Source organism: Podarcis liolepis, assembly GCF_965112155.1.
Source record: "Podarcis liolepis genome assembly, chromosome: 2".
In the NCBI taxonomy this organism is placed as follows: domain Eukaryota; kingdom Metazoa; phylum Chordata; class Lepidosauria; order Squamata; family Lacertidae; genus Podarcis; species Podarcis liolepis.
This window is the reverse complement of record NC_139555.1, coordinates 121,533,034-121,601,533: the sequence shown is the minus strand read 5'-3', so window position 1 is coordinate 121,601,533 and position 68,500 is coordinate 121,533,034. Positions and strand designations below refer to the sequence as shown.

The 68,500-nt window shown below is 45.7% G+C and overlaps 5 protein-coding genes and 2 long non-coding RNA genes across 12 annotated transcripts; 3 read left to right on the top strand and 4 right to left on the bottom strand.

The window, feature by feature from the left end:
- Positions 1-1,228: 1,228 nt before the first annotated feature.
- Positions 1,229-8,161, bottom strand: LOC310701574 (putative zinc finger protein 75C). 2 transcript variants are annotated; one of them, XM_083492692.1, is made up of 6 exons: positions 8,036-8,161; positions 5,856-6,360; positions 5,596-5,677; positions 5,231-5,313; positions 4,936-5,062; positions 1,229-3,803 (listed from the first exon to the last, which is right to left on the bottom strand). In XM_083492692.1, the coding sequence occupies exons 2-6, from the start codon at positions 6,267-6,269 to the stop codon at positions 2,992-2,994; spliced, it is 1,518 nt and encodes a 505-aa protein (XP_083348818.1). In that variant the 5' UTR covers positions 6,270-6,360; positions 8,036-8,161; the 3' UTR covers positions 1,229-2,991. The 2 variants fall into 2 exon arrangements, with proteins under 2 accessions (XP_083348818.1, XP_083348819.1); XM_083492693.1 differs by lacking the exon at positions 8,036-8,161 and adding an exon at positions 7,126-7,569.
- Positions 8,162-11,477: 3,316 nt separating this feature from the next.
- Positions 11,478-19,531, bottom strand: LOC310701455 (uncharacterized protein). Its single transcript, XM_083492351.1, has 6 exons — positions 19,319-19,531; positions 17,923-18,355; positions 17,660-17,741; positions 16,431-16,513; positions 15,509-15,635; positions 11,478-13,749 (listed from the first exon to the last, which is right to left on the bottom strand). The coding sequence occupies exons 2-6, from the start codon at positions 18,334-18,336 to the stop codon at positions 12,686-12,688; spliced, it is 1,770 nt and encodes a 589-aa protein (XP_083348477.1). The 5' UTR covers positions 18,337-18,355; positions 19,319-19,531; the 3' UTR covers positions 11,478-12,685.
- A 1,800-nt stretch (positions 19,532-21,331) lies between these two features.
- Positions 21,332-30,959, top strand: LOC310701620 (uncharacterized protein). Its single transcript, XM_083492796.1, has 6 exons — positions 21,332-21,507; positions 23,181-23,688; positions 23,881-23,962; positions 24,624-24,706; positions 26,903-27,029; positions 29,312-30,959. Exons 2-6 carry the CDS (start codon positions 23,272-23,274, stop codon positions 30,049-30,051), a joined length of 1,449 nt encoding a protein of 482 aa, XP_083348922.1. The 5' UTR covers positions 21,332-21,507; positions 23,181-23,271; the 3' UTR covers positions 30,052-30,959.
- Positions 30,960-33,520: 2,561 nt separating this feature from the next.
- On the top strand, positions 33,521-45,694 carry LOC310701449 (uncharacterized protein). The gene is made up of 7 exons (XM_083492290.1): positions 33,521-34,054; positions 40,474-40,973; positions 41,266-41,347; positions 42,235-42,317; positions 42,692-42,818; positions 43,067-44,950; positions 45,159-45,694. Exons 2-6 carry the CDS (start codon positions 40,560-40,562, stop codon positions 44,095-44,097), a joined length of 1,737 nt encoding a protein of 578 aa, XP_083348416.1. The 5' UTR covers positions 33,521-34,054; positions 40,474-40,559; the 3' UTR covers positions 44,098-44,950; positions 45,159-45,694.
- Positions 34,675-40,466, bottom strand: LOC310702226. Its single transcript, XR_014523377.1, has 2 exons — positions 39,920-40,466; positions 34,675-34,956 (listed from the first exon to the last, which is right to left on the bottom strand). It is a non-coding gene; the product is annotated as an uncharacterized lncRNA (long non-coding RNA).
- LOC310702074 lies at positions 42,159-48,109 on the bottom strand. Its single transcript, XR_014523199.1, has 2 exons — positions 47,255-48,109; positions 42,159-42,424 (listed from the first exon to the last, which is right to left on the bottom strand). It is a non-coding gene; the product is annotated as an uncharacterized lncRNA (long non-coding RNA).
- Positions 48,110-52,500: 4,391 nt separating this feature from the next.
- On the top strand, positions 52,501-65,066 carry LOC310701092 (uncharacterized protein). 5 transcript variants are annotated; one of them, XR_014522916.1, is made up of 10 exons: positions 52,503-52,786; positions 54,456-54,958; positions 55,170-55,296; positions 56,288-56,370; positions 56,979-57,254; positions 58,075-58,171; positions 59,477-59,559; positions 60,052-60,178; positions 61,746-64,136; positions 64,768-65,066. XR_014522916.1 is itself a non-coding variant. In XM_083491332.1 (9 exons), the coding sequence occupies exons 2-9, from the start codon at positions 54,545-54,547 to the stop codon at positions 63,701-63,703; spliced, it is 3,162 nt and encodes a 1,053-aa protein (XP_083347458.1). In that variant the 5' UTR covers positions 52,501-52,786; positions 54,456-54,544; the 3' UTR covers positions 63,704-65,066. The 5 variants fall into 5 exon arrangements, 4 of the variants coding, with proteins under 4 accessions (XP_083347458.1, XP_083347459.1, XP_083347456.1 ...); XM_083491332.1 differs by having other exon boundaries at positions 52,501-52,786; positions 61,749-65,066; XM_083491333.1 differs by having other exon boundaries at positions 52,502-52,786; positions 57,024-57,254; positions 61,746-65,066.
- Positions 65,067-68,500: the final 3,434 nt, after the last annotated feature.

Sequence of the window (68,500 nt, the reverse complement as noted above, 5' to 3'; positions counted from 1 at the left end):
ACAGCAACAAAACAAAACAAAAAATACCCCAGCTCACACCTCACTTTTTCCACCAGGCCAAAACCTTTATTCTTTTTGTACTTATTGTGTTGTGGAGGGTTGGACAAGGACATGGGAGACAAGGGTTGAAATCCCTGGGTGACCTTGGGCCAGTCACTGCCCAAAATTCACATTTTATATGAATATATTTGAATATAATCTGAAGGCGTTTCCAGTCTAGTACCTGAGGGTGCCCACACTGAGCATTTTTTTGGTCTAGTCTTGGGAATGGACTGGCCAGGTGAGAGCCAAAAAGCAAATCTTAATCCAAATAAGACCGAGCACTGTGATATTTTTAAAGGCATGGAGCAAGGATATATTACATAATTACACAATTCTTTATTTACTTAGATACCTAAATAATTTTACTGTGTCGGCAATTGCCATTCATATATTAGTTCACATTTCTGTTTTGAAGGGGAAAAGATTCTGTGACTAAAGGTTTGAGGCCTTGTGTTGTTATGATGTTGCAAAGCCTGCGCAGCAGTAGTTTTCCACGGCAGGTTCTGAGGGAGACAGGATTGCTTTTGAGAATTCAGTCTGATTGGTTGGTTTGGGTGTCAGCAGAATCTGATTGGTTGGAGGTTCCTGTCAGTTGGGAGCTGACTATCAGCAAGGGAGCATTTAGTCAGTTGAGGGGAGTTCGGTTGGGAGATAGGGAGTTTATGAGGAAAGTGTGAGGAGTAGACCAGAGAGAAAAGCTGAGGAGAATGGCTAAGGCCTCAATATTAATACACAATTACAGTGGTGCCTCGCAAGACCCGTTCTGTGATTCTCTTTGTCTAGCGTTTTTGTTCGTCTTGCGAAGCAAGCCCATTGAAGGATTAGCTGATTAGCGCTATTAGAGGCTTTTAGAGGCTTTTAGCGGCTTATCTGCTGATCGGATCAGCTGATAAGCAGCTTAGAGCTATTAGCGGCTTTTAGCGGCTTATCTGCTGATCGGATCAGCTGATAAGCGGCTTAGCGCTATTAGCTGCTTTTAGCGGCTTATCTACTGATCCGATCAGCTGATTAGCGGCTTAGCAAGGGGGGGGAGGGGGGAAAAACCAGCAGGAACTCGCAAGACATTGTCGTCTTGCGAAGCAAGCCCATAGGAGATTCGTTTTGCGAAGCACCTCCAAAACGAATAACTCTCTCGTCTAGCGAGTTTTCCGTCTTGCGAGGCATTCGTCTTGCGGGGCACCACTGTATGTTAATATGTGAAGATCAGGAGAAGAGAGCTGGGGACTGAGCTAGTCTGAGAGGCAGCCCTATGTAAAAGGTCTTATGCAGGGGTGCCCAAACTTTTTTCACAGAGGGCCAGATTTGATGAAGTAAACATGCATGAGGGCCAACCAAATTGAGCTTTTTTTTAGGATTGAAGTTGTTGATTTTTTTTACCCCAGGACGACATATACTGCCACGGGGGGGGGGGGGGATTAAATCGAACAGCAAGCAGAATTAGGCCCCTGAAACAGACTTTGGACATGCCTGTACCAGAGGAAGGTGACCCAAGGGTGTTTGTGAAAGTTGTCCAAACTGCCCAAGCATCAAGGATTACAACTAGAGGAGATTTGGGGTACCAAGGCAGATTGTCCCTAGGAGGTAGACTGGGTTGTGGGTGAATTTGGCTGGGATGGAGGTTTAGGGTCACTGCTGTGGATACACAACCTGACTATCTCTAGGCTATCCCACATGCAGGGTTAATGTTGCCAGCCTTCATGTCACATTTGCAGACATCTCTGTAACACAGAGTTGGTCTGCCAACAGGCCCGGTGCCTAAAGCCAGCTCCCCATAGAGAATGTCCTTGGGGATCCTGACATCTTCCATTATGCAGACATGACCAAGCCAGGGTAGTCGTCGCTGAGACAGGAGTGCACGCATGCTGGGAATGTGGGCTTGTGAGGGCACATATTTGTTTGAGCCTCTTGTGATGCCTTCCTGGTGCAAGCCAGGGAACCAAAGCAGCAGACAGGTAATGTTAGACCCCTGAATTAATGTTCTTACACTGCTCTTTTTAGACAGACAAGAGTATTACATCAATTGTGTTGCATTTTTCTTCCCCCTCTATCCCCCCACCCCACATTTCCATCCACAAAGGTAAAGGTACCCTTGACCATTAGGTCCAGTCGCGGACAACTCTGGGGTTGCACGCTCATCTCACTCTATAGGCTGAGGGAGCGGGTGTTTGTCCACAGACAGCTTCCGGGTCATATGGCCAGCATGACTAAGCCATTTCTGGCGAACCAGAGCAGCGCATGGAAATGCTGTTTACCTTCCCGCTGGAGCGGTACCTATTTATCTACAGTGGTACCTCTGGATGCGAAAGGGACCCGTTCCGCAGCCCCGTTCGCATCCTGAAGCGAACACAACCCGCGTCTGCACATGCACGGGTCATGATTCGACACTTCCGCACATGCGCGTGATGTAATTTTGAGTATGTGAGCATGCGCGAGTGGCGAAACCCGGAAGTAATGCATTCCGTTACTTCGGGTCACCGTGGAGCATAACCTGAAAACACTCAACCTGAAGTATATTTAACCCAAGGTATGACTGTACTTGCACTTTGACGTGCTTTCGAACTGCTAGGTGGGCAGGAGCTCAACAGGAACTAGGGGGCCACAGCTCCCTTATCCCTGGTTTAGTCATATGTCTGGTGGTGGCAGGATCTCAGGAGGTAACCATGGCACCCCAGGCCTAAAACTACCATGCTGCCACGACCACTCACCAGCTGCCCTCCTTTCCTTCAAGGACACACAGATGTTCAAAACAGCAGGAAGGCCGATGAAGGACACATTTAAACTGTGGAATTCACCCCTACCCACAATAAGTATTGAAAGCCATCAACTCATATGTTTGTAAAAGGGGATTGGATAAATTCATGGAGGAGGCTGTCAATGACTACTTGCAGCACACCTCTGTTACTTCTTAGCAACCCTGCCAGGTCCACTGACCCCCAGCTTCTACAGCTTCTATGGTTTCTCTCCTGCATGAATTCTTTGATGTGAAGTGAGACTTTCCTTCCAGCGGAAGCTCTTCCCACATTCCAAGCACTGATATGGTTTCTCTCCTGTATGAATCATCTGATGGGACATGAGATGGCTGCTCCGACTGAAGCTCTTTCCACATTCCAAGCAGTGAAATGGTTTCTCCTTGCTGTGAATTCTTTGATGGGTCATGAGATGTGAACTCTGACTGAAGTTCTTTCCACATTCCAAGCAGTGATAGGGCTTCTCCCCACTGTGAATCATTTGGTGAGAGGTGAGATGATCTCTCCGACTGAAACACTTTCCACATTCTAAGCACTGATACGGTTTCTCCCCTGTATGAATTTTTATGTGAGAAGTGAGAGTTTCCTTCTGGATGAAGCTCTTTCCACATTCTAAGCATTCATATGGCTTCTCTCCTGTATGAATTCCTTGATGGGAAGTGAGACTTTTCTTCCAGCGGAAGCTCTCCCCACACTCCAAGCACTGATATGGTTTCCTCCCTGTATGAATTCTTTGGTGGGAAGTGAGATTATGTTTCAAGCTAAAGCTTTTTCCACATTCCAGACATTGATATGGTCTGTTGCCTGTATGAATTATTTGATGGGAAGTGAGATGGTCACTCCGACTGAAGGTCTTTCCACATTCCAAGCACTGATATTGTTTCTCCCCTTTATGAATTCCTTGAAGGGAGCTCTGGTGGAAACTCTGTCCACACTCCCAATATTTACATGGTGCCCCTACTGTATAGATTTTGTAGTAGTCTCCCTTAGTCTTGCTTTCCAATTCACCACCTTCTGCAATGAAGACAAAAACTGATTAGAGCCTTAGAAGGAAATGGAGCCTCAAATTATGTAAAAATGCAATTTTTCAAGCCTTGTGAGGAACAGTTAGGAGGAGATATGAGAACCTTCAAATATCTCAAGGGCTGTCACATGGTAGATTGAGGAAGCTTGTTTTCTCCTGCTCCAGAGGGTAGGACCCAGACCAGTGGATTCAAGTTACAAGAAAGGAGATTCTAACTAAACATGAGGAATAATTTTCAATTTACTACCCCCCTTCTCTCTCCCCTGCTCTCTCCCTACCTTTCTTCTTCCAAAGCCTTCTAGATTTTTTTTTTTATAAAAACAGAAAAAAACCACATCAGGAATAATTTTCCAAAGGTAAGAGCTGCTGGAAAGTTGAACAAAGTCCCTATTATTTGTTGGAAGAGTTTAAGCAGATGATGAATGGCCATCTGTCATGGTTGCTTTAGTGGAGATTCCTGCATTGCAGGCGTTGGACTAGATGACCCTCAGGGAACCTTTCAACTCATTCCTCTTTTGCAAAGAAAAGATCTTTGTGTTGTGTGTCTCAAGAACAATGGAAAGATACAAACATGTTTAAATAAAAACTTAGGCCCCAACATTCACTGTCAGTGACTTCCCTAGCCATCTGCTGATCAGCCCCACTGCGATCAGCTGCATTCTCCATCCTGATAATTCATTCTCCATCCTGATCTGCAGACTGATGTTGACAGTGGGCCATCGGGGGGGGGGGGTTGTTTGCTCCTTTCAAATTGTCACATCATGTGATAATGATGGTAGGTGATTGACAGATGGTCATCCCTGCTCACCTATCCAAGTTGGCCCATGTGTAGGGGTGCTGGTTGACTCACAGGGTCTGCAGGCCAGATCCAGCTTACTACCAGGGCAGTAAAAACCAGTCAGGCAATCGCTTAAATGGGCATAACTGGAGGATGCATCTTGAAAGGCAATACAGTGCACAGATGCCCATTCAATGTTAACTACAGGGAGTCTGAATCCCAGCTGTTGTAGGCGACTGCTGAACTACATCAGAATATAGGGGTTCATCAAATTTATCTGCAATTGATCGTGGATAAGAATTCATAATTCACGACAGATATTATCAAGCCACTGAGAGCCTCACCAAGTAAGGCCAGGATCCCACAGGTCTCCTCCATGACTTCCGTATGTAGAGCTCTCTGGTCAGGATCCAGCAGTGCCCATTCCTCGTCCATGAAATGCACAGCCACATCCTCAAAGGATGCGGGACCCTAAAAGAAAACAAAGAAGCTTTTCCAGATTGGATCATCGTGTTGCACTTTTTAAAAACAGGCGTTTATCTTAAGGTTTTAATGGAACTGTGTATTCGGGCCCAGGGAGGTTAGGAGGAGACAGAAATATGTTGGATGCTCCCAGCCTCTTTCCCCCCACTGATCTACCTGTTCCAGTGCCATAGAAGCTGCTTCCGCTCCACTGTGAAGAGGAGATGGCTGAGGAGGTCCTGCCAGCATCATCCAGTCACCTGCGTGGGAAAAAAACGTGGTGGGTAGACAGGAGCACTTCCTTGTTTCAGGAGTTAAGTACATTTAGCTACCAATGGGCCTTTTAAAAAGTATTTTGAGCATTTACAAATGTATACATTCTATATACAGTATCAGCTGTGTAAAAACATCTAAGGGAAATTGGGAGCAGTGAAAAAGACTGCAGGGAAGTCTCATCTGCCGCCAAAGATTTAAAAAGCCCTAGATTTATTTCACACTCAGCAGAGGGAGACCAAACTGAGATACATCCCAGCCATCCTTACCTAGTGGCCTCTGTCTGCTGTCCAATGGAATCATCTCCATCTCAGGGAAATCAGTGTCCATTTTTGCAAGCAGATCCTGACCCTGAAACAGTAATAAGGCGTCGAAACAGGGATTGAGGAGGAGGAAGGACAGAGGTTGTTGGACAACCTTCATTGCATGCTTTCCCCCCAAAAAATGTTGGGATAGTAGCAGATAATTTTGAGATACCCTCCCTCACATTCTGAATGCCTTGGGAACCATCACGGTGAAACACTCTCACCTGTTGCTGTTCCTGCTTCCTGTCCTCTGCCTGGCTCAGGAGAAAACCTTCAGCCAGGGCCACCGCCTGGGAGCTGGTCTCTGCCCCACACTCCCTCACCCAGCTCTGCATCTCCGGGGGGAGGACAGCCAGGAACTGTTCCAGGATGACCAGGTCAAGCATCTGATTCTTTGTGTGTTGCTCTGGCTTCAGCCACTGGAGGCAAAGATGGTGGAGTTGGCTGCAAACCTCTCGGGGTCCTTTGGCTCCGTGGTAGCAGAAATGTCTGAACTGCTGTCGCTGCACATCTGAACTGAGGGTATCCTCACCTAGGTCCTCCTGCACTGAGGTTTTCCAGAATACTTCAGAGTTCTCTGGTTTGATGGCACTGCGGCCTCTTCCTGCTTCAGGGCCAGCTGAGTTTTGCTCATCCATCTGTGCCCCAAGAAAGCCTCCAAGATGTCCAAAGGAGTTCCTTGGTCTTCTGTCAATTTCAGTCTGTCCTAATTAGAAGTGATGCCAACCCCTACAAAACAAAGACACTGCTGTGTTATGGGATTGCTACATAGCTGTCAAGTGTCCCTTATTTGAAGGGACAGTCCCTTATTCCAGCACCATGTCCCGCTGCTGTCCCTTATTGATGGATGTCCCTTAAATGATGCCCCTTAAATTTCAAAGGAAGCAGCTCCTCTCCCTCCCTCCTTGCCGGCTCCAACTGTGTTGCTTGGCTGTGTTGCTCACCCAATAAGAAGTCTAAGAACGACTGGGGGGTGGAGCTTGCATGCCTTGTGTGTGGCTAGTTAATGCAAGCTGAGGGGGTTTTTGAATGCTGGATGCCATTTTGTTGCACATGCTGCTGCAAACTTTGCAGTGTAAAGCCAGGCCGGGGAGCCATCTTAAGTTGAGGCTGCATAGGCCTTGTGGTGCATGTGATTCAGAATCTATTCAGTTGAACCTCTGGTTACAAAGTTGGTTGGACAGTGTTCTCGAAACTACCAGCATGAGTTTGACCAGACTGCAGGAGGACAGGAAGACTGGAGTGCCTGGAACAGGTGAGGCTGCAGGTCCCTTATTTTGGCTGCTGGTCCCTTATTTTCAAGGCTGCTGGTCCCTTATTTTCAAATCTGTAAGTTGACAGCTATGGATTGCTACACTGTCAGGAAAGGGAAAATATTCTCCGAGCAGGCCTGGATGAGTTTCGCTAGAACCCAGGGCCAGATTATAGTGGTGCAGCAGGAGTCTCCAGATCTCCTAGAAGGAAACTTAAAAAAAGCAAATATATGCAGACTACCTTCTATGCCAGCATTTCTCAAAACGTAGGCCAAGAATTACTATTGGATCTCAGCGTCCTTACAGATGGATCTCACAGCCTCTTCACTTCCCCTTCTCGCCCTGTGATATGAAACAGGCTCCGTATTATTATTACGATGTCAGAGACGTCAGCCTGACTCCTCCCCTTTTCCCACACGTTTGAAAACAATGAGGGACTGTCAGAGCTGTGATTGACAACTGGCAATAGCAATGTGAGGTAGGTTGAGCAGAGCATTAGTGACTGGACCAAGGCAGTTAATGAGCAAAATGAATCCGGAGTAAAGTAGGTTTGAAATGTGAAACTGCACAGAAAGAATACATGCTGCTCTTTTTCAAGTTTGGCAGACTGGTGGGTGGGTGTTCTCACTTTTGGTGCAAAATATCTGCGTGGTACGTAGCACTAAGGATGGGGAGATGCTTTGTATTACAGCTATTCAATTTTGAATTTGAATTTTTTTAAAATGACATTTAAATACTTTCCTTCAACGGATTCCTGATTTATTAAATCTCCAATGGTTCTCAGCAGTGCTTTGTATTCACTCCCAAATGATCCTCTCCATCGTTCAGGAGTTGCACACATCCGCATGGGCACTCGTCTGCCAACCAGAAGCCTTGGTAACACCTCTGCCTGATTAACGGGGAGGGGATGTTAATTCTAATTAAAATTCAACTGGAGATACACTTGCACCGGGAGCAACTTTTAATCCTCCCCTCCCCGCAATATTTCAAATAGCATCTCCTGCCTTTGCACACAGGGAGAGAGAAAGGCTGCCCTCCCTGTTTGGGGGGGAGCATCCTGGATGGATCAGGTCTCCTTTGCACCCTCTCCTTCCTGCAGCCCTGGGACTCTCCTTCGCCCAAATGCACAAAATAAAGGGGGAACAACTCACCGGCTCCCAGAAGGGTCCAATGCAGCGCTGGGAGAGACAAAGACCACGTTTGTCCCCCCCAGGGAGAAGCCAGGCAGGAAGGGGCTTGGGAGGGAAGGGCTTTCTCTCCTGGAGGACTCCGCACTCCTCCCCTCCTGGTCCCCTTCCTCTCTAGGAATGCAAATCGGTTCGCTTTAACCCTTACAAAGCCAAAAGGCGAGAAGGGCTGTCTGTAATGCAGAGGCTGGGCAGCTGCTCTTCTCCTGTCATTGTGGAGCCAGCTATCAGACTTGCTAAGGGGGAAGATGGCGAGATGTCTGTTGGGGAATCTTAACAATTCTCCAATTGTTTCTCTTTGGGCACTTCTCCTCAGTCCTCCAGAGCAGCTGTTAGAATTCCTGCTCCATGATTGCAGTCATGGGAATTTTGTCTATCACATGACGATGCATGTTTTGACTCCACAGAGTGGGAAGTGACAGAGACAGGATGTTTGTGTTACTGTGTTCTGTGAAGTGGGACTACAGTGGTACCTCGGGTTACATACGCTTCAGGTTACAGACTCCGCTAACCCAGAAATAGTGCTTCAGGTTAAGAACTTTGCTTCAGGATGAGAACAGAAATCGTGCTCCGGCGGCGCGGCGGCAGCAGGAGGCCTCATTAGCTAAAGTGGTGCTTCAGGTTAAGAACAGTTTCAGGTTAAGAACGGACCTCCAGAACGAATTAAGTACTTAACCCGAGGTACCACTGTATTGTCCTTTGTTCTCTCTTTGCTGTCTGACTATAGAGAGAGGGAGTCATGTTTCAGTGCTCCGTGTGTGTTAATATGTAAGTAAAGTAGATTAGCCAAAATGCGGAGTTGCTGAGTTCTGTTACACGGACTGCACAAACTCTGCAGATGCCTAAGTGTGCCGATGTGATGTTCGGGCAGAAGAAAGCTTTTGAAGCTCCCGAACAACCAGGAGGGAGAGAACATGCCAGTTGGGCATGTGTCTCTGCCAGGGTCCTATTCGAGTGTAGGACAAGCTCATGACAGCAGCTCCCCCCCCCCATGGGTCTCCATCTGTTTTTGGACTACAACTCGCATCATCCCTAGCTAACAGGACCAGTGGTCAGGGTTGATGGGGATTGTAGTCCGAAACAAAACAGATGGAGACCCAAGTTTTTGGAAACCCTGATCTAGTGGATTTTCTCCACCTTTTCCCTTCCCCTCTCTTCCAGAAAAGCACTAGAATTGAATGATCCAAACAATTCTCTCTTGCCCCCCCCCCTCTCTCGAGGCCTTGGAGGGTCAGGGGATTTTCTCCAGTGTACCCGAAGGAGCGTCTCCACCCCCACTGTTCTGCCTGGACACTGAGGTCCAGCGCCGAGGGCCTTCTGGCAGTTCTCTCACTGCGAGAAGCGAAGTTACAGGGAACCAGGGAGAGGGCCTTCTCAGTGGTGGCTCCCTCCCTGTGGAAAGCTCTCCCATCAGATGTCAAGGAAATAAAGAACTATCTGACTTTTAGAAGACATCTGAAGGCAGCCCTGTTTAGGGAAGCTTTTAAAGTTTGATGAATCATTGTATTTTAATGTTTTTATGGAAGCCGCCCAGAGTGGTTGGGGAAACCCAGTCAAATGGGCGGGGTATAAATAATAAATAAATATTATTATTATTCCAAAGCAACAGCCCCTGCAGGACCACAGTCAAATAAGTGTATAAACATTAATCCCTCTGGAGTTTTTTTTCATGAGGATTCAAAATGTTCCCCACTTCCCCTGCTAGCAATAAGGCCTAGATTTACAGGCCCCTGTACGTGGAGGCATTTACAGGGGCAGCTGTTCCTTCCAAATATCTAGTTTTGAAATAACTAATTTAAATTGCTTCATGAGTCTATGTGTAGTTTGATAGGTTCTAGAGGAATGAATTGGAATTACCCTGCCAGATGAAACTGCAAGATGTGCTGGTCCTTTTTCTGGTTTCTTGGGGTTTCTCTTTCAGCTATGGAAAAGGAGTTGCTGCTTCTCTTTTTTTAGTTTTCAATATATTGGCTTAAGGAGCTCCTGAAATACGCTCAGTTGAATAAATTTTTCCGTAAAATATTTGTAGCTTCGTTATAGTTTGCCCGTTAATATAGATACCACCTCAGATGCTAGTCTGTCTGGTTTTTCTGCCTACAACTTGACAGTTCTGTTTTAAATAAAGTGTATGCTCCAGATATAAATTTATTCACTCTTCTCTGTGATAGTCCCTTGGGAAAGTTTTGAAGATTTATTTTATTCATTCATTCATTCATTCATTCATTTAGTATACTGCCCTTTATCCAAAGACCACAGCACAGTATTATTATTATTATTATTATTATTATTATTATTGCTACTACTACTACTGTTTATTAAATTTGTATACGACCCTTCATCAGAAGGTCACAGACTGGTTCACAACATAAAAATACAAAATAAGAACACAAAATACTCAACGAAAACAAAATTATCCCCCTCACACAAACACATTTAAAAAACCATAGACTGTTAGCCTGATTGAAGAGAAACATTCTCGCCAGGAGGTTAAAGATATGCAATGAAGGCTCTAGGGTTGCCATACAGTGGTGCCCCACAAGACGAATGCCTCACAAGACGGAAAACCCACTAGACGAAAGGGTTTTCCGTTTTGGAGGTGCTTCGCAAGACGATTTTCCTATGGGCTTGCTTCGCAAGACGACAATGTCTTGCGAGTTCCTGCTGGTTTTTTTCCTCCCCCCTCCCTTTTTCTAAGCCGCTTATCAGCTGATCCGATCAGCAGATAAGCCGCTAAAACCCGCTAAAAGCGCTAATCCGTCAATGGGCTTGCTTTGCAAGACGAAAAAACCGCAAGACGAAGAGAATCACAGAACGGATTATTTTCGTCTTGCGAGGCACCACTGTATTTTGAAGAGCAAGAAAGAGGACACATTTGCCGACTTCTGCTTTTAACTGTAGATCCCTATGACGACTCTCATTTTACATACCCATGAAAAAGAGGACGTATCTTGGAAAAAGAGGACATATGGCAAGCCTCTTCCTTGGGAAGAGCATTCCACAAACAGGGAAGCACCACATAAAATGCCCATTCTTATGTTGTCACCATCTGGACCGCTCATGGAGTAGGCGCAAGAAGAAGGGCTTCTGATGTTTTTAATAGAATCAATAAGATGCTTCCTTCTCTAGTGCCTACTTAAGAGGAACAGCAGCCCCCAAGTTTCCAAGTACAGTAGTCTAGTATGTCCCTTTAAACAATAGTTCAAGTAATGGGATGGCTGCCAATGTGCAGAGACATGCTAATCTGAAGTGGATTTTACTCCAATTAACCACTCCAATGTTTTAAGACAGCTTTTATTCGGTCAGAAGAACAGTAGCAGCTGGGGAACCCACAGAGAGGAGGCTGTTGGGAATCTGATGTGGAAGTGTGGATCTTACTTGAGGCACCACTCACCACACAGAAGCAGAGTAAGGTCCAAATCTTTTAATGTTGTAAAATTAATAGGTCCAGCAAACAGCTCTGGGCCAATTTAAGCACGGAAAAGTAAGTTCCACTTTGTAGGCTTTTCAGATACAAGTATATACAGAGACAAGGTATCACTGTTGCTCTAACAAACACCAACTAACCAAGACACACCACCACTCTACAACTGAACGAGTTGACATAGATTAATCACAGATATAGTGAGGCCTCCAAGCTGTTACCACTGTAACTGGTTCATTTGACCTTGCACTTGTGATCACCTTGTGTTTGATATTCGCGGAGGAATCCCTTCCTATGCCCAGCTTCCCCAACAGTGTCCACTGGACTAAAAGCATGCCTGCGTTATCAGAACTGGAGGCATCATGTCTGCTTTATATTACTGGTCTCCTAACAACATCCTTTCACACACAGTTTTGAAATCTCTTCACATGTATTAAAGGTAAAGGAACCCCTGGCCATCAGGTCCAGTCGTGGCCAACTCTGGGGTTGCGGCGCTCACCTCGCTTTATTGGCCGAGGGAGCTGGGGTACAGCTTCTGGGTCATGTGGCCAGCATGACTAAGTCGCTTCTGGCAAACCAGAGCAGCGCACGGAAACGCCGTTTACCTTCCTGCCGGAGCGGTCCCTATTTATCTATTTGCACTTTGACGTGTTTTCAAACTGCTAGGTTGGCAGGAGCAGGGACGGAGCAACAGGAGCTCACCCCATCGCGGGGATTCGAATCGCCGACCTTCTGATCGGCAAGTCCTGGGCTCTGTGGTTTAACCCACAGCGCCACCCGCGTCCCCTTCACATGTAGACTACCTATCAATGTACATACATCAATACTATCGTGGCATGAACCGACTCCAGGAATTCTGACAGCGATTCTGAACCAAGGTAAGATACTGTTAGCTGCTGAGCATTTATACAACTGTAATCTTTACATGTCCACTCTTTCTTTCCAGAGGAAGGCAACAGGCAGAGAAACAGTACAGGTGGAGGCAATACATAACTTTTGTCCTAGCAGTGAATCAGCAGTGATGGCAGAGACCAGTCTTTCTGAACCAGTTTCCAGTTTGTTAGATGCACAGTATTTGTTCAACTGCAATGCATAAGTAACTTTGCAAGGAAGAATGGGGGAAACAGCTTAGCGGCGCCACTGTGACCTCTAAGTAGCCAAGCCACACCAGTGACCCTCAGTTGTCACTGATTTTATGGTTTCTCCCCGGTATGACTTTTTTGATGGGAACTGAGACTCTCACTGTCTTTGAAGCACTTTCCACATTCCAAGCATTTATACTGTTTCTGCCCTGTGTGAGTTCTTTGATGGGAAGTGAGGTTTTTCTTAAAGTTGAAGGTTTTACCACATTCCAAGCACTGAAATTGTTTCTCCTCTGTGTGAATCCTTTGATGTGAATACAGATGGGAGGTCTGACTGAAATTCTTCCCACACTCCAAACACTGATATGGCTTCTCCCCTGTGTGAATTCTTTGATGGTAACAGAGACTGCTGCTCCGACTGAAGCACTTTCCGCATTCCAAGCACTGATATGGCTTCTCCCCGGTGTGAATTCTTTGATGGGAAGTGAGGCTTTCCTTCCATCGGAAGCTCTTTCCACATTCCAAGCACTGATATGGTTTTTCTCCTGTATGAATCATTTGATGGAGGATGAGATGGCTGCTCCGACTGAAGTTCTTTCCACATTCCAAGCAGTGAAATGGTTTCTCCTTGCTGTGAATGATTTGATGGGTCGTGAGATGTGAACTCTGGCTGAAGCATTTCCCACATTCCAAGCACTGATAGGGCTTCTCCCCACTGTGAATCATTTGGTGGGAAGTGAGATGGTGTCTCCGACTGAAGCTCTTTCCACATTCTAAACATTCAAATGGTTTCTCACCTGTATGAATTCCTTGATGGGAAGTGAGACTTCTCTTCCAGCGGAAGCTCTCTCCACATTCTAAGCACTGATACGGTTTCCTTCCGGTATGAATTCTTTGGTGGGAAGTGAGATTATGTTTCAACCTGAAGCTTTTTCCACATTCCAAGCATTGATATGGTCTCTCACCTGTGTGAATTCTTTGATGGGAAGTGAGATGATCGCTCCGAATGAAGTTCTTTCCACATTCCAAGCACGGAAATTGTTTCTCCCCTGTATGAATTATTTGAAGGGAGCTCTGACTGAAGCTCTCTCCACACTCCCAATATTTATATGGCTCCCCCACTGTATAGATTTCGTAGCAGTTTCTCTTATTTCTGCTTTCCAATTCTCCACCGTCTGAAATGAAGACAGAAACTGATTAGAGCCTTAGTAATAAATGGAGCCTCACATTATAAAAAATGCAATTAACGTTTGATATCTAAGGAAAAACTGAAGGGACTTAGATTGGGGGGCACATCTTACACTACCAAATGATATGCATTTTGTAAGGTTTTAGTAAGTTCTCAAATCTAATTAGGGGAAGCACTAGCACCAACTTGAGTATATGGCAACCTAGCTAATTAATCTTTGTTGGAGACATTTATGCTTATGATATATTAACATGCAATGTATTTAAAAACATGTGTCACACTTCTTAATCCTAAATCTTGTCTGTATGGTATCACAAACAGGAAAGGTCCTAGAACAGGGTTAGAATCTCTGGTGTTCTCACTTCCGGTGCTGATTTGCCTTAATGGCTGCTGCTCCCGCATTAGTGGAGATTGTTTGCGACAGATAAACAAGGATGATTTGAGGATAATTGTCCTTGTAAGCTCCCCCCAGAGCCCAGGGGAAGTGAGCTTCACTTGCAGATCGTCTTGATATCTGACTTTTGCTCCTATATGGAATGTGGGAGCAGGGAGATGCTGGGTGCAAAAAGCACTTCGCCTATCAGTAATCCTCTGATGCAGCCATCAAGATGCAGAGGCTCTTCTGTCTATTAGAGTAAAATTCAGACTAATTTACAGACATGTGCTTGGATGGATAGGACAAGATTACTATCTGCTAAAATGAAATGGCTCCAAAGACGTAAATATTTGAACTGGAAATAGAAAAATCCTTCGTTGTAAAAGACGGTATGTGCGGGGGGGGGGGGGGGAGGCTTTACCCCTTCTGTATACATAAATGATTTGGCAAACCCACCCCGTGACTACTAAAAAAATAACGGAAGGCAGGAAAAGATAAAAGAAAATGGGAGTTTATGTATGGATGACAGTGCAAAATTGAACTGTGTGAGAAAATGGATATGGATTCAAATCATTCGAAAGCATTTATTTCTCATTGCATCGCTACCTCAAAGGGGTCTTTGAAGACTTGCCAAGGCTTGGCGGAACACCAGATCATTACTGCGTATGATTAAAGGAAAGAGAGAAAATGGGGGCTTGCTGGTGCTTTGGCAGGGCACCAGACTGTCTCTGTTCCTGGAATGAAATAAAGATGGTGTATGGCAATTACAACCTCATGTTTTTGAGACAAAGGGAGAGAGAAAGACCGGAAGTAGCTGAGCTGTGCAGGACGGAGACTAAATAGAATGAAGAAACCATATGGGCAAAACAAAATAAATTAATATAAATATAAAACAAACCTCATGCACAGGAAATAGAAAGATTACAGAACTTTTCTTGCAGAGATATAAATTGTTAATGTTTCAATACGAATGGAAGTTAGAAACACTGTAGCTGTGGATAAGAGACTTTGATTAAGAATGAATGGAATTGGATTAAATAACCCTTCAGAAGCAGAATGTAAACAAAAATACTGCACCCTGAAAGCTAACACACGGGAAGTCATAAATAATATGTATGTGTAATTGGCTGTTTAATTATATTTGAACTGCAATTGTAATTTGGCATTGATACAATGTGGCATATATTGGATTTTTTTGTAATTGAAAACTAATAAACATTATTTATATATATAAAAAGGATCCCTGATGTTGCAGGTGACACCGTTGAACCACATCAGAATATAGGGATTCATCACCTTTATCAGCAATTGATCATGGATAACAACTGATAATTCACAACAGATACTATCAAGCCACTGGGAGCCTTACCAAGAGAGGCAAAGATCCCACAGGTCTCCTCCATGACTTCTGTATGCAGAGCTCTCTGGTCAGGATCCAGAAGTGCCCATTCCTCATCTGTGAAATGCACAGCCACATCTTCAAAGGATGCTGGACTCTACAAGAAAAAAGAAGCCTTTCCTGATTGGACCATTTTTGGCACTTTTTAATTATGGGTGTTTACTTTAAGGTTTTAATGGCAATTGTGTATTTCAGTGATGGGTGTTTTATCTTTGTGCAACTGCCTTTTCTTCTTTGTTAGCTTCTTGAAAATCTACCTTAGTATTAAGCATTTTTTGAATTTATAAATACAGTGGTACCTTGCTTCTCGAACTTAATCCGAGCTTCTTGAAAATCTACCTTAGTATTAAGCATTTTTTGAATTTATAAATACAGTGGTACCTTGCTTCTCGAACTTAATCCGTTCCAGAAGTCTGTTCGACTCCCAAAACCGTTCGAAAACCAAGGTGCAGCTTCCGATTGGCTGCACTCAAGCGGAAGCCACGTCGGACACTGGGCTTCCAAAAAACGTTGGCAAACCAGAACACTTACTTCTGGGTTTGTGGCATTCAGGAGCCAATTTGTTCACCAACTAAGCCATTCGGGAACCAAGGTATGGTCAACAACTTTGGTCGGCCCTCATGGCCCTTCACTTCATCAAATCTGGCCCTCTTTGAAAAAAGTTTGGACACCACTGTTCTAGCTCCATCCAAAGGCGTAGTTAAGTTGAGGGGGCTGATCATTCTTCTTTGGATTGAAACCTTCCCTGAGCGGCCTTCAAAGACTTTATTGAGGACAGGCTTCCCAGAAGCAAAGTGAAAGAGAGATTCATTCAGGCCCAGGGAGGTGAGGAGGGGACAGAGATATGATGGATGCCCCAGCCTCTTTTCCCCCACTGACTTGCCACCCCTACCTGTTCCAGTGCCACAGAAGCTGCTTCCGCTCCACTGTGAAGAGGAGATGGCTGAGGAGGTCCTGCCAGCATCATCCAGTCACCTGTGAGGGGGAAAAATGTGGTGGGGAGCCAGGAGCACTTCCTTGTTTCAGAGGTTATGTGATAAACATTTATCTACAAATGAGTCTTTATAAATACCGTATTTTTCGCTCTATAACACGCACCTGACCATAACACGCACATCGTTTTTAGAGGAGGAAAACAACGGGGGGGGGGGAATTCTGAATGAAACAGTGGATGTATCATTTTTGTGCTTCATGTTGTGGCCACAGACATGTGATCTGATGGTGAATTTGGGGTGACCCAATGCAAAGATCCTGAGGATCCATGTGGATCCATGCTCTGTAACCATGTTTTTGCACCATTGCAGCACCAAGCAACAGTGGGTGCGTGATTTTGGGGGGGCAGGCTATAGCCATGGACATGCTATGTGATCTGATGGTGAATTTGGGGTGACCCAATGCAGAGATCCTGAGGATCCATGTGGATCCATGCTTTGAAACTGCATTTTAAGTGGGGAGAGAAGAAAAACACAGAAGGGACAAGGAGCATAAGAATGCAGGAGAGGGATTTAACGGGAGGGAGGAAAGAAAGGCAAAAGTCCCCCCACCCCACCCAAGCCAGCCCTCTCTCTCCCTCTCTCCCACCTGCATGTTTTCTGGCTGCCTGCGAGGAGCAGGGAGAGGAATTAGAAGGAAGGACGCTCTGCTTTCCCCTCTGCTTGCCTGGAGGGGAGGGGATTTGCCTGCTCTTTGTTCCGTTTGAGCAAACACAGCAACGAAACAGAGGAGGGTGGGCAGTAAGACCCTGAGGCAGAATGCAGGAAAGCAGCAACTTCCTCTTTTCAGGTTTCCCTTCTCCGACAGGCGATTTGATTTTTGACTGATTTTTGTTCCTGCGCTTGCCCTAGTCGGCTCCAGGGACCACACATTCGCTCAATAACACGCACAGACATTTCCCCTTCCTTTTTGGGAGAAAAAATCTGCGTGTTATAGAGAGAAAAATACGGTACATGTGTTTATACCCATTCTGTGTATCAGTTGTGTAAAAGCACCTAAGGGAAATTGGGAGCAGTGAAAAAGGCTGCAGGGATGTCTTGTCTGCCGCCAAAGATTAAAAGAACCCGGAGATTTATTTCACACGCAGCAGAGGGAAACCAAACTGAGATGCATCCCAGCCATCCTCACCTAGTGGCCTCTGTCTGCTGCCCAACGGAATCAACTCCATCTCAGGGAAATCAGTGTCCATTCTTGCAAGCAGATCCTGACCCTGAAACAGTAATAAGGCGTCGAAACAGGGATTGAGGAGGAGGAAGGATAGAGGTTGTTGGACAACCTTCATTGGATGCTCCCCCCCCCCAAAAAAATGTTGGGATAGTAGCAGAGAATTTTGAGATACCCTCCCTCACATTCTGAAGGCCTTGGGAACCATCACGGTGAAACATTCTCACCTGTTGCTGTTCCCGCTTCCTGTCCTCTGCCTGGCTCAGCAGAAAACCTTCAGCCAGGGCCACCGCCTGGGAGCTGGTCTCTGCCCCACACTCCCTTACCCAGCTCTGCATCTCCGGGGGGAGGACAGCCAGGAACTGCTCCAGGATGACCAGGTCAAGCATCTGATTCTTTGTGTGTTGCTCTGGCTTCAGCCACTGGCGGCAAAGATGGTGGAGTTGGTTGCAAACCTCTCGGGGTCCTTTGGCTCCGTGGTAGCAGAAATGTCTGAACTGCTGCCGCTGCACATCTGAACTGAGGGTATCCTCACCTAGGTCCTCCTGCACTGAGGTTTTCCAGAATACTTCAGAGTTCCCTGGTTTGATGGCACTGTGACCTCTTCCCGCTTCAGGGCCAGCTGAGTTTTGCTCTTCCATCTCTGCTCCAAGGTAGCTTCTAAGAGGTCCAGAAGAATTCCTTTGTCTTAGGTCTATTTCATTCTGTCCTAATTAGATGTGATGCCTACAAAACAAAGACACTGTTGTGTTATTGCTACACTGTCAGGAAAGGGAAAATATTCCCTGAGCAAGCCTGGATGAGTTTCGCTAGAACCCAGGGCCAGATTATAGCGGTGCAGCAGGAGTCTCTAGCTCTCCTAAAAGGAAAGCTACAAAACAAAATGCGCAGGCCACCGTCTAAACCAGCATTTCTCAAACATACAGAAAAAAAGGCAGTTTTGCTACTATTTTTCAAGGCTGGCAAATTGGTCGGTGTTGTGTATTTTGCTGCAAAAGTGGGATTGGAGCAATTGAAGCCCAGGGGGTGAGGAGATTATTTCTTCCCAGGCTTTTGTTACAGCACTCCTTAAAACAACAAAAATATAGCTGGGAATCTGTGGGAATCCATTACTTCTCTCCCATTAAAAATAACAATGATTTTATTATTTGTACCCCACCCATCTGACTGGGTCTCCAATAAACATTGCAAAGGCATGTTTACTTTCAGTCAGACTCTCTCCTGCATTTGAGTCCTCTGATTATTAGCCCTCCAATACTTCTGAGCAGTGCTTTGTATTCGGTCTCAAATCATCCTCTCTGTCTCACAGGAATTGCACGTCTGAATGGTGTCTCCAGAACCCTCGGTGAAGCCACTGCCTGATTAATGGGGGGAGGGGCACTAAATCTAATCAAAGCTCAATTGGAGATACACTTGCACCGAGATCAACTTTAAATCCTCTCCTCCCCGCAATATTTCAAATCGCATCTCCTGAGCCTTTGCACAGAGGGAGAGAAAAAGGCTGCGCTCCCTGTTTGGTTGGGGGCATCCTGGATGGATCAGGTCTCCTTTGCACCCTCTCCTTCCTGCAGCCCTGGGACTCTCCTTCGCCCAAATGCACAAAATAAAGGGGGAACAACTCACCGGCTCCCAGAAGGGTCGCCCCAGTGCAGCGCTGGGAGAGACAAAGACCACGTTGCTCCCCCCAGGGAGAAGCCAAGCAGGAAGGGGCTTGGGAGGGAGGGGCTTTCTCTCCTGGAGGACTCCGCGCTCCTCCCCTCCTCCCTCCTGGTCCCCTTCCTCTCTAGGAATCCAGTTCGGTTCGCTTTAACCCTTACAAAGCCAAAAAGGCGAGAGGGGCTGCCTGTAACTCAAGAGGCAGGGCAGCTGCTCTTTGCAGGCAGAAGCCCCCCGGGTTCAATGCTGGACATTGTTGTTGTTTTTTAAGGTGACAAGTTATGGGGAAAACTTCTAGGGGAAGAGAGATCGCCAGGCAGCAGGATCAGCTCCTTCTGCATCTCTCCGTGCACTCCAAAGACATCCAAAGCACATTTAACCCCTGCAGAGGAAACACGAGGAACTGTGGTTTGCGTTTGTGTGCCTATTGTCTTATCTCAGCACATTAAACCTTGGTTTGCCCTCTGTACATGTGTGTGTTTCTTCTTCTTCTTCTTCTATTATTATTATTATTATTATTATTATTATTATTATTATTATTATTATCAGTGGCGTAGCGTGGGTTGTCAGCACCCGGGGCAAGGCAAGTAATTTGCGCCCCCTAACCTGTGGATTTGCGCCCCCTAACCCGTGGATTTGCGCCCCCTAACCCCCAGATGTTGCGCCCGGTGCGGCCGGCCCCCCCGCACCCCCCACGCTACACCACTGATTATTATTATTATTATTATTATTATTATTATTATTACCTTCCTGCTGTCACCCCCTTCTGGCCCGAGAGGGAATGGATATCTTTTTTACACGTTCCTGAAGTGATGAAGCATCGCTTCCAGGAGAGTGGCAGTGATTACTGGTGTTAAGATAAAAGGACCCCTGACCATTAGGTCCAGTCGCAGTCGACCCGGGGGTTGCGGCACTCATGTTTCTTTATTGGCCGAGGGAGCCGGCGTACAGCTTTCGGGTCATGTGGCCAGCATGACTAAGCCGCTTCTGGCGAACCAGAGCAGCGCACGGAAACGCTGTTTACCTTCCCGCCAGAGCGGTACCTATTGATCTACTTGCACTTTGATGTGCTTTCGAACTGCTAGGTTGGCAGGAGGTGTTACTGGTGTTAGCTGCTTCTAAAAGAGGAGACTGGCAGACCAGGGTTCCTGCGCTGGAATGGGGAGCCCCTAAATTGGAAGTAAACAGCCAAATGTAAAGATCATTTCTGCAATGCATGGGGTTGGACTAGATGACCCCCGGGGTCCCCTCCAACTCCACAATTCTACGATCATAGGGCACCACTGAAGCTGATCTGTTACAGGCAGCCCAGTCCTTTGGATCAAGAAATCAGAAGCTCTGGAGCAACGCACACGCCATACGTTTAAAGCGCGTGTGCAAATCCTGTGAACTGTAGTGTACCCCTCGGAGCTACAGTTCCCAGCACCCTTCACAAACCACAGTTCCCCAGGATCCTTTTGCAGTGTCTTTGACATGTATGCAGCCCCAGAACGAAACACCCTCGAGTTCAGGGCCTGATTCCTCCTTTGAGAGTCGCACAACAACAACAACAAAAACAACTTTTAATTTATATCCCGCCCAACAACAACAACAACAACAACAACAACTTTTACAGTAATTTATATCCTGCCCAACTGACTGGGTTTCCCCAGCCACTCTGGGTGGGTTACAACATATAAAACACAACAAAACACCAAGCATATCCTATACAAGCAACAAACCAATAAATCAATAAAACCAATAGCAATAACAATAACAGCAATAATTATAATAATAATCAGTTTACAGTTATACCCAAATTAAGATAACTGACGTTGCAGCCTGGCCATCTCTCTCTCTCTCTCCCTGGATCTCTTCCCCATCACTTGCCACGTGGAAATGCCGCGGATTGAACTTGGAGCTTCCGCACTCCTTTTGCAGGAGCTGCACCACTGAGCTAAGCGCAGCCCCTCTCGCTGCTTGGTTTTCTAAGGGTTAAAATGGGCCGGAACTGGTTTCCTAGAGAGGAAGGGAAATGGGATTTGGGGGCGAGGGAGGGGGAACGCCAGAACAAACATTCCTCCCCACGGTGCCCCTTCCTGGCTTCCCACCTTCGGGGTCCGAAAGTGGCCTTTGTGCCTCGCAAGTGCTACATCGGTGGACACCTCTGAGGTTTGGTGAGTCTCTATTTCCGCGCCCCCCCACGCCCCAATTTGATGCATTTGGGTAAAAGAGATTCCCAGGGCTGCAGCGGGGAGGGTGCCTCTCAGCTGATCCATCCGAGATCCCCCCTGCCAGAGCACCCAAGTCAGGGATCAGGTGTATTCCCTCTCTGCAGGGTCAAGTGGCCGCTTTGGAATTATTATTATTATTATTATTATTATTATTATTATTATTATTATTATTATTTATATTGAATTCAGATACTGCCCTACATAGGTCTCAGGGCGGTTCACAGAATAAAATCAAAATATAAAACCGCAAAATGCATAATCAAAATAAAAACAACAGCAATCCAATAACCCGCCCTCCCAAAAAAGCCCACATTTTAAAAGGGCATAGGATGTCAATCATACCGGAGGGAAGTGTTTAAAGTACAACGCTGAGCTGACCTCGATGGAAGTGCGTATTCGACTGCAGTTTTGATTAGAATAATAATGCACCCCTCCCCCCCCAAAGCAAGTGGAGATATCAAGCCTCCTGACCGATATGCATGTGCCCATTCAGACATGCAGACCCCCAAACATGAGACTGAACGGAAAGCATTCCTTAAAACTACAAGCGGTCTTTTAATCAAAGGAATCCAATGCAGAAGAGACCATCGAATGAAAGCAAACCAGCGTGGTCGAATAGATTTGTTTAGTGGGTGTGTAAGGGGGAAATTCGTCCCCTCTCCACAAAACATAATCCAGATTCCCATTTTAAAAGAGAGACAAAGTTTCCAGTACTTGTAGAACCTGAGGCAGTGTGTGTGTGTGTGTGTGTGTGTGTGTGTGTGTGTGTACATTTTGGGGCACAAACTAGCCTCCCCCCACCTTTCAGTGTTTCACCCCTTTGGAAGGAAGAGTGGGATATAAATTGAATACTTAATAATCATAGCAATTCTTTGCTCCTTCCTGGAGGAAATTCTCATGACTGCCCCACATCCTGTTGTATGAAAGGGAAATAATGCCCTTTAATAATCCCCTCTCTGGCCAATTGGTGGTGGGGCACTGCAGAGCCCCATTGCTCACACCTGCCAGGATGGAATCGCAGGGCACTTTCAGTCACACACAATGACTGTGTAGAAGGATTTGCAGAAAACAACCTTTTCGTGATCTCAGATGTTACAAAAAAGCTGCCTTTAGCTTGCTAGGATGAAAAGGATGCACTAAATCAGGGTGTGTTGGGGGACAGTCTCTCTTCGGGACCCTGGGTGATTCCTAACTTTTGCCTGATGTTCAACTCACTTGTTATGACAGTTCTGAATTCACTCTTTGCTTTAATGCAATGAAAGGAAGGGTAGTGAGGAACCAGGCTGACTCCCCTGCCTTTGCAACACCATCGAGAAGCAGAGAGAAGCAGCCAGCCTTGCTTATATCTAAGGGTGAGGCTGGGGAGTGTTGAGGCTGCAAGGCCCACCTGGAAGGGTGCTGAGGCCCAGGAGTGTCCCGTGGCCTGTAGGTTGAAGAAAGCTGGCGTAAAAGGTGGCCGGCACATTTTGCTTCATAACTTTCAGTCAAGGAGGGTTATTGCATCACTATAATCTGGCCTGGTTGCTAGTGAGAACCCTCCAGGCTGGCTCAGGGAACAATTTTTCCTCTCCTGACAGTGTAGCGTCTAATAACAGAACAACGTCTTGGCTTTATAGGTCTTTGTAGCGCTTCTAACTAGGGCAGACTGAAATTGGCAGAAGACCGAGGACTTCCTTCAGACCTCTTGGAGGCTTCCTTGGAGCATAGATGGAAGAGGGAAACTCGGCAGGCCCTGAAAAAGGAAGAGGCCGTGATGCCATCAAGATTGGGAGCAGTAGGGGATTCTGGGAGAGAACAGTGCAGAAGATCCTGGGTGAGGAGGACAACCTCAGCTCAGATGTTCAGCGTCAGCAGTTCAGGGCGTTCTGCTACCAGGAGGCCAAGGGGCCCCGAGAGGTTTGGAGTCAACTCCACCGTCTTTGTCGTCAGTGGCTGAAGCCGGAGCAGCACACCAAGACTCAGATCCTAGACCAGGTGATCCTGGAGCAATTCTTGACTGTCCTTCCACTGGAGATGGAGAGCTGGGTGAGGGAGTGTGGGGCGGAGACCAGTTCCCAGGCGGTGGCCCTGGTCGAAGGTTTCCTCCTGAGTCAAGCAGAGGTCAAGAAGCAGAAGGAGCAGCAGGTGAGAGTTTCATCTAGATAATCCCAAGGGGCGCAGAATGTGAGGGAGGGCGTCCCAAAAATTCTCTTAATTTTTTTGGGGGGGGGAAACATCCATAGAAGAATTTTCAGCAACTCTTTGGTTCCTACCTCTGTCATGGCTTTTCAAATCCTTCTCCCCATTTGATGTCTTCCGTCCTCATTACTGTTTCAGATACAGGATCCGTTTGCAAAAAAGGGCACTGAGCTCCTAGAGGTGGAGAGGGATCCATCGGACACCAGACAGGGACCACTGGGTGAGGATTGGTCTTAATCTGGTCTATTGATTTTGAAATAAATCCATGGGTCCCTTTAATCATTTGGAGTAGTAGATTGTTGTCTTCCAGCCTTTTCCACCACTGAGAAATGTGTTGATTTACAACATTTCAGCATTTATACAGGGGGACCAGCATTTTGACCTTTTTTTCCAAGGATCCAAAGCGGGAGAGATGTGTTCCACACTATAACATAAAATGAGTAGAAACACTCAATAGGTATCTTCTAAGATCCATGTGGCGGGTGGCGCTGTGGTCTAAACTACTGAGCCTGGGGCTTGCCGACCCATTGCTCGGTCCTAGTTCCTGCCCACCTAGCAGTTCGAAAGCGCGTCAAAGTGCAAGTAATAAATAGGTACCGCTCCGGCGGGAAGGTAAATGGCGTTTCCGTGCGCTGCTCTGGTTCACCAGAAGCAGCTTAGTCATGCTGGCCACAGGACCTGGAAGCTGTCTGCGGACAGACAAACGCCGGCTCCCTCGGCCTATAGAGTGAGATGAGCGCGCAACCCCAGAGTCGTCTGTGACTGGACATAACGGTCAGGGGTACCTTTACCTTTAAGATCCATGTGTAGTTAGGCATGCATTGCTGAATCTTGGAGACAAGCGTGTGCTCCTATCTTCTATCCCCCTTTATATCTTGCAGGTGAAGGAATGATTTCAGCAAGATCACCTCAGACATCTCCTCATTGCAGTGGAAGGGTAGCAGTTTCAGTGGAACAAGATCAGGTAAGGGAAGGGTCATCCAGGAGACTGGGGGTAGTCTGGGTGCTCCTGCCCCCTCCTTCAGACTTTAGCAATCTCTATCTCTTCCACTTTGCTTTCAAAGGTACTCAATGAATGTTTAAATCCTGAGAATAAGGAGCCACGTCGCCTAGCAGTTAGCTATCAATTTTAGGTTCTTCCTTATTTTGCATTCTTTTGCACTGGAGTCAGTTCTCTTATGTCTGCCAGTTGCATCCTCTGAAGCTAGAAAGCCTGGTCTCAGCTCCCTAGACGGTCCCATGCTTATTTAGAGGCTACAGAGGGACTATTTTCCAAAATTCAGGTAGGTAGCCGTGTTGGTCTGACGCAGTCGAAATATATATAAAAAATAAAGAAATTGTCCAGTAGCACCTTAGAGGCCAACTAAGTTTCTTCTCTGTATAAGCTTTCGTGTGCATGCACAAAAGCTTATACCAAGAACAAACTTAGTCTCTAAGGTGCTACTGGACAATTTAAATTTTTTAAATATATATTTTCCACAGTGAAGCAGAATAAAAGTCAGGTCAAGCACTGACTCATCAGAATATGAAGTGTATAAAATTTTACACAGTGTGGGCAAATGTTTCTCCATCTCTCCTTACACTAGAACTGATGGGCATCAAATGAAACTGAATAAATTTAATACATTTAAAAAATAAATAAATTTAAAGGTTTTCCGCTCCTGTAACAAACGGATGCCCATTGCTTCCTGATGTTGCTACTTCATTCTTCTTCTTTAATCACCTTCTCATCCTTCTATTAATTTTAATCCATTTTCATGGCTAGCCTTTGTTGTTTCCTTGCAATCAGCACCTTTGTTGTTTTCCCGAATGAGTGAATATCCATTTGACGCATGTAGCCCTTCCAGCACTCTGTTTCCGGACCTGGAGTGTAGAGATAATTTATTGCCACCGCCCTTTGTCCAATCACATTCCACTCCTTGGATGACTTTAAAAGAGGATTAGACAAGGTCATGGAGGATAAAGCTATTAGTGGCTACAAGCCACAATGACTGTGTTCTACCTCCGCTGTCAGAGACATTATGCCTCCCAAAACCAGTTGCAGGAAATCACAGGTGGGCAGAGTGCTGCTGTATCCTAGGCCGTGCTTGCAGACTTCCCATTGGCCACTGTGAGAACAGGGGGTTGGAGTCCCTAAGATGGTTGGGCGGCAGTTCCATGCCTCCTTTCAGCAACCGCTGCAAACCAAGCTGGTGCCAAACGTCTTGCTCTGCTTTCCTTTGGACCACATCAGTGAGGCCGAGAGCGGAGTCTTGTCATGTGGGCAGCCCAGGACCTCCAGACACGCTGCTCAGGCTTGCGCCCCAGGGAGGTCACTTTGGTGCTGCTAATGTGGCGGTTTGACTTCACCCCGGGAGGAACACTCCATTGTCTCTCGAGACAGACAGGTGCCAGCAAGACTTATCAGCAGCGTAAAAACCAGTTACACAGATTTTGTTGTTTAGTCGTTTAGTCGTGTCCGACTCTTCGTGACCCCCTGGACCAGAGCACGCCAGGCCCTCCTGTCTTCCACTGCTTCCCGCAGTTTGGTCAAACTGATGCTGGTAGCTTTGAGAACACTATCCAACCATCTCGTCCTCTGTCGTCCCCTTCTCCTTGTGCCCTCCATCTTTCCCAACATCAGGGTCTTTTCCAGGGAGTCTTTTCTTCTCAAGAGGTGGCCAAAGTATTGGAGCCTCAGCTTCAGGATCTGTCCTTCCAGTGAGCACTCAGGGCTGATTTCCTTCAGAATGGAGAGGTTTGATCTCCTTGCAGTCCATGGGACTCTCAAGAGTCTCCTTCAGCACCATAACTCAAAAGCATAAAATTCTTCGGCGATCAGCCTTCTTTATGGTCCAGCTTTCACTTCCATACATCACTACTGGGAAAACCATGGCTTTAACTATACGGACCTTTGATGGCAAGGTGATGTCTCTGCTTTTTAAGATGCTGTCTAGGTTTGTCATCGCTTTTCTCCCAAGAAGCAGGCGTCTTTTGATTTCATGACTGCTGTCACCAGATACACAGATACTAAAATATAAATGCCCACTTTTAAAATGGGAAATAAAAGAACCCAATTAAGACAGCACAGCACTTAATAGATAGAATATATTGGACAGCAAATAGTAGTAGAAGGCTTTTATTCTGTCTATCAGGAGGATATAATTTCTTTTAATTTTAGGGTACAGTGTTCTTTGAGGATGTGGCTATATACTTCACGGATGAGGAGTGGGCCCTGCTGAATCCTGACCAGAGAACGCTGCATAACAGTGTCATGGAGGAGAACTGTGTGATCGTGGCGTCTCTTGGTATGGCTTCCCGTTGGATGATAATATCTGCTGTGAAATTCAGTATGTCTGTTTTATGATGAATGATCTGATGCAGCTCAGTGGCACCACATACAGCATTTGGACAAGTATCTACTGTGTTGTCTCAGGACTCATACACCAGTTATGCCCTTCTCAAGAATTATCAGACTGGTCTGAACTTCCCAGGCCTTTGAACTGTGAGTTTCAGGGTTGTTCAGGGTAGAAGTAGCCCCTCATTAATTTTCTGGTTGGCCAAAGGAAACCACTGACTTCAGAGATGGATTTCATGATTGGCCCAAACAGCAATCCATCTCAGAAAAGAGGTGGGCTTTTACTCATCTCAGATTCCCATAGCTATATGCCGCTTTTGCCTTCGTAGAAATATCTCTTCAAGAGTCCTCCCTACCCAGAGTCCTACCCACCCCTAATAATAATAATAATAATAATAATAATAATAATTTTTATTTATACCCCGCCCTCCCTGGCCAGAGCCAGGCTCAGGGTGGCTAACACCAATAAAATTTCAGTAAAAACGTAATAGGGAAAAAGAAAAAGAAAAAGAACAATTTAAAATACAGGTTAAAATGCAATTTAAAATGCAGCCTCATTTTAAAAGTCAAAACCATAAAGGGGAGGGAAACATAAGGGTCAGACTGAGTCCAAATCAAAGGCCAGGCGGAACAGCTCTGTCTTGCAGGCCCTGCGGAAAGATGTCAAGTCCTGCAGGGCCCTAGTCTCTTGTGACAGAGCTTTCCACCAAGTTGGGGCCAGTACTGAAAAGGCCCTGGCCCTAGCTGAGACCAGTCTAACCACTTTGTAACTTGGGACCTCCAAAATGTTGTCATTTGTGGACCTTAAGGTCCTCCGCGGGGCATACCAGGAGGTCCCATAGGTATAATTTGTATAATTTGCTATTTGGCTTAACTGCCTTTCATGGGCAATTGCAGATGAACTTCAAAGTGATAAATCTCAGGCTCATCAGCTGATCAGTTCCAGGAGCCTCATCAGGTGACCTAGGCAGTTCCTGATGAAGGATTCCCTAATGCTGCTGATCCCAGTGGGGCACCCTGACAGAGACGGTCAGCTGATGGTTACTGAGAGGGAGCCCCACCAGCAAGGAAGAACTTCCTGACAGTAAGAGCTGTTCGACAGTGGAATTTGCTGCCAAGGAGTGTGGTGGAGTCTTCTTCTTTGGAGGTCTTTAAGCAGAGGCTTGACAACCATATGTCAGGAGTGCTCTGATGGTGTTTCCTGCTTGGCAGGGGGTTGGACTCGATGGCCCTTGGGGTCTCTTCCAACTCTATGATTCTATGATTCTATTCTATGATTCTAAGGAGCAATCAGGAGTGTATTTTAAGCTCCTCGTTCTTCATTTACAGCAACGTTTTACCTTCCCATACCAGAAGTTGCAGGTCCAGCAGAAAACAACCTCACAGACCCTCATCAGACGCATGTGCCAGAGGTTGACCACCATTGCTTTAGCTAGAGAAGTCAAGGATTGCCCATGGAACTTCTAAGCCTAACCTTTACATTCTATCATATTTTCATCTTTTCTATTACTCCTCACAGTTCTGAAGAGAATGGACATGGTTGTATCATTTACCTGCACATCAACATTGTGAAGTAGGCTAGACTGAAAGGGAGAGTGATTGGTCAATGATGACCCAATGATTTTTGACACTAAGCTGAACCCAGTGTGTCCTGAATGGGGTAACTGTGCCCCTGAAGGAACAGGTGCGCAGCCTGGGAGTCATTTTGGACTCACAGCTGTCCATGGAGGCACAGGCTAATTCTGTGTCCAGGTTACAGAGAACCAGGCAGAGGGCCTTCTCGGTAGTGGCGCCTGCCCTGTGGAACGCCCTCCCAGCAGATGTCAAAGCAATAAACAACTATTTTACTTTTAAAAGACAACTGAAGGCAACCCTGTTTAGGGAAGTTTTTAGTGTTTGAAGCTGTACTGTTTTTAATATTCAGTTGGAAGCAGCCCAGAGTGGCTGGGGAAACCCAGACAGATGGGCGGAGTATAAATAATAAATTATATTATTATTATTATTATTATTATTATTATTATTATTATTACACAGGCCAGATTCAACAGTCTGTAGCAAGCCAGCTCTCAGTTAATGCTGGCGAGCAAAGGGAGTTAATTCTGTAGTAAGATCTGCCTCTCATCAAAGTCCCTTCATTTCTTCCTTCATCACAACCATTATTGGGCATTGTTCAGTATTTTGGGGTTCCGTTTCCTCCTAAGGATCTCTAATAAGTTTTTGTTGTCATTGCAGAAGGTGACAAGTTGGAAACCAAGAATCAGGGAGACCATGACAAACTCCACACAGTTGAGAAGCCATATGAATATCTGGAGTGTGGAGAAATCACCTATCAGAGTTCCCATCAAGGAACTGACAACAAGGAGAAACTTTATCAGTGCTTGGAATGTGGGAAGAACTTCAGCTGGAAGAAAAATCTCACTTCCCATCAAAGAATTCATACCGAAGAGAAGCGATATCAGTGTTTGGATTGTGGAAAGAGCTTTAACAGAAGCACAGATTTCTGTCGTCATCAAAGAATTCATACAGGGGAGAGACCGTACGAATGCTTAGAATGTGGAAAGAGCTTCAGTCAGAGCTCCAACCTCCATGCCCATCAAAGAATTCACAGTGGCAACAAACCCTACCAGTGTCTGGAATGTGGGATTGGCTTCACCACCAAGAGAAGTCTCACTTCCCATCAAAGGATTCATACTGGGGAGAGACCATATCAGTGTCTGGAATGTGGGAAGAGCTATAGCTGGAAGGACAGTCTCACTTCCCATCAAAGGATTCATACAGGGGAAAAACCCTATCAGTGCTTGGAGTGTGGAAAGAGCTTCCACAGAAGCACACATTTCCGCCGCCATCAAAGAATTCACAGCGGGGAGAAACCCTACCAGTGCTTGGAATGTGGGAAGACCTTCAGCTGGAAGGAAAGTCTCACTTCCCACCAGAGAATCCATACAGGGGAGAAACAATATCAATGCTTGTAAATGTGAAAAGAGTTTTATTAAATGTACCATTTTCCATCTTCATCAAGGTATTCACAGCGGGAAGAATCCATATTAGTGCCAGGAGGGTGCCCCATCCTACTCTTTTTTTGTAATAGGGCAACAAAAAGAAAATAATAGCACCTTCAAGACTTCGCACATGTATTCTGGCAGACGATTGTGAGGTTTTGAGAAGGGGTGGGAAGGGATGTTAAATGATGATGATGATGATGATAAAAATAATAATTTATTTGTACCCTGCCCATCTGGTTGGGTTTCCCCAGCCACTCTGAGCGGCTTCCAACAAAGATTAAAAATACATTAAAATGTCACACATTAAAAACTTCCCTAAACAGGGCTTTTGCTTGAAATTTCACTTGGTGGGACATTGCCCCAATAGACTCTTATGCTGTCTACAGTGCTTGGAGTTTGGAAAGAGCTTCAAAGAAACACAAATATCCATTGCCATCAATGAATTTAAAAGGGGGAAACTGTATTAACACTTGGGAGAGTGATGCTCACGTATCAGAGAAATCACATGGGGTGAATCCATAAAAATGCTTCCATCCCAATTTTTCCCTTCTTCCCATCAGGGAATTCATATAGAGAGACATCATGCAAATTGGTCATATCCAGTGTTAATCTTGCTTAGAGTAGACCAAGGTGGTCCAGCTTTTCTTCGTGGCCCCCAACAACATTCGGGGGGGGGGGATCTTAAAGCCTTTAAAAAAAAAATTGTGTGTGTCATGCGTTGTTAACGAAAGCACCTACATCTGTTTGTGTATTAAATTTGTTTTAATAATTAAATATATTAAATATACTATATGTGTATTTATTTATATACTGTATATTTCATTAATTTCATTAATTGTGTATATTAAATAATATTAACTATATTGTGAACACTTCAATTTACGATATGGAAATTTAATTCATTGTGTGGCCCATATGTTCTGCGATGAAGTATTCTTGCAGCCCCCTTGGTCTGAAAAGTTGGACCGCCCTGAAATTAACAGACCCAAGTTGTTGTGTTCATTAAGTTCAGTGGGTGTACTTTGGGCAGGATTAACATTAGAGTAAGCCCACTGCTATGAATGGGAAAAGGAAATGCTTCAGGCAGGAAGTGAGCAATTAGAAACTGTCCATATCTTTATGTACAGTGGTGCCTCGCAAGACGAAAAGAATCCGTTCTGTGATTCTCTTCGTCTAGTGGTTTTTTCGTCTTGCGAAGCAAGCCCATTGACGGATTAGCGGATTAGCGCTATTAGCGGCTTATCTGCTGATCGGATCAGCTGATAAGTGGCTTAGCGGCTTAGAAAAAGGGGGGAAGGGGGGGAAAAACAGCAGGAACTCGCAAGACATTGTCGTCTTGCGAAGCAAGCCTATAGGAAATTCGTTTTGCGAAGCACCTCCAAAACAGAAAACTCTTTCGTCTAGCGAGTTTTCCGTCTTGCGAGGCTTTCGTCTTGCGGGTCACCACTGTAATTATTTATCTAACAAATTGCAACAGGGACACTCTTGTTTTCCCTGAGTAGTTTTTATCCATTGATGGGATTGTGCAGCAGGTGAATAAAGCCCTATAAGATATAACTTCCTTAAACCTGCCCTGAATCTCTCACCAGTCAGTTTCATGGGATAGCCTGAGCTTCTAGGACTATGAATGGGAGGAGAAAACTGCTTTCCGCAAGTTCTCAAAACGCCATTCAGGACTTTTGTCACCCTCTTTCTTTGACTTCTATGCTAAAAGGCTGTCTAGGCTATCTTGGCTGTCAAGGCTAATTCATATCAAAGCTGCCACTCAGCTCTAGAAATGCTCATTGATTAAATTTTCAGACCAGAAGATTTTTCATTTTATTTTTTACAATATAGTTTTATTTGTTTTTTCATCATTACAGTTTTCATACATTATTACAATAAAAAATTGAGACATTTAATTCCCTTCCGCTTTTCCCTGGCTTGATACTTTACTGTCTTTTACCACTGCATATTCTAATCAATCCATATCTTCTCTTTTCACATTTTATTTCCACATTTTTTATGCTGCTGAATTTATTCTACACCTGCTGGTGTTTTGACCTGTTTACAATAATTCTCAGGTCATTTATTAGCCTATTGAGCTCACCTACATTTCCAACTAAATCATAACTGTTTTTTCCCCTTTACGTAGGACACAGCAGTGACCATCTGGAACTGGGGTTCACCAGTTGTGGTTTTTTTGGGGGGGGGTATTTCTCTCTCAAACATGATTGCACGGCACCTTTTTGCGTCCATTTCCCAAGTTTCCCATGACCTGCTTGAAGAATCGCCCTCCCCTCCGATCAGGACTGGGCCACGTGCAAAAATGCATCAAAGGACAGATGTTGGCACAGAGGATGCGTGGAGGACATAGGAGCCAATTCCCATAGGCCAGGTTCCTTCAGGCCCCCCAATAAAATATTGGAGGGGCTGCCCCCATGTTGACAAGCATAGCTATTCAAATGGTATGTCTGTGCCACTACCATGTGATCGATTATGCAGGGTAGGGCTTGCGTGCCCCCCAATATTTTGTTCAAGTTGGCACCCCCTCTTCCACCTCCTCAAAAGCTCTGCCCCCATTTTTCTCCCAGTTTAACTGGCTGATCTCCCCACATATCCACTTCCACCCAGGCTCCTTGCCCCGCCAGCCCCTCTGACTCCCCTCTTCACCCACAGCACAAAGGTTGGTCCTAGAACAATAGGATCCAAATTGCAGCAGTCTGATTAGTCCTAGAACAATAGGATTCAGAATGCAGCAGTCTGATTGGTCCTAGAACAATGCAGCAGTATGATTGGTTGGCAGGAACCACCCAATCCTGCTCCAGATAGAAGTGAATCCACAACCTGATTGGCTTACAGTAGAATTCCGGAATTAGCCAATCATGTGCAGCCCATTGTGTAAATAGTGTATATAAAGCAGATACTGGGAGGGGACTTTCATTCATTCCTCCTCACCACTATGAGCTGAATAAAGAGCATGAAATCACTTTGCGACTCTGAGTATATTTCATCCACCCAGGCTCCTTGCTCCGCCAGCCTCTCTGACTCCCCTCTTCACCCACAGCACAAAGGGGAGCCCACCCCATCCTGGGAGGTAAACTCCAGATGCAGCCCTTACAACAAAAGAAGGAACCCAGCCACTTCCCACGCCCCATGCAGCCTTTGCAGCAAAGGTGGAGGTGAAGGCGGAGGCAGGAAGCAGCTGGCAAGTTGCTTTGGAGCATGGGTAGGCAAACTAAGGCCCGGGGGGCCGGATCCGGCCCAATCACCTTCTAAATCCGGCCCGCGGATGGTCCAGGAATCAGCGTGCTTTTACATGAGTAGAATGTGTCCTTTTATTTAAAATGCATCTCCGGGATATTTGTGGGGCATAGGAATTTGTTCTTCTACTCCCCCCCCCCAAAAAAATATAGTCTGGCCCCCCACAAGGTCTGAGGGACAGTGGACTGTCCCCTGCTGAAAAAGTTTGCTGACCCCTGTCTGGGGGACCCAGTCCCCATCACCCGCTATTCTTTTCCCCTCTAGGAAACCACCCCTCAACTTCAGGTTCACATTCGACTATTGTCATGAATGGGGCAGAAACATGTACAATGTGTTTTGCCTCTCATTTCTTTCCAGTCTTTGCATTGCTTTCCGCTTCCCCCACCCACCCCCCACCCCATGTTCGCTTGGGAACCCGAAGTGATACTGAGTCTTCATCCGGCCAGTTGAGCCCCATCTGTGAGCGTTTCCTCTTTGGCTCCTGCTTTGAGAGAGAGAGAGAGAGAGAGAGAGAGAGAGAGAGAGAGAGATCGTACTGCATGGCCTCCTCAGGGTTAAAAGCAGCTGAGCTAGGTTCCTAGAGAGGAAAGGGGGGGAAATTAGGGGGGGCAGCCGGGATCCTCCAGAGCCGATGCCGCTCCGCCTTGTGTGGCTTCCTGCTTGCAGAGTGGGGGCGAAAGTGGGCTTTGACTCTCCCAGGAGCTGCATCGTTGACCGCTTCTGTAGCCTGGTGAGTGTCTCCCCAATTTGTGCAACACTGAGCTGAGCTCTAGGGAAATTCATCCTCAGTTGCACGTTGAGTATGATGGAAGAATTTTATTGGACACCCAGCTGTCATTTTGCCTACTCTAGGGCATGTAAATAAATGCTTGATGACACCCCCAAGACACCCCAACTCCTTCCCTGCACTCCCTGTCTCTGTTCAGACCAGGTCTCTCCATGGTTTTAAGTTTGGTAATGAGTTGCAATTCAGCAGCTTCTCTTTCCAGTCTATTTCTGAAGTCTATTTCTTAACAGAGACACTGGATTCTTATCTCATTATACATGACTAAGCCATTTCTCACCTTCTCACCCCTTGCCTTTTCCTGTAAGACCTATTACAGTCGTTAAGAGTCGTCAACAGGCTCATCTCAGCTATCTGCCAATCACCCATTCCCACCACCCTTCTGAGTAATACCCCTCCCCACCTTCTCACTATATAGAAGGATCTGGCAACTTCTGTTTCAGTGTATCTGAAGAAGTGTGCATGCACACGAAAGCTCATACCAAGAACTAACTTAGTTGGTCTTTAAGGTGCCACTGGAAGGAATTTTTTTATCAAGACTGAATAAACGGCATCCATTTCCCCCCCTATAACAAATGCATTTAGCGCGCCACCTGGAAATTGTAACGACTTTTCTCTGTATCTAAACCGTGTCCCCTAGGTGGGGACGCAATTTACTGCGTATCTTGATTTGTATCTACATGCTTATCTCCTGATCTGTAAATTAATGGCATTGTCAATGCCACTGCTAAATCCTTTTTCTATGTTCCTGGGAAGAGAGCAAATACTGGGAAATTAACTCAGTCACAAATGCTGAATACATATTAGCTTGTCAATGAAATACCAATTTTCTGTAACCCACCCTAAACCTGTTGAATGGTTTCTTTAAATGTAAAGGTTCATCATTGTTCCACTCCATGTGTATGTCTTTAAGGGGCCAGAGCAAGGGCCAGAGCAAGATAACGAGACCCAGCTTTACAGCTGTGTAACATAGCAGGTGCTGCTGAGTTGTATTTGATTAAGGTGTGTCAGCATCTGGGTAGAGTATATAAGGAGCAGCACCTAGCTCTCCCATTACCATGGGAGATGGGTTGGTGGTTGGGTCTGGTTTGGTTTGTTGATGTATTTAGTGTAAATGGAGTTTTTGTTTTTCTTATTAAAACCTTCTAGTATTTTTGAGTCCTTTCTTTTTAATGCATGGTCTCCCCAGCAAGCTCTCTGCAGCGTCACTATACTGCAAAAAGCCAACATCTTTGGTTATGGGCCCAGCTGCTGAGTGGATGACTGCATATTTTTGGACTCTGAGAAAGGTTTGAAAACTCCTTCTCCTGTTAGCGTAGTTTTTGTGGGTCTGGAAGAGTTCCAGAATGGTTGACCGGGTTCCTGAAGCTGAGAAGACTCTGGTCTTCCCACAGCTAACAGATGAGAACTATAGTTTATGGTCTTTTCGGGTGGAGGCGCTTTTGACCTCTAGAGAAGTATGGACCTATGTAACTGATGACCCTCCTGACCCTGTGACTAATGCTTGGTCGAAAGGAGATGCAAAAGCCAGGGCAATAATTAATTTGGCAGTCAGCGACCAGCAAGTAGTCTATATAAGAAATAAGAAAACTGCCAAAGAAATGTGGGACAGTCTTGCAGCAGTGCATGTTAGAAAAGAGTCAGCGTCTGCATTGACCTTTTTCAAGCAGTTGTACCAGACGAAGTTGCAGCCTGGTGGTGATTTGGCAGCACACTTGAGACGTCTGGAGGCAATACGCGGCGAATTAATTCGAAGGGACATGGATGTACCTGATATTCAGTATGTTTTTATCATCCTTTGTTCCCTTAATGAGGACTTTGATGGTATAGCTAGCCAGATATCTGCCGCCCCACCAGCACAATTAACTGTGGAAGGGGTAACCGCAAGATTAATGGGCGAGTTGGATAGAAGGGAGGCTTGTGCCATAAGCACTCCTGTTTCCAGAAAGAATGAGGAACGCCATATGCAAACGTGTGGTGATACAACTGCATTTAAAGCTGCAAAGCGTTGTTGGTTCTGCAATAAGCAAGGACATTTTGCAAGGGACTGCAGATCCAAAAGAAAGCAAAGTACTCCCAAGCCTGTTTCTGTTCGTCAATCACGGTCGTCAGCCCAGCAGCCGGCATCGTATAGTAGAGACAGAAACGAGCCGCGAGCTTTTCACGCTCGGACTAAAGATCGTAAAAGAATTAAAGGTGCCAAGTGGAAGTCTTTTGTTGTCGACTCAGGAGCATCTCAAAATATCTGCAATGATCGAAGCTTGTTTATTTCTTTCGAAGAGGAAATTGGTAATGTACATTTAGCCAATTCACAAGTCTTGCAGTCGCTTGGCAGGGGTACCGTTAAACTTGACTCTTTAAACATTACAATAGCAAACTGCATTTACTGCCCGTCAGTGGACAATTTATTGTCAGTAAGGTGCTTTGCCCGTCAAGGCATAACTGTGCGTTTTTTAAAGTCTATGTGTGAGTTTTTCGAGGGGAACAAACGTCTATTGTATGCCCGGGAATCTGATGGTTTATATAGACTGTATTTTCGCACCTACTCCCAATCGCCTATAAATTGCAGAGCAGCAGAGTTAAGCCAGGGGTTGAGGAATGTAAGGCCACATTCTGGGTGTGTCCACATGGCGCACAGAATTCTGGGACACCTGAATATTGCTGATGTAATTAAGACAAAGAATATTGTCAATGGCCTCAACTTAAAACCATGCAAATTCTTTATGCAGTGTCTATCCTGTTGCAAGAATAAGATTAAGGTTGCACGCAAGGGTAGGTGCTCAGATAGGAAAGTAACTGAGCCATTTGAGCGTGTACATTGTGATTTAGTTGGGCCACTCCCACCATCATTAGGAGGTTCTAAGTACTGGCTTACTCTGATAGACCAGTATAGTAGATATTGTTGGACTTATGCAATAGCTGAGAAGTCCCAAGCATTTGAGAAGTACAAGGTTTTTTGCAACTGGGTAAAAACGCACTTTAACAAACCAATTAAGAATCTGTTTTCTGACCGGGGCGGGGAATTTGTTTCTGAGGATTTTGAGAAATTCCTGGAAGCGCAGGGGACTACTCATGAGTTATCTTGCCCCCGAAGTCCCTGGCAAAATGGGCTTGTTGAAGTTGTGCAGCGTGACCTGCAGGCAGGGGTTAAAACTTATCTGCACGATGCAAATCTGCCCAAAGCGTTTTGGGCTGAAGCGCTCCATGCCTTTTGTTATGTTAGAAATCGCAGTTATCATTCTGGTTTAGATGTCACCCCCTATGAGAAGCTGTTTAAAAAACGCCCTAATCTGAAATACCTACGCATTTGGGGTTCAGATGTAATTATGCATTATCCCGCTAAGCAGAAATTGGGTGAACGTAGTGTTCAGGGAAAATTAATGGGCTACCAGCAGGGGGCGTACAGAATTTACATACCAGCAACTGGCAAATTTCATATTACCAGAAGCATGATACAAACTGTAAATTGGAATGGAGTTGCTGTTTTCCAAGATACTGATGGTATAAATGATACTGAGGAAGAAGAGGAAGCAGCAGCAGCAGCAGGAGGAAATGGTGATTCTGAATTAATAGAAAAAGACAAAAAGCCTGTTGAATCTGATAATTTGTTTGATGATTTAAAGTCACAGGCATCTGAGGGGAGGTTAGATTCTCTTGAGTTTTCTGACCGTGAGCTTAGCCTACAGGCACCTCTTCAGTCTGACAATGATAATTTACAACCTGAAACTAGTGGTTCACTTAGTCCCATTAAGTCTGAGGAGTCCGACTCTCCTTCCGGACTGAGACGTTCAGATAGAAAGAGGCAGAAGCCACAACGTTTCGCAGATGAACACTTTAATACTGTGTATGCCAATAAGGCAGTTTTTGAGCCAAAAAGCTACAATGATGTTCAGAATTTACCTAAGCACCAAGCTGTAAATTGGTATAAAGCTATGAACTCTGAGATAGCTTCTTTAAAAGAGCATAACACTTGGTCTCTTGTACAACAAACCCCAGATATGAGACTTATTGATTCAAAATGGGTTTATAGAGTTAAAATGAATGACAAAAATGAAGTTGTAAGGTACAAGGCAAGACTAGTTGCTAGGGGCTTTCAACAAATTCCAGGCGAAGATTATGATTTGTGCTATTCACCAAGTGTAAAATATGAAACAGTTAAGCTTTTGTTAAAAGATGCATCACAACGTGGACATTCTGTTTATCACCTAGATGTAAAAACTGCATATTTGTTTGCAGATTTAAAAGAACAAATTTTTATGCGTGTCCCTGAAGGCATAGACGCTGCTGAAGGTTTGGTATGCAAATTAAATAAATCCCTTTATGGTCTGCACCAAAGTGGAAGGAATTGGCACCAAACTTTAGCAAAAGAATTGCTAGATATTGGTTTTTCACAAGGAAAGGCAGACAATTGTGTGTTTATAAAGGAAAGGGCAAACTCTGTAACAAAAATATGTGTGTATGTAGATGACGTATTAATTTCTACAAAAACTAAACAGGAATATGAACAGGTAGTTTCACAGTTACAGAAGAAATTTGATGTGGTGGAATTAGGCATAGCAAAAAATTACTTATCGATGCAAATTGAGAAAGGCAAAAATGGATCTTTCCTGGTTCATCAAACTGCAAAAATTGATGATCTAGTTGAAATGCTACGTTTAGAAAATGCAAATGGAAAGGAAACACCTATGGTGTGTGGTTTCACCTTTACAGGTGAAGATAAGCCATTTCCTAACAAAACTTTGTATCGTTCTGCTATAGGCAAGCTAAATTTCATTCAAAGAATCTCAAGACCAGATATAACTTATGCCTTTCACTTTCTGGCAAAATTTGTGGAAAAGCCCACTACACAATGTTTCTCTGCTCTTAAGAGAGTGGTAATGTACCTTAAACATACCAAACATTATAGGTTGCAGTTTACATCAAGTATTGACAAAGGGTTTGAAATTTTCTGCGATGCATCTCATGCAGTAGAACAAAATAATTGCAGGGGTGTGTCTGGTATGGTGTTTTGTTACAACGGTTGTCCATTTGAATGGAAGTCCCAGACACAAACCATTATTTGTCTCTCCACAACAGAGAGTGAATTATGTGCATGCGTCCAGGCCACTCGTGATGTAGAATGGTATCTGCAAGTATTTGCAGACCTACAGATGCAAGTAACACTACCAGTAAAAGTTTACCTTGATTCCCAGAGTGGACTTGCTATCCTGTGTTCAGAGACCAATACGCAGCGCACTAGAGTCTTAAGATTACGTTTAGAATTTGTAAAGAAACTAATTGCTGATGAAATGGTTGTATTTAAATATGTTCCAGGTGACAATCAAATTGCGGACATTTTTACTAAAGCACTTCCAAAGGTTACACATGAAAAACATGTACAAAGTATGCTTTATGTTTTTGTTCCACAATGATGAACCGCAGGGGAAATGTTGAATGGTTTCTTTAAATGTAAAGGTTCATCATTGTTCCACTCCATGTGTATGTCTTTAAGGGGCCAGAGCAAGGGCCAGAGCAAGATAACGAGACCCAGCTTTACAGCTGTGTAACATAGCAGGTGCTGCTGAGTTGTATTTGATTAAGGTGTGTCAGCATCTGGGTGGAGTATATAAGGAGCAGCACCTAGCTCTCCCATTACCATGGGAGATGGGTTGGTGGTTGGGTCTGGTTTGGTTTGTTGATGTATTTAGTGTAAATGGAGTTTTTGTTTTTCTTATTAAAACCTTCTAGTATTTTTGAGTCCTTTCTTTTTAATGCATGGTCTCCCCAGCAAGCTCTCTGCAGCGTCACTATACTGCAAAAAGCCAACAAAACCAACTTTCCCAACAGAGCTCCCCCAACTCACCTTTCTGATGTGTACTGTCCTGTTTTTCTATGTACAACTGAGAGAGGGAGGAGCTGTGAACAACAGAGCCGTTGGATGGATGCTGCGCCTTATTTATGTATTTATTTGTTAACATTTACATACCACCTTTTCCTCCAAGGAACTCAAGGTAGTAGATATGCTTCTTCCTCTCCTCATCTTATCCTCACAACCACCCTGTGAGGTAGGTTGGGCTGAAAGGCAGTGACTGGCCAAAGGTCACCCAGTGGGCTTCTTGGTTGGGTAGCAACTAGAACCCTAGTCTCTTCCAGATCTTAGCTCTACACCAAACCAGCTACCTTCTGACCTTCAACCAGGTTGAAGGCTTTGATCCATGGCCCACACATGAAGGAACCTCCCCAGAAGATCATCTTAAGAGTCCTCTTGTCATTCACCTGCCCTTCCTTCTGATGGGTGGCTGGAGTCATCTACATTTCCTCAGGGAAAATCTTCAAGTCCTGACAGCGTAATAATTCACTCACCCTACAATGTCTTGAATTTTTAGGACTTGGCAGTGACTCCAGTAACAGCAGTCTTCGGCAGAAGCAACAGAAGCTTCTTAGACCCTGTTGGAGGGAACAGAGATCAAAGATGGAAAAGAAAGACTCAGCTGGGCCTGAAGCAGTAAGAGGTCTGTTTATCATCCAGGCCAGGAGCCCTGGGGAACCGTGGGAAAGAACAGGATGGAAGATTCCAGGTGAGGACACCCTCAGCGCAAATGTGCAATGCCAGAAGTTCAGGCATTTCCACTACCAGGAGGCTAAGGGGCCCCGAGAGGTTTGCGGCCGACTTCACCATCTTTGCCGTCAGTGGCTGAAGCTGGAGAGACACACCAAGGCTCGGATCCTGGACCTGGTGATCCTGGAGCAGTTTCTGGCTGTCCTCCCCCCGGAGATGGAGAGCTGGGTGAGGGAATGTGGAGCAGAGACCAGTTCCCAGGCAGTGGCCCTGGCCGAAGGTTTCCTCCTGAGTCAGGCAGAGGACAAGAAGCAGGCAGAGCAGCAGGTAAGGTTGTCATCTGATCAGGGGTCTCCCAAACTGTGGTCTGTGAGCTGCTAGTGGTCCATGATTTTCATTCAGTTGGTCAACGTTAAATATTTACATTTACTTTTAATTGCCTCTTGGTTGCTTATTTTATTTCTTGTATTTTAATGCATAACAAATTGAATTCTGTGGAACACAAAAAATGAAAGCATCCAAGGAAAGACTTCTAATAACCCTTCAGGTTTCTGCCTCTGCTGTTCCTTTTCCAATCCTTCTCCACAGTTGATGTCTCCAATTCTTATTGTTGTTTCAGGTTACAGGTCTATTTGCCAAAGCCGGCCTGGATTTCCCAGAGGCAGAGAGGGCTCCATCAGACACTGGACAGGGGCTACTGGGTAAGAACTCCCTTGTTAGAACAGCTACATTGGCTAGCTGTCTGATTCCAGGTGCAATTCAAAGTGCTGGTTATGAGCTATAAAACCCTATACCACTTACCGTAGGTCCAAGCTATCTGAAAGACCATATTTCCTTTGGGAATTGACTGTTTTTTAAGGCAAGGGCTTTTACTAGTGCTGTTTTTAATATCTATCTTAATAGATTTGTTTTTATATTGTTTTAATTCTTCTAGAGTTTAACCAACATTTTAATTATTCTCTTTTTATGTTTTAGCTTTTTGTACTTCATCTGTGTGGTTATCATTAATGTAAGCTGCCTCAAGTCCCGGTCTGGGGATAAGACAGGATATAAATAAATATAATAATAATGATGACTGATGGGATGTATCTCAACTGGGTTTATCTTGGTCAAGTGTTAAATAAATCCACGGGCTCCTTTAATCTTTTGGGGGAAGAAACTGGCAGCCCAGAGCCCCAAAGGGAAGAGATGTCCTTTCACACACATATAAAACAGAATATAAAGCTCTGAAATACAGTGGTACCTCGGGTTACAGATGCTTCAGGTTACATACGCCTCAGGTTACAGACTCCGCTAACCCAGAAATAGTACCTCGGGTTAAGAACTTTGCTTCAGGATGAGAACAGAAATCGCATGGCGGCAGCGCAGTGGCAGCGGGAGGCCCCATTAGCTAAAGTGGTGCTTCAGGTTAAGAACAGTTTCAGGTTAAGAACTGACCTTTAGAACGAATTAAGTTCTAAACCTGAGGTACCACTGTATGCTTAACAGATAAAAGAATTTCTAACACCCATGTGTATTTAGGGATGCATTGATTAACCTATGAGAGGAGCAAGTGCTCCTGGCTTATCGCCAGCTTTTTCTCTCTCAGGTGATGAAATGATGCTGGCAAGACCTCATCAGCCATCTCTGCTTCGTGGTGAAGGGGAAGCAGTTGCTATTGAACTGGATCAGGTAGGGAGGACAGATCACAGGAGGCAGGCTGGAGGCAGGCTACTCGGTCCCCACCTCCCTAGGCCTGAACTGAAATCCCTGCTTCTTGGTTCTTCCGTCGGAACTGCCTGGAAGGAAGTCAAATATTTAAATCATTCCATGGAATTCAAATTGTCACATGATAAAATGCGATAGAGGAAATAAAAGTACAATTAAAAATCATACAACATCCACAGGGCAAAGTGTTTGGGAACCAAGGTAATAGAGAACACAAACTATTATCTATAGAGGAGATTTCATTTCTGCAGAATAGCCCCTCTTCCTTGAAGAGTCTCATGGATTTTGGGAATCAATATATCTTAATGTAATATTTCAACTATTTCCCTTTTTCTCAGAGTCCCGTGTCCTTTGAGGAGGTGGCTGTGTACTTCACCAAGGAGGAGTGGGCACTTCTGGATCCTGATCAGAGAGATCTGCATAAAGAAGTCATGGAGGAGAATGGTGGGATGGCAACCTTTCTTGGTAAGGGTCGAAGTTTCACTTGTCCAGGAGCGGAGAATCTTCAGCATTACAGACATTACAGGACTGCAACGCCCATAATTTCTGTACTAGTTTAAAACTGTTTAGAAAGTCTAGCAATCTATCAACTTTTAGCATTATATTTCTTTGCACATTTCTTAAAGTGGATATTTTTTATTGATTAAAACATTAGCAACTAAACGTTAGCATTTTTACCTCAGGTTCTTACCTGTTTTCTATCTTTGTTGCAGCATGTGAAAAAAGCTTTTGTCAAAGTTTTAGCCTCACTACCCCTCAAAGGATCCACATTGGGGAGAAGCCATATAAATGTTTTGGAGGTGCAAAGCACTTAAATGAGAAGACAGGCCTCATGACACATCCAAGAATTCACACAGGAGAGGAACCACACCAGTGCTTGGAGTGTGGAAAGAGCTTCAGTGATATGAAAGCTTTCACTACTCATCAAAGAACCCACACTGTGGAAAAGCCATATAAGTGCTTGGAGTGTGGAAAGAGCTTCCGGCAGAACATAACTCTCAGCTGTCATCAAAAAACTCACACAGGGGAAAAACCCTATGAATGTTTGGACTGTGGAAAGAGCTTCATTCGAAAGATAAATCTCACTTATCATCAAAGACTTCACACAGGGGAGAAACCGTATCAGTGTTTGGAATGTGGAAGGAGCTTCATTCGAAAGATAAACCTCACTTCCCATCAGACAATCCACACAGGAGAGAAACCATTTCAGTGCTTGGAGTGCGGGAAGAGCTTTAGACAGAATATAACTCTCAGTAATCATCAAAGACTACACACAGGAGAGAAACCCTATCAGTGCTTGGAGTGTGGAAAGAGCTTCATTCGGAAGACTGATCTTAGTTATCATCAAAGAATCCACACAGGGGAGAAACCTTATCAGTGCCTGGTGTGTGGAGTGAGCTTTACACGGAAAAGGCACCTCACGTCTCACCAAACGATTCACACAGGGGAGAAACCATATAAATGCTTGGAGTGTGGAAAGTGCTTTCGCCTGAACAGAGACCTCATTCCTCATCAAAGAATTCACACTGGGGAGAAACCGTATCACTGTTTGAAGTGTGGAAAGAGTTTCAATACAAATGCAAACCTCCGTTGTCATGAGAGAGTTCACACAGGAGTAAAACCATATAAATGTACGGAGTGCGGAAAGAGCTTCAGTGCGAAGAAAACACTAATTTCCCATCAAAAAATGCATACAGGGGAAAGTGATATGAATGTTTGCAGTGTGGAAAGAGTTTCCACGTAAATAAAGTTCTCATTTCTTTGAATTAACATGGGATAAACTATTCCAGTGCTTGGAGTGGAAATACATGAAATGATACACATAAGGGTACAACTATTTACGGTAAATATTTCTTGGGGACGTAGAGTACCCTCCTTTTCTTCCTTAAGCTACACCCCTCCCTCTTGGCCCCACTCATTTAAACTGAAGCAGCCCTGGGAGACAAGAGTTCACTGGGTAACCTTGGGCCAATGGCTCTCAGCCTAGTTCTACCTCAGGGTTATATTGAAATACTTTATTGTCACTTGTACACCTTGTATGCAGTGAGATTACACGAGCACCCCCCACTCAGCTTAGTCTTAATTCCCCTCGTTTACTGACGCACACCCACCAAACCCAAAAGTCAGTTGCCCTGTTGTTCTATTTTCATTCAGCAGCCTAACAGCCTACGGATAGAAGCCATTCTTTACCCTGTTGGTGCAACTAATCATGCTTCTATATCTTCTGCCTGAGGGCAGGAGATCAAGAAAGTGCTGGCTAGGGTGTGAATCATCCCTGAGAATTTTCCTCACTCTCCTGAGGCAACGTTCTTCCGCTATTTCATCCAGTGGATTCACGGGACAGCCCATAATATCTTGTGCTGTATTCACCACCCTCTGTAGGCACTTCCTATCAGTTGATCTCAAACCAGCGTACCACACCGTGATGCAGTATGAAAGGATACTTTCTATTGTTGACCGGTAGAAGGAGATCATCAAATGTTGATTGACATCATTCTTACGCAATACTCTGAGGAGATGGAGTCTCTGTTGGGCTTTCTTAACCACCTGAGTTGTATTTATTTTCCAAGTAAGATCTTCACTGAGATAAACTCCTAGTTGCAGATAGGTAGCCGTGTTGGTCTGCCATAGTCAAAATAAAAAAATTCCTTCTAGTAGCACCTTAAAGACCAACTAAGTTAGTTCTTGGTATGAGCTTTCGTGTGTATCTGAAGAAGTGTGCATGCACACGAAAGCTCATACCAAGAACTAACTTAGTTGGTCTTTAAGGTGCTACTAGAAGGAATTTTTTATATAAACTCCTAGGAATTTAAAGAAAGAGACTCTCTCCACACAGCCCTCCCCAATGTACAGCGGGGCTAGTTCTCTCTTCCTCCGAAAGTCCAACACCACCTCCTTTGTCTTGCTGATATTAAGGTGCAAGTTGTTCCCTAGGCACCATGTAGATTTTTTTTTTACCTCCCCTTTATACGCTGATTCGTCTCCACCTGTTATTAAACCCATTATGGTGGTGTCATCTGCAAACTTAATAATTGCAGTAGACTGATCAGATGATATACAATCGTACGTATACAATGAATACAGGTAGGGACTTAGCACACATCTCTGGTGTGCCAGTGCTGATTTTTAAGGAATTCGATGTTACATGTCCAGTCCTCACTGTTTGTGTCTGATCTATGAGAAAGTCTTTAATCCAGTCACAGATGGTAGGAGAAAGGTTCGTGTCAGTCAGCTTTTTTCAGGGTTGTGAATATATAAAATTGGGAATAGGAGAACTATGAAGCTACTTCAAGTTCATTTGAGGAAAGGTGGGCTATAAATTAATAATAAATGAATAACAAGTCCATTTCCAGCTTACCTGTCCTTGATTTTGAATTGGTGGTGGTGGTATGTTGTTGTTTTTTTGTGTGTGTGTGTTTATATAGGAGGCTGGGTTTGGAATCAGGAAATTAAATGTGCAAAGAGAGGAAATGGAAAGGGCAAAGGAAGGAATGTTTTCTGGTTTCAAAGTGCAGAAAACGTGCAAAGGCAAGGAGAGGGTGCAGGAGAGAAGAATACACACACACACACACAAGATTTAATTTACCCACCCTGGTATTGTAATCTGGGCATCTCCCTGCCCCAGGAGTCTCCTAACCACTTCAAGTTACAAGACAGAAGATTCCGACTAAACATCAGGAATAACTTTCCTTCCTTGGAGGTTTTTAAGCAGAGGTCAAGTGGCCATCTGTCCTGGATGCTTTAGCTGAGATTCCAGCATTGCAGGGGGCTGGACTAGATGACCCTGGGAGTCCCTTCCAACTCTAAGATTATATGAAGCTCCCTAAACAGGGATGAGGAAGAGGAAAATTGGAGTTCAGGCGCACAGACTCCAATCCAGGTGTGGCTTTCAAGGCAGGGGGGGGGGGAATGTTCACAGGATCAAATATGGGATAAATCAATTTCTTTAAAAAAAAATATAAAAAATTTAAATCAATGATTAAATAATTTGTTCTTGGCTGTTAAGACCCTAATAAATTATTTACGTAAGATACTGCTATAAGTTATTTCTTCTTCCCTTTTTGCTAAGCAACTTTTTTCTATTCAAATGCTTGAGAGCAGTACATGTGAAAAGGATCTAGGAGTCTTGGTTGACCACAAACTTGACATGAGCCAACAGTGTGACGCGGCAGCTAAAAAAGCCAATGCAATTCTGGGCTGCATCAATAGGAGTATAGCATCTAGATCAAGGGAAGTAATAGTGCCACTGTATTCTGCTCTGGTCAGACCTCACCTGGAGTACTGTGTCCAGTTCTGGGCACCACAGTTCAAGAAGGACACTGACAAACTGGAACGTGTCCAGAGGAGGGCAACCAAAATGGTCAAAGGCCTGGAAACGATGCCTTATGAGGAACGGCTAAGGGAGCTGGGCATGTTTAGCCTGGAGAAGAGGAGGTTAAGGGGTGATATGATAGCCATGTTCAAATATATAAAAGGATGTCACATAGAGGAGGGAGAAAGGTTGTTTTCTGCTGCTCCAGAGAAGCGGACACGGAGCAATGGATCCAAACTACAAGAAAGAACTTCCTAAACATTAGGAAGAACTTCCTGACAGTAAGAGCTGTTCGACAGTGGAATTTGCTGCCCAGGAGTGTGGTGGAGTCTCCTACTTTGGAGGTCTTTAAGCAGAGGCTTGACAACCATATGTCAGGAGTGCTCTGATGGTGTTTCCTGCTTGGCAGGGGGTTGGACTCGATGGCCCTTGTGGTCTCTTCCAACTCTATGATTCTATGATTCTATTTTGCAAAACAATCTTACGTGGTCGCTTATGCAGGGTGGGGCTTACCTCCCGCCCCCAATTATTCACGTTGGCACCCCTGGCTGGACCTGGGAGAGCAGGGTTCGTATCCCCATGAAGCTACCTTGGGCAGCCAACGTCTCTCAGCCCAGTCTACCTCGCAGGGTTGTTGTGAGGGCGAACTGGGGACGTGGAGAACCATGCGCACCACCTTGAACTCTTCGGAAGAAAAGGTGGTATATAAACGTAATGGCGGGGCGGGGGAAAGGGAGACACCCGCAAGGGGCCTCGAAGCAGCCGGAGACGAAGGACGAAGGAGGCAAAGGCAGCGGTTGAGGAGAAGCGCCGGCATGGAGAAAGCCAGCGAAGGAAAAGGCGGCCGGGCGGCGTTGCTACGGGCTCGTGAGGCGTTGCTAGGAGGCGCCCAACGGCCGGGCAGCGTTGCTAAGGGCACGTGAGACGTTGCTAGGGACGGCCTAGCGGCGTTGCTAAGGGTACGCGCGGCGTTGCTAGAGGCGCCCAACGGCCGCGCGGCGTTGCTAAGGGCAAGTGAGGCGTTGCTAGGGGCATCCAAAGGCCAACCGCCGCTTGGACACTCTATGGCCTCCGCTATTTCTCGACTCGCGCCTGCTGCTGATCACTTCCGGGTCTCCTCGCAGGGTTTTCTCCGGGCAGGGAGGGGGAGCCGCCTGCAGAATTCAACGAGCGGCCGCTTCTCGTGGGGAACCGGCGGCGGAGGCGGGTTCTCGCCTCATTAAATGCCCCCAAGGTCTTGCGTTGCCGGGGAGTTGGGGGCCAGATGATTCATTGCCTGTGATTCTGAGTTGTAGGGCTTGGAAGGGACCCCCAGGGATCATCTAGTCCACACGCAGGCACACCCTCGAAATGCAGGCACCGCAGCTAATTCTGCAATTCTGGGCTGCATCAATAGGAGTATAGCATCTAGATCAAGGGAAGTAATAGTGCCAGTGGCGTAGCATGGGGGTGCAGGGGGGGCGGTTGCACCGGGCGCAACATCTGGGGGGGGCGCGCGCTCGCACTTTCAGCTCTCTGCCCCTACCTGGCTCACTCACTCTCACTGCAGTGCTGGCTGTGCGAATCCAATCCGAGCAGCTGGGTCACCGCCCACTGTGGAGGGGGGGTGCCAGGCGTGCGGTGCGGAGAGAGAGCGAGGGACTATCTGGGGGAAGGACAGTGCAGCGGCCGCCCAGCGCAGCGCTGAGCGCGGAAGAGAACCACACCAGACCAGACCAGGCAGCAGCAAGAAGAAGCTGGCAGCGGCGGCAGGCTAGGGGTTAGGGGGCGCAAATTACTTGCCTTGCCCCGGGTTAGGGGTGCAAATTACTTGCCTTGCCCCGGGTGCTGACAACCCACGCTACGCCGCTGAATAGTGCCACTGTATTCTGCTCTGGTCAGACGTCACCTGGAGTACTGTGTCCCGTTCTGGGCACCACAATTCAAGAAGGACACTGACAAACTGGAACGTGTCCAGAGGAGGGCAACCAAAATGGTCAAAGGTCTGGAAACGATGCCTTATGAGGAACGACTAAGGGAGCTGGGCATGTTTAGCCTGGAGAAGAGGAGGTTAAGGGGTGATATGATAGCCATGTTCAAACATATAAAAGGATGTCGTATAGAGGAGGGCGAAAGGTTGTTTTCTGCTGCTCCAGAGAAGCGGACACGGAGCAGTGGATCCAAACTACAAGAAAGAAGATTCCACCTAAACAATAGGAAGAACTTCCTGACAGTAAGAGCTGTTTGACAGTGGAATTTGCTGCCAAGGAGTGTGGTGGAGACTCCTGCTTTGGAGGTCTTTAAGCAGAGGCTTGACAACCATATGTCAGGAGTGCTCTGATGGTGTTTCCTGCTTGGCAGGGGGTTGGACTCGATGGCCCTTGTGGTCTCTTCCAACTCTATGATTCTATGATTCTATGATCTCTTGACAGATGGCCACCCAATCTCCTTCCTTGCGAGGGAGTCCGTCTCGCATGCTGCCTGCCCAAGGTACTGCCATGTCTGGCACATCTCCCCTCCTGGCGCAGGTTGGCACATCGCTGGGTGCAGATCTGTCCGGGCAGGTGGTGATGGGGTGCCCCTGCTTCGTGGAAGAGGGATGCCAAGAAGTAGGCAGGATACCAGACCATTCCTCCCATTGTTTTGATTAAAATGGGAGGCAGCTGTTGAGGAAGGGCCTGGTTTTCTTCCTACTTTTGATTTTCTTGCCACCTCCCCCCCCCAAACCCCCCCTTCATCGGAGAGTTCGGGGCTAGGCATTCTAAGGGTTAAATTCGGAAGCGGTGGGGGGGAGCCAAAGCCCCAACCCCTTTCATGTCCCTTGGAGTAAAACTGGTCACTGATCTGTCTGCTACCCCCACCCACCCACCCACAAACGTGCTACCTTTGTGGGATCTGGTGAGCACCCCTCCCCAAATTTGGGGGAAGGGGAGGTGGGGGGGAGGATGCACAAGGGGCGAAAGTGAGGAGGGGGAGTAAAAAATGCCTTGGGGGCTGATTTCCAAAATCCAATGCCAGGCAGGAAAAGGAGAGGGTCGCCAGCTGTTGGGAAGGGGGACCTATTTGGACCCTAGCCCCATTTTACCCACAAAGGGAGGGAGGCCTGTGCAGCAGATCCACTTAGGACCCCCGGACTTTGAAAGTCATCTAATCTCCCTTGCTGTATTATACTGTATAGTTTAATTAGTGTTTTTATGGAGCAGTCAAGTAATTTCGTTGTCCCCGAAGGGGGCAATGACAATAAAGATATTATTATTATTATTATTATTATTATTATTATTATTATTATTAACCAGGGGGTTTGATATGTGGGGGCTGGGGAAGAGGAGGGTGTGTAAAGCAGGTGTGCAATGCTTAGTTGAATGGATCATCCCATTGGATTTAGGGGAACCCCACCACCAGATCCCACAATGGGCCTCCCCCGCACCCCAACTGCCACCACTGGGGAGGTACCATATAAATTCCTGGAGGATGTAGAGGTTCCAGGAATAAGAATATTCAAAGGATTCAGAAAGGGAATAAAACCATTTCATGATGGCACTTGTGAACCCTTTCTCTAAATTCCATATTCATTTACAGACAACAGAATTTGGAAACCTGCTGCCATAAATATTCCCAGACTGGAGAATAAATCAGAATTTTTTTTAATCCACTGCCCGTTTCATTTGATAGATTTTTATTCTCCACTTACATGTCTTAGTCTTAGCCTTAGCAAAAGCTTATTTCCTTTTACTATCTTCCATCAGACTGACAACCTCCACTGGCAGAGCTAGCACGGGACGTTTTGCTCCTGATGTGGAGCAAGAAATGGAGGTCCCGTCCCTGGTATAGATTATCCAAGACTGGAGAAATTATTTGTCACCTCACCAAAGCAGAAAATCCCACTTGTTCCTCCCCCTACTGTTGCAATTCTAAGCAACAGAAGTATTTGGCTCCTCTTCTTAACTGGTTATGATTAGAACTCTGCAGCTAACATCTGAAGCATGGATTTGATTTTTTCCTCTTCCCTCCTCATCCCTTTTCTTTTTCTGATGTGTCTTTTAAATTATAGGATTATCATTACTGATATTTGTAGGCTACTTTGGGAGCCTTGCCACAACTGAAGAGAAGGGTGTGGATTTGTAAATAAAGAAATGGATGAAACATTCACAGATTTCCTTGCCTAGTGCCTAAAAACCATACTAAGTGAGAGAATGTGATTATTGACAATAAGATCTTCAATGTATTCTGTATTTTCTCCAGTCTTGCCATGCCAAAATGTGTGAAAGCACTTGTTTGTGGAGAAATGGACTATTAACCTTCCTTCTGACTCCTCTCCTTCTGTGGGAGATTCACCGCTATTCCAGTTTGCACAACTGTTCTGTGATATTTATGCTGATTACGACAACACCTAGCCAGTGGCGAAGCTGCATGCTCTGGTACTGAGGGTGGGAGTGGGAGAGCAGGCGGGGGAGTGTTTGACATGTGTTGAGGGGGCGGCCGCAATGGTACCCCCCTCCCCAATGGTTCCGGGGGCGATACACTCCCTCTGCCCCCTTCCTCCGCCAGAGCCCCTAGCACTGTTTCTGATCATGGCAAAATAGCAAAAGAGAGAGAAAGAAAGATCTGCATGATCAAGATAGTTCTAGGAAGAAGAGGGGTGTCCTTATTTCACTCCCAGCCTTCCAGTGTTTCATTGATGGATCAGTGGGGAAGAGGTTTGGGGCTGTTGGGATATCCGGGAAGAAGTGAAAGGTGGATGTGGCATTTGCAGGAGTTGGGTTTGATTTTCTCCAAGTGTTCCTTTACGTTCCCAAAAAGGGTCAAGAAGAAGAAAATATGTATTACAGTACTGTGTACTAATTTTTAGGGGTTTTGCTATTGATCACAAACAACCAGCAGCTCCCTAAACCTGTAGGTGGGTGGGTGGGATTACCAAGACATCAGCCGGAGCTGATGAAATTCTCCCCCTGCCCATCTCCTCCTCACAAGCACAATGAATTTGAGTGGAGAAGGAGAAGAAGAGTTTGGATTTGATATCCCGCTTTATCACTACCCAAAGGAGTCTCAAAGCAGCTAACATTCTTCTTTCCCTTCCTCCCCCACAACAAACACTCTGTGAGGTGAGTGGGGCTGAGAGACTTCAGAGAAGTGTGACTGGCCCAAGGTCACCCAGCAGCTGCATGTGGAGGAGCGGAGACACGAACCCGGTCCACCCAGATTACGAGACTACCGCTCTTAACCACTACACCACACTGGTAGGTAATGTGGCAATGAGTGGGGCAAGGTCATCCAGTGAGCATATTGACTGGGTGGAGATTTGAACTCTGGTCTCCTGTGTCCTAATCTGACACTCCAACAACACTGGCTGACTCTCGTATCGTTATAATAATAATAATAATTTATTATTTATACTGTGCCCATCTGGCTGGGTTTCACCGGCCACTCTGGGCGGCACCTAGCAGAGTATTAAAAACACAATAAAACATCAAACATTAAAAACTTCCCTAAACAGGGCTGCCTTCCGATTTCTTCTAAAAGTCAGATAGTTTTTTATTTCTTTGACATCTGATGGGAGCACATCCCCTACATCTGCATGTTATGAGCTAAGAGTGACAGATGCACTGGGTTACCATATCAATAAATCATCATCATCATCATCTAGCCTCCAAAGCAAGGGGAGGGGAGGGCTACTGTTATCTCCTATCCCAAGTCTGCATTGGAGTCCTCTGGGCTTCCACTTTTGATTGGGACCCTAAATTGTGAGTCTAAGACACACACACACCCCACCACCACCACCACCAACAACAACAGGAAAAGAGAGAGAGATCAGAAGCCCTCCTTCTTGAGGGGAGGGGGAAAGGAACAAAAAAGCTTGAAAACCAGTCCCTTCCCGACCAACCAACCTCCTAATTCCTCCCTATTAGCCTCCTCTTTTTAGAGACTTGTGGGGGCGTTGACCCTGGCAGCCTGGGCTTCGAAGGGTTAAAGCGAACGCGACCCGCTTCCTAGAGAGGAAAGGAATGTGTGCGGGGGGGGCGAGTCCTCCAGAGCTAAGTCCCCTCCTCCCCCAAGCTCTTTCTTCCCTTGATGCGATTCCTTCGGAGCAGAAGCGAGCGGCTGGTTCTTTCGCGCGATCGCTGCCTCGGCGGCCCCTTCTGAGGTCCGGTGAGCCCCCCACCGGCTTTGTGCACTTGGGGGGAAGGGGATCCCCAGGGGAGGAGGGTGCACAGGAGGGGCTGCAAGGTGGGACCGGGAAGAGGGGGCTTAGAAGACCCCCTGGGAAGCGGTGGGGAGGGGGCCAAGAACTCAGCCCTGCCCACCCAGCCCAGCACCCTGCCCATCTGTCGTGGGTGTTCGAGCTGAGATTCCTGCCTTGCATTTCAGGGGGTTGGGCTAGATGACCCCGGGGTCCCTTCCGACTCTACAATGCCACGATTCTGCGATGGAGAGAATGGGCGGGTTAATGGGGCTTTATCCCCATTTCGTTCAACCCATAGGGAGACGCAGGGCTGCAGACATGGGGTTCACACGTACTGGGCAGGGTGGTGGGGATGGGCTTTTAGCTTTCTTTAAATATTTTTTATTAAAAAAAAAACAACCTAGTATGCCAATCTGACATTTGCAAAGGCAGAGGCAGCTGTCTAAGGCTTCTGCAGGAAGCAAGGTTGCTAAGCGTGCCTCATTCTCTGTTGCTAAGCAGACGGGTATGTGGACTGAGTCTGGACAGAGGGGAAAAGAGAAAGAGCAGAAAAAGCTCCTTGTTGAGGGCTAGCCTGGTGCTGGACAGGGGAGGGTGGAGCCCACACAATTTTGTTCTTATATGCCTTTATAGTATAAAATGCAACTGTCTGAAATAAATGGGGAATTGGTGATGTTTCAATGCCCTGGTTCTCTTTTTCCCCATTGCTGGTGTGCTTTTAATTAGTAATTTACTTATTAATATACAGCAACCCTGAAACAAATTTATGAAACCCATACTGCAGCTACAGCCAGTTAAATTTCCTATAGGCTCTGATTCTGAAATTAATATAGTAAGCCTTATTTATCCTAAATGTTTTCCCATTCAGTAAATAAAAAAAGCAATCTAGTAAACAGGGAGAAGGTTTGGAGGTTTGGGAATCAAAATCAATCATAGCCGTGGTTCTCAAACTTTTTCCCACATGGAACACTTGAAAATCACGGAGGGTCTTGGTGGACCCAACTTAATGCTTTTTTCTGTCTGCTGCAACCACTGCAGTGAGCAGCTCTGGGTGCTGAATGGTTTTAATTTGTATATCAATTGCTTCTTTTCATTCCTTTTTTTAGTGTATTGTATTACTGTACTGAAAGTCAATAAATTTCTGTAGAATTCAAATTGCAATGAAAGAAAATGCAAGGTCCCCAAGCATCTTAAAGCAGTCTGGTTCCTCAGGGGAAATCTTTCTGTCCTGACTGTTCTGATGTGGGGTTTGTGATTTCAGCTCTCTTGACATAATATGCTGGAGACAGTTCTCTAGTAACACTTCTTTATTTAAGCAAATAAGACTGAAGCCTGAGGAGGGGAAAGCTACATTTATAGGGACAGGGGACTAGCTAGAAAGGATACATTTTGGAGGGAACAATATCAGGCAATCACAGTCCTGCCTTTTGGAGGAAACCAATAAGACAGAGGATCCAAATACAGCAGCTTAAATGAACCAATAGTAGCTGTACCCTCTGGAACCAAAAGGCAGTTACTTTACCCTAATGCAAATACAGACAATAACAATACAGATATAAAATCCTTTGACTCAATACACAACACTGACGGTGTGATAATAAAATCATCTGGGAATGGCTTGATTTTTCAGGACTTGGTAGCACCTTCAGCTAGGGCGGAAGTGGGAAGAGTCTCTTGCGGTCGGTTGGAGAGTCTTCCTTGGAACACAGATGAAACAAGATGGAAGAGAAAGACTCAGTCGTTCTTGAAGACGGTAGAGGCCCATATACAATCCAGGTTGGGAGTAGTGGGGACTTCTGGGAAAGAACAATGCAGAAGATTCTGGATGAGGAGGACACCCTCAGCTCATATTTACAGCTCCCCGTTGGGCATTTCAACCACACAGAAGCCAAGGGGCCCCGAGAGATTTGCAGCCGACTCCACCGTCTTTGCTGCGAATGGCTGAAGCCTGAGCAACACACAAAGAATGAGCTGTTGGATCTGGTGGTCCTGGAGCAATTCCTGGCTGTCCTCCCCCCGGAGATGGAGAACTGGGTGAGGGAATACGGAGTGGAGACCAGTTCCCAGGCGGTGGCCCTGGCCGAAGGTTTCCTCCTGAGTCAAGCAGAGGAAAAGAAGCAGGAAGAGCCGCAGGTGAGAGAGAGTTTCATCCTAGTACTTCCAGGGGGGTCAAAATCGGAAGGGGGGGAAACTTAAAGCAGCCTGTAATTGAACCTTTTTTTAAAAAAAAAATATAGAAATAACCCACAGACCATGCCCCAGATTCCCCAAGACCTTTTGCCTCTGTTGTGCCTTTTCTAATCCTTCTCCCCATTGACTGACTTCAATCTCCTCGTCGTTTCAGGTAAAAGGTCTGTTTGCCAAACCAACCACTGACCTCCCTGCAGCAGAGAGAGCTTTGTCAGATGCCAAGCAGTGTTTCCTGCGAAGGAGGAACATTCAGCGGAGCTGGGGAGCTGCAGCCTCACTCAGTAAGAATTAACTGCATCTCCCACGGGACGCTTTTATGTTCTCGTGAATCTTTCAGAGGGAGGCGCCCTTTCCGTAGCCTAAAGGTAAAGGTAGAGGGACCCCTGACCATTAGGTCCAGTCGTGGCCGACTTTGGGGTTGCGGCGCTCATCTCACTTTATTGGCCAAGGGATCCGGTGTACAGCTTCCAGGTCATGTGGCCAGCATGACTAAGCCGCTTCTGGCGAACCAGAGCAGCGCACGGAAGCGCCGTTTACCTTCCTGCCAGAGCGGTACCTATTGATCTACTTGCACTTTGACGTGCTTTTGAACTGCTAGGTTGGCAGGAGCAGGGACCGAGCAATGGGAGCTCACCCCATCGCGGGGATTCGAACCACTGACCTTCTGATTGGCAAGCCCTAGGTTCTGTGGTTTAACCCAGCCTTATCCACAGTTAAAAAATGAATCTATTTTCAATACTTGAGCACTTACACGAGTGCTTGGGTTTCTGGCTGAGAACCCAAATAGGGAGAATTGCAGTTTCCCACAAATGAAGCGCACAATATTTAGAAGCATCCCAAATACAGTGGTACCTTGGTTCTCAAACTTAATCTGTGCCAGGAGTCCGTTTGATTCCTGAAACCGTTCAAAAACCAAGGCGTGACTTCTGATTGGCTGCAGGACCTGCACTCAAGCAGAAGCTGTGTTGGACGTTTGGCTTCCGAAAAACGTTTGCAAACACTTACTTCCGGGTTTGCGGCATTCGGGGGCTGATTTGTTCAGCAGCTAAGCCGTTCAGGAACCAAGGTACAACTTAGTGCGATGGAGGAGATTACATTTTTGTAACATCAACATGTATGTAAAACATGCGCCGCTTAACTGCTGTCTGGTTAGGAGCATTCAGAATATCTAAGACAGATGCGCCATTTTCTAATGCCAACTTGTACTTGGAGATGTGTCCTTCTGTAGGACAAGCTGTTGCTATTGGCTTCCCACCATTTTGTCTCTCGCAGGTGATGAAATGAAACTGGCAAGAGCTTCTTGGCTGTCTCCTCTTTGTGGTGAAGGGGAAGCAGGAGCTGTGGAACCAGATCAGGTAAGGGGCAAGAAGGTTCATTGAGGAAAAGAGAGGCTGGGTGTCATCCCATTATTATTATTATTATTATTATTATTATTATTATTATTCCACCCTATATCCAAGGCTCTCAGGGTGGTTCACAAAATAAAATCAAGATATAAAATCACGAAATACCTACTAAAAATAAAAGCAACCCGATAGTCCCCCCCCCCAAAAAAAACACATTTTAAAAGGGCATAGGATGTAAATCGGATCAACCAAAGCCTGGTTAAAAAGGAACTTTTTTGCCTGGCACCGAAAGGTGTATAATGAAGGCACCAGGTAAGCCTCCCTGGGGAGAGCATTCCACAGACGGGGAGCCACTGCAGAGAAGGCCCCGTTCTCGTGTTGCCACTTTCCGGATCTCTCAAGGAGGGGGCACACGAAGGCTTTGCCGACTGATCACCTTCTTGGATCTGAACAAATTGATCTCATTTTCTTTGCATCTGTCAAAGCTGCCTACTGGAGGGGCTGCGGAGGCCACTTAAGAGTGCAACTCAAAATTTTCCTTGTGTAGTCTTTTGAATTCTAGTAAAACAAAATCATTATGAGCTGCATAAAAAAGCAACTACCTCCCTGCCTTTCAGGGTCGAACGTCTTTTGAGGATGTAGCTGTATATTTCGCCAAAAAGGGCCCCCATGAAGTTTGCAGCCGACTCCGCCATCTCTGCCGTCAGTGGCTGAAGCCAGAGGGTCACACCAAGACTCAGATCCTGGACCTGGTGATCCTGAAGCAGCTCTTGGCTGTCCTCCCCCCGGAGATGGAGAGCTGGGTGAGGGAATGTGGAGCGGAGACCAGTTCCCAGGCGGTGGCCCTGGCCGAAGGTTTCCTCCTGAGTCGGGCAGAGGACAGGAAGCAGCAGGTGAGAGAGAGTTTCATCCTGGCATTTCCAAAGGGCTCAGAATCAGGGGGGCGGGATTTTGAAACCCTCTATATTTGCCACACTTTTCCTGGATATCACCTACAAAGGAATGTCCCAAACTCGCCAAGACCTTTCCTGTCTTTGAAATCCTCACTGGGCCAGATTGCTAATATCCTTGGTAATATCTCTACTTTTTTTTTTTACCCTTGGCCCTAATTCTTTAGATGCCCATACGGAATCTGTTCTGCTTGCGGAATTTTTCACAAAGGAATAATAAGTAAACTGACGTTCCATCAGATGTTTAAGTCTCCATAGATCTAGTAGATTCATGTTTATGACCATATCAGAAAAGGAATTGGATAATTTCGCTTCCTTTGTTTCAGTTTTACGTATTGTCCTGTCAAACTCTTAACAATGTTACTCCATTTAGGTCTCCCATTAATATTATTTTGCTATCATTTTGTTCAAACATATATTTCTCTAATGTTTTTTTTAAAAATCCTATTTTCTTTCATTGGGTGCATATATTCCTACGATTAAGAAACGTTCCCCTTCCCAATTAATTTCCACTGCTATTATTCTCCCCCGCCCTCATCCTTTAATCTTTGCTTAGGTTCCAATTTCTGGTTAATATACAAAACTACACCCCTTTCCCCCCTAATATCTGATGAAATGAATTCTTGGCCCCAACCCTTTGTTTACTATTAAACGTTTGTCTTGTCTCTAAAGGGGAGATCATTCCATCAGGCAAGCAGAAATGTTTGTGCTGATGGAACAAACACTTTAGTGTTACTTTGAATTTCACCCTCTTTTATTTCAGATAAGGAGTTTGTCTTCAGAAGCGACCACTGACACAAGAGAAAGTCCCCTGCAAAGTGGTAACAATCAGGAGAGTGATGGACATCCCATCTCATTGGGTAAATATTATTAAATTGATCTCCCTGTATTGATTATGTAAGAAATTCATGGGATCCTTTTGTACTCCCTTAAATCTTTGAGGGGGCAACACTTTCCCCCAGCGTTGTTTAATCATGGGAAGACTGTTGTCTCCAGCATTTTTCAAACTTCAAAAGATAGATGTATTTTAATTACTTGAGAACTTAATTCAGTCCTGGGATTTCTGGCCAAGCACTCAAGTTGGGAACACAAGTATTTGCACACAACTGAAATATACAATGTGGCATGGAGAAAACGGAAAGAGACAGGTTTTTCTCTCGTAACACTAGAACCTACAGATATTTAATAAAACAGAATGTTGGAATATTCAGGAAAGGTTATTGAAAAGTACTTCAACACGCAGCATATAGTTAAATGATAGACGGCATCAGTGAGGGCCACTGACTTGGGATATAATAATAATAATTTATTATTTATACCCCGCCCATCTGGCTGGGTTTCCCCAGCCACTCTGAGCGGCTCCCAACAGAATATTTAAAAAACAATAAAACATCAAACATTTAAAAAATTCCCTAAACAGGGCTGCCTTCAGATGTTTCTTTCCTTGACATCTAATGGGAGGGCGTTCTACAGGGCGGGCACCACCACCGAGAAGGCCCTCTGCCTGGTTCCCTGTAACTACTCGCAGGGAGGGAACCGCCAGAAGGCCCTCAGCTCTGGACCTCAGTGTCCTGGCTAAACAATGGGGGTGGAGACGCTCCTTCAGGTATACAGGACCGAGGGCTTCAAAGGTCAGCATCAACACTTTGAATTGTGCTCGGAAACATACTGGGAGGTCTTTCAGGACCGATGTTATATGGTCTCGGCAGCCGCTCCCAGTCACCAGTCTAGCTGCCACATTCTGGATTAATTGTAGTTTCCGGGTCACCTTCGAAGAAGATAATACAAATTCATGGATGACAAGGCTCTCATGGCTGCTAGCCATGTTGGCTATGCTCTGTCTTCATGTCAGAGGCCGTATTCTTCTCAACACTTGTTGCTGGAAGCCAAAGGAGGGAAGAGCTGCTTTTGTGCTCAGATACTGCTTGGGGGTTTCCCAAGGCATCTGATTGGCCACTGTAAGAGCAGGATACTGGAGTAGATGGGCCATTGGCCTGATCCAGCAGGCTCTTCTTATGTTCTTAACAAGAGCCCTTTCTTACACTCTTAACATCCAAAATATACACAGTGGATGAAACGTTTTGTCATTCCAACATGTACTTGGATATGCATTGCTTAATGTGGGAGGCAAACTACTGGCTTCCTCCCAACTTCATCTCTCGCAGGTGATGAAATGGCGCTGGCAAGACCTGCTTGGCCATCTCCACTTGGCAACGGATGGGAAACGGCTGTTGTGAACCCAGATCAGGTAGGGGAACTCATCTCTAGGGGAACAGAAGCTACTTGCCACTTGGGCACCTCTGTCTTTTGCTCATTTCCCTGGACCTCAACAAACCGATCACCTCGTTGCTCTGCAGGAGAATCCTCAGGAGTCTTCTGGAGTTTGGTGGTCAATAATCTTTTACGTTCTCTATAAAGAGGCAACCGTTTCCTTTTCTTTCAGAGAGGAGAGCCAGTGTGGTGTAGTGGCTAAGAGCGGTGGACTCGTAATCTGGTGAACCCAGTTCGCGTCTCCACTCCTCCACATGCAGCTGCTGGGTGACCTTGGGCCAGTCACACTTCTTTGAAGTCTCTCAGCCCCACTCACCTCACAGAGTGTTTGTTGTGGAGGAGGAAGGGAAAGGAGAATGTTAGCTGCTTTGAGACTCCTTAAAGGGAGTGAAAGGCAGGATATCAAGTCTGAACTACTACTCCTCTTCCTCTTCTTCTTCTTCTTCTTCTTCTTCTTCTTCTTCTTCAGGTTCCCGTGTCCTTTGAGGAGGTGGCTGTGTATTTCACAGAGGAGGAATGGGCTCTGCTGGATCCTGACCAGAGGGCGTTGCATAACGAAGTCATGGAGGAGAACTGTGGGATGGTAGTCTCTCTCAGTAAGGCTCCCAGTTTGTTTAGTTTATTATTATATGATTTAGACTATATTATATAAGCAACTTAAATAACTTCAGTCAGGGTTTAGGCCCAGCTATGGCCCAGCTTTGGTCGCCCTGTGTGGTGATTTACGTCTGGAGAGAGACAGGGGGAATGTTTCCTCATTAATTCTCCTCCATCTCTCAGCAGCCTCAGATACCATCAACCATGGTCTCCTTCTAGAGTGGTGGTCACAGTGGGTTGCTCAGCTTTGCAGTGATTCCAGGTCTACTTGGATGGTCATTTCTAGAGGGTGATGCTAGGGGACTGCTCTTTGGTCCCCTGGAGTCTTCCTTGTGGGGTTATCCCCCATGCTGCTTAACACCCACATGAAACCTCTGAGTGTGCTTATCAGGGGTTTCGGAGTACATTGTCCACAATGTGGACACCCTTGACACACAGTCCTACTTCCCCTTTACACCTGCAGATGTGCAGATGAGGCAGTGGACGCCTTGTTCTGGGCCATTGTCTTGCCTCACTAATGAACTGGATGAGAACCGAGAAGATGGAGCTCAATCCAGATAAGACTGAGGCACTGTTACTGGGAGAGGTTCTCTAGACCGGATGGGTGGGAGACAGCCTGCTCTTGACGGGGTTACAGACCCTCTGAAGGCAGGGTGGGAATGCAGGTTGTGGGTACTTCTGAATGCATTGCTCTGAATCACAGGGCCTCTCCTCATTTTTATCACACTTCTATCCCAACATTGCTCCAAGGGGTTCAGAATAGAGTGCATGGGGTTGTTTGGTGGTTTGAGTTGAGCTACCGTATTTTTTGCTCTATAAGACTCACTTTTTCCCTCCTAAAAAGTAAGGGGAAATGTGTGTGCATCTTACGGAGCGAATGCAGGCTGAGCAACTAACCCAGAAGCCAGAACAGCAAGAGGGATTGCTGCTTTCACTGCTCAGCGATCCCTCTTGCTGTTCTGGCTTCTGAGATTCAGAATATTTTTTTTCTTGTTTTCCTCCTCCAAAAACTAGGTGCGTCTTGTGGTCTGGTGCGTCTTATAGAGCGAAAAATGTGGTACTTAAAGAGGATGATTGCTGAGTACAGTGAATGCTCAGGTTGCGAACGTGATCCATGTGGGAGGCACATTCGCAACCTGCAGCATTCGCAACCCGCGTGTTGTGATTCGGCGCTTCTGCGCATGTGCAAAGCATGATTTAGCGCTTCTGCACATGCGTAAGTGCCAGAACCCAGAAGTAACCCATTCTGGTACTTCTGGGTTCGGCGCGGTGCGCAACCCGAAATCGCACAACCCGAAGCGTCTGTAACCTGAGGTATGACTGTACAATTCAGTGAACTTCATGTCTCAGCTGGGATCTGAATTTGGGTCTTTTGGATCTAATCCAATAATGCATAGGACACTGGGTGTCAGTCAAGGTATTAACAGAGGCAGATAAACAGATGGGAAGATTTACCTCCCAGCTAAGACTTTTCCATTTTTGCATTCTTCCATTATCAAAAGAATTGTGTGTGGTTGTCAAGATTTGAGGTTCCGTTGTCTTAAGAGTTCCGTTTCTTCTTTGCAGTAGGCTATGAATGGAAAACTGAGAATCAGGGAGAACTACCTGGGGTGTTTGCAGAAAGAGACACATGTATGAAGAGGGAGCAGCAGAGAAGGAAAACAGAAGGACAGAAGAGGAGGAATAATTCCCCTGCTTCTCAGGGCACAGACAATGAAATCCCAGTCCAAGAAAAAACGCAAAACAGAAGAGAAACAATTACATGTTTTGTATGTTGGAGAAGTTTCCATTCTAAATCTAAACTTAAAACTCACTACAAAATCCACACAGGGGAGAAACCACACAAAAGCTTAGAATGCGCAAAGGGCTTGAATACAAGCACAAGCCTTGGTATTCATCAAAGGGTCCACACAGGGGAGAAACCGCATAAATGCTTGGAGTGCGGAAAGAGCTTCTCTCAGAAGAGAAATCTGACAGCACACCACAGAATTCACACCGGAGAAAAACCATTTAATTGTTTGGAGTGTGGAAAGGCCTTCCGTCGGAGGACACATCTCACTGCTCATCAGAGAATTCACACAGGAGAGAAGCTGTATAGGTGCTTGGAATGTGGAAAGACCTTTAACAGAAGCGGAAGCCTCACTACACATCTAATAATTCACGCAGGGGGGGAAACATACAAATGCTTGGAATGTGGAAAGAGCTTCTCTCAGAAGAGGAATCTCACTAACCATCACAGAATTCACCTAGGGGAGAAACCATACCAATGTTTGGAATGTGAAAAGCGCTTCTTCCGGAAGACGCATCTCACTGCACATCAAAGAATTCACACAGGGGAGAAGCCATTTAAATGCTTGCAATGTGGAAAGAGCTTTTGTTGGAAGATTCATCTCACTTATCATCAAAGGATCCACACAAGGAAAACACCACATAAATGCTTGGAGTGTGGAAAGAACTTTTCTCAGAATTCTCTCCTTGTTACCCATCAAAGGATCCATACAGGGGAGAAACCATTTAAATGCTTGGAGTGTGGAAAGAGCTTCTCTCAGAAGACAAATCTTGCTTCCCACCACAGAACTCACACAGGGGAGAAACCATATAAATGTTCAGAATGTGGAAAGAGCTTCTATCGAAGGACACATCTCACCACTCATCAGAGAACTCACACAGGGGAGAAACCATACAAATGTCTGGAATGTGGAAAGACCTTTAGTAGAAACAGAAGCCTAACACATCATCAAATAACTCACACAGGGGAGAAACCATACAAATGTCTGGAATGCGGAAAGAGCTTCTATTGGAAAATGCATCTTACTTATCATGAAAGAATTCACAGAAAGGATGCACCACATAAATGCTTAGAGTGTGGAAAGATCTTTTGTCAAAATTCTGACCTCGTAACCCATCAAAGGATCCATACAGGGGAGAAACCGTTTAAATGCTTGGAATGCGGAAAGAGCTTCTGTCAGAAGATAAATCTCAGTAATCATCGAAGAATTCACACGGGGGAGAAACCCTTTAAGTGCTTAGAATGTGGAAAGACCTTTAGTACAGGCACAAACCTCACCACTCATCAAATAATTCATACATGGGAGAAGCCATTTAAATGTTTGGAGTGTGGAATGGCTTTTAAGAGAAACAGAGGCCTCAGTATTCATCAAAGGATCCACACAGGGGAGAAGCCACATAAATGCGTGGAGTGTGGAAAAAGCTTTCGCCACAGTTCTGCCCTTGTTAATCATCAGAGAATCCATACAGGAAAGAAACCATATAAATGCTTGGAGTGTGGAAAGAGTTTCTGTCAGAAGACACAGCTCACTGCTCATCAAAGAATTCACACAGGAGAGAAACCACATAAATGCATGGACTGTGGGAAGAACTTTTGTCGGAAGGAATCACTTGCTGCTCATCAGAGAATTCACACTGGGGAGAAACCATTTAAGTGTTTGGTATGTGGAAAGAGCTTCACACGGAAGATAAGTCTCGTTTCTCATAAAAAAATCCACGCAGGAGAGAAACCATAAATTCTCGGGAGTGTACAAAATGCTTCAGTAATAAGAGACTGCTCTTCAAAGAATTCACTCAGAAGGGGAGCTAGAGAAATGATCAGAGTATGGAATGCGATTCTGTCACAGTTTAATTCCTATTTCAGATTGGAGTTAAATTGGTGGGGGATGGGACATGGCCTTGGCAGAATCCTGAGGGCCATTTGGAGATAAATACAGATTGGAAGACTGGATCCATTGTAGAATGTGAGAAGCTTGATAGAATGGCCTGAGATATAAATCCATTTATCAGCAATAGCAGTAGTATTATGTTACAAACTTGTAAAAACAAAGTCATTTCTACGAAGCCTCTCTAGGGATAGCATCCCATAAACGAGGAGCCACTGTTGAAAAGGCCTGTTCTCATGTTGCCACCCTCCAGACCTCTTGTGGAGGAGGCACACAAAGAAGGGCCTCAGACAATGATTGCAGGGTTCAGGCTGGTTCATACAGGGAAAAGTGGTCCTTAGGGTATTACGGTCCTGGCCCATTTAAGGCTTTATAAGTCATAACCAGCACTTTGAATTAGGCCAAGAAACTAACTGGCAGCCAATGCAGTCGGGCCAAGATTGACATTATATGCTCAAACCGTCTTGCCCTGGTGAGCAACCTGGCCGCTCAATTCTGCAGCAGTTCAAGTTTCCGAACGCTTTTCAGAGGCATCCCCATCTATAACACACTGCGGTAATCTAACCTAGAGGTTACCAGAGCCTAGACTAAAGGTGTTAGGGTATCCCTGTCCAGATTGGGGCACAGCTGGGCCACCACCTGAAACTGATGGAAGATACTCCATGTCAAACGACAGCGTTTCTACAAAGCAATCTCTGTATGAGCCAAACCAGACCCTGCAATCATCATCTGAGGCTCAATTCAAAGTCGTTGTCATCATCATCATCATCATCAAACCTTTATTGGCATCGCATACAAACATTCAAAATAAATAGGCCAATGCGCCAATTCAGAGTGCTGGTTATGACTTACGGAGCCTTAAATGACTCAGGGTCGTAATAACTCCAAGGACCACTTCTCCGTCTATGAACCAGCCTGAACGCTATGTCCATTGTCTGAGGCCCGTCTTCATATGCCCTCTCCACTAGAGGTCTGGATAGTGGCATCACGAGAGTAGGCCTTTTCTCCGGTGGTTCCTTGTTTGTGGAATGCTCTCCCCGAGGAGGCCCACCTGGCACCTTCGTTAAATATTCTTAGGCGCCAAGCAAAAACATTCCTGTTCACCCAGTCCTGTGGCTGATTAAACAATCTATGGCCTTTTAAATGTATCAGGGGTGGTGGTTATTGTGTTGTTGTTGTGTATTTAATAAATAAATAAAATAATCAGTTGAAGTATTTTACAAATCAGTTCACAGTTTTGAGGCGTTTCGAAACGGTACAGATAAAATACAAAATATACAAATTGTAGACTGGAGGTTATCCAGCCCTTCAGTAAGGGGATAAACAAGGGCATTGGATTTCCAAAGCCACAATGCTGGCATCCGTCTGTCTCAGGAAACAATGGAGGAGAGCGCCTTTTGAGATGTGGTCAAGCTGCCGGAAGGCTGCAGTGCCTGCTATGGCTGTAGAGCTTGATGCAGAAGAGACATGTTTTGTTGCAGCTGGGGCAGATGAAGGTGTCCAGTCCAGTCTGGTGCTTGTGGTACTCTCAGCAGTGCCCACATCAGCAAAGTGAAGTTGCCAGGTATGGGACCAGAGGATCCCTTGGTAATTGCCCCAAACCACCCAATATCTAAGCCAGTACTGCCTGCTTTGACGGGTAGCATCTCCAAGGCCTCATGCCCAGCACATCCAAGTGCTTCTTCCAACATCCTCTAACTGGAGAAGTCAGGGAGTCACCTTAGGACCTGGTGACTCAAAATGACAAGGTCTCTTTATTTTATCTTCCCAAGTGAATTTTTATTGTTTTCCTTACATATTCTTTTCCAACAAATTGTAATAGCACCATACATTCCCTTTGACTCTGCCGAGTCACGACCCCCCTCCCCACAGCTGGTATATTTATCCTCTTTCCATCACACACATCATTCTCAAATTAGTACTATTATACATTGGATGTATCAATCCTGCTAGTGTCTTGACCTCTTTACAATTCTTCTTTAAATATTCAATAAATTTACTCCAGTTATTTTGGTATCTTTGATCTCCCTGGTCCCGGATCCTCCCTGACAGTTTGGCAAGTTCTGCATATTCTGTCAACTTCGCCTGCCACTCCTGTATAGTTGGTATATCTTGTACTTTCCATCTTTGGGCCAGAAGGGTCCTCGCGGCAGCTGTAGCATACATGAACAAATTTTGATCTTCTATTTTAATTTCTGTTCCTATTAAGCCTAATAGACACGCTTCCGGTCTTTTGGGGAAAGTATATCTAAATATTTTTTTGAGTTCATTATAAATTATAAGGTCTCTTTATTTTATCATGTCGGTATCCTGCCATTGCTCCGGAAGAGAGTGGCAAGTGGTGGTTCTGTGGTTCTTCTGCAGAACAACCTTATGAGGTACTGTAGGCTAGGCTGGGAGTGAGTGAGTGAGTGATTGCCCAAGTCCACCCAGTGATTTTCATGTCTGAGCTCGGATCTGAACTTGGGTCTCCAGGGACCCAATGCAACAGTCCACAGCAGAGGTGCCCAAACTTTCTACTCCCAGGGCCCACTTGAGATGGCTAAAATTACTGAGGCCCACCAGTCACAAAATGGCGGCGGATTTTTGGCATAATTTTTGAATCTGTTCCAGTTTGGCTTCAGGCCTAGTCATGATACAGAAACTGCTTTGGTTGTCCCTGTTGCGATTTATCAGAAGTTGATTCCAGTATTCTTCTGGAATGTCTCAGGGAGGTGGGGTTTTAGGGCACTGTGGTTCTGTTCCTATCTCTGGCTATTTCCAGAAAGTGGTCATGGCACCTTTCTGGTCAATGCCATGGGAGTGTCTCACAGGGCTCCATCCTGTCCCCCAACAATAAGAAGCCTCTTGGAGCTATTATCTATATGCAGGTGACACCAAGCTTTAGCTCTCTGTTGCATTTGAATCAGGAGGGGCAGCTGAAGTGTTAGACCAGTGCTTGGGGGCAGTAATGGGATGGATGTCCTGCTTGGACTGGTAGCTATAATCCCCCACCGTCCCACAAGAGAGAACCTTAGAATTGTAGACCCAAAGGATCATCTACTCTAAACCCTTCAATGCTTCAATGAATCACAGCCATAGAATCCCTGACACCACCTTTAGGATCTACAACGGCTCCCAGTATGTTTCCGAGCACAATTCAAGTGTTGGTGCTGGTCTTGAAAGCTCTAAATGGCCTCAGCCCTGAAACCTGAAAGAGCATCTCCACCCCCATCATTCTGCCTAGACACCAAGGTCCTCCTTCCAGGGTATTCTGGCAGTTCCCTCTGTTAGAGGGGGATTTTCCACTGGTGGCAGATGACAGAGACTGTGACTCCATGAGACAGGTGTAAAATCAAATTAAATAAAGGTTTTTATTTCAAAACAACAAACAGCAAAGCTTCTGGGTGTTTTTCTCTGCAGGCAGAGTCCAAACTGCAGCTTTTCTCCTTTTGTGGTCATGGCCAGCTGTAACCAATTAGCCCAGAGCTCACAAAAACTCTTCTTAAAGGTACAAACATGTTTCTATGCAGAATGTCTCCCAACACCCTCACTGAGAGAAGTGAGGTTACAGGGAATCAGGCAGAGGGTCTTCTCAGTGGTGGCACCTGCCCTGTGGAACTCCCTCCCACCAGATGTCAAGGAGATAAAGAGCTGCACAATTTTTACAAGATATCTGAAGGCAGCCCTGTGTAGGGAAGCTTCTTAATGCTTAATGTTTTATATGGTTTTATATATGTCGGAAGCTGTCCAGAGTGTCTGGGGAAACCCAGTCTAGATAGGCAGGGTACTATTATTATTATTATAATTATTATTTTGATTGATTGATTGATAATCACTAGGTGAAATTGCTGAAGGGCTGGGAGGTGTGTGTGTGTGTGTGTGTGTGTGTGTGTGTGTGTGTAGACCAAATTACATTCTCTCTCTCACACACCCATATAGTTGTGACTAATTTGGTTTTTAATTCTGTGGTTTACATTTTTCTGACTCACCCTGGGACCACGTGGTGAAGAGCGGGTAACAAAAACAACGATAATTAAGGCGCCCAACTCGAGGTGAGGTTGGAGTGGGCCTTCTACCTCGTTTATTTACACATTATATGTTTCTAGGCCGCTGTTTCACAAAATATTTCAAGAGTAAGAGGCCAGGCTAGACTGGTCCACCAGCCGGGCTCTTCGCCTACGTCCCCCAGGGATCCTCCAGAGTGGCCTCCTAAGGGTTAAAATGACCTCAGCTGGATTCCTAGAGAGGAAGGTAAAAGAGAGTTTGCTCTGGAGGACTGACCGCCTCGCCTTTTACCTTCCTCTCTAGGAATCCACTCTCCTTCCTGCCGGGACTTTCCCCCCGGAGGGACGTGCCTTGACCGCCCGCCCTCGCAAGCGCAGCGTCGGTGGCTCCTCGCGGGACCCGGCGAGCCCCCTTCCTCGCCCCAGAGGCTCCAGTTTGTGGGTCTGAGTCTGCAGGGCTGAAAGGCTGGTTGGGGGCAGGGACGACAAGAGGCAAGGCAGGAAAATACGACGGGAAGGGAAGGGAGATGCCCAGGTGACAAGTGTTTAAAAAGGGAAGGGGTACCTATAGGAAGAGCAAAGCTATTTCAGCCCATGGCTGAAGATGCTTGTGCGTCTTCCTGGGTGTGTGCACTGCAGAAGCTCAATCAAGCTCATTGCA

What these genes read in the sequence shown, in the direction of transcription:
- LOC310701574 (XM_083492692.1), bottom strand. Translation starts at nt 6,269, where the DNA reads ATGGATGAGCAAAACTCAGCTGGCCCTGAAGCAGGAAGAGGCCGCAGT. An exon ending in GGAAGCAGGAACAGCAACAG is followed by an intron (nt 5,678 to 5,855) that starts GTGAGAGTGTTT and finishes TTACTGTTTCAG; the next exon opens with GGTCAGGATCTGCTTGCAAA. An exon ending in TGGGATCCTGGCCTTACTTG is followed by an intron (nt 3,804 to 4,935) that starts GTGAGGCTCTCA and finishes TCTTCATTGCAG; the next exon opens with AAGGTGGTGAATTGGAAAGC.
- LOC310701092 (XM_083491330.1), top strand. Translation starts at nt 54,545, where the DNA reads ATGGAAGAGAAAGACTCAGTCGTTCTTGAAGACGGTAGAGGCCCATAT. An exon ending in CAGAGGACAGGAAGCAGCAG is followed by an intron (nt 57,255 to 58,074) that starts GTGAGAGAGAGT and finishes CTTTTATTTCAG; the next exon opens with ATAAGGAGTTTGTCTTCAGA. An exon ending in CTGTTGTGAACCCAGATCAG is followed by an intron (nt 59,560 to 60,051) that starts GTAGGGGAACTC and finishes CTTCTTCTTCAG; the next exon opens with GTTCCCGTGTCCTTTGAGGA.
- LOC310701455 (XM_083492351.1), bottom strand. Translation starts at nt 18,336, where the DNA reads ATGGAAGAGCAAAACTCAGCTGGCCCTGAAGCGGGAAGAGGTCACAGT. An exon ending in GGAAGCGGGAACAGCAACAG is followed by an intron (nt 17,742 to 17,922) that starts GTGAGAATGTTT and finishes TTACTGTTTCAG; the next exon opens with GGTCAGGATCTGCTTGCAAG. An exon ending in CAGCAGACAGAGGCCACTAG is followed by an intron (nt 16,514 to 17,659) that starts GTGAGGATGGCT and finishes TCCCCCTCACAG; the next exon opens with GTGACTGGATGATGCTGGCA.
- LOC310701620 (XM_083492796.1), top strand. Translation starts at nt 23,272, where the DNA reads ATGGAAGAGGGAAACTCGGCAGGCCCTGAAAAAGGAAGAGGCCGTGAT. An exon ending in TTTCAGTGGAACAAGATCAG is followed by an intron (nt 24,707 to 26,902) that starts GTAAGGGAAGGG and finishes TTTTAATTTTAG; the next exon opens with GGTACAGTGTTCTTTGAGGA. An exon ending in TGTGATCGTGGCGTCTCTTG is followed by an intron (nt 27,030 to 29,311) that starts GTATGGCTTCCC and finishes TTGTCATTGCAG; the next exon opens with AAGGTGACAAGTTGGAAACC.
- LOC310701449 (XM_083492290.1), top strand. Translation starts at nt 40,560, where the DNA reads ATGGAAAAGAAAGACTCAGCTGGGCCTGAAGCAGTAAGAGGTCTGTTT. An exon ending in CACTGGACAGGGGCTACTGG is followed by an intron (nt 41,348 to 42,234) that starts GTAAGAACTCCC and finishes TTTCTCTCTCAG; the next exon opens with GTGATGAAATGATGCTGGCA. An exon ending in TTGCTATTGAACTGGATCAG is followed by an intron (nt 42,318 to 42,691) that starts GTAGGGAGGACA and finishes CCTTTTTCTCAG; the next exon opens with AGTCCCGTGTCCTTTGAGGA.